Source organism: Necator americanus, chromosome III (assembly GCF_031761385.1).
Source record: "Necator americanus strain Aroian chromosome III, whole genome shotgun sequence".
Lineage (NCBI taxonomy): Eukaryota > Metazoa > Nematoda > Chromadorea > Rhabditida > Ancylostomatidae > Necator > Necator americanus.
The window spans coordinates 4470820-4542908 of NC_087373.1; the positions used below are offsets into that span (position 1 = coordinate 4470820).

Sequence of the window (72089 nt, forward strand, 5' to 3'; positions counted from 1 at the left end):
ATAAATCTTAAAATAAAACATTCTTATTTTTTTATCCATTGAAAAAAAACTTTTGACCCTTGAAAAAATTTGGATTTGCATTGTTACGGTACCCTATCGTGTCTTTCAGCACAATTTTATCGTTTTTGATACTTGTATTAGGAGATCAACATGATCACTGGGGTGAAAAAACAGAAACGTGGACAAGAATCCATGGAAACATGCACGGCACAAGACAATCAAAACAACAGCAACCAAAAATAGCTGGTGAAGTCATCGTAATTAGAAAGCGACTGGGGGCGTGGCCTAGCTATAAATAGAAAAATAGCAATAAATAGAAGAATCGCGCGAAAACAGCTTCAACTACATAAACAATACGTCTAAACTAAAAATATGTGGGAATTGAGTCATTCCGTAAATAATGCTAATCCAATCCAATAATCTTCAACTGTGCTGGAGGAGGGGGGAGGGGGGGAGCATTTTTTCGTCATGGTCCGGTGAATTTTGAAGGAGAGTGGAAATAAGGCGCTTTCAAAAAAATACGTGGAGAAAAAGGAGAGAAAAAAAACGAAAGGGAATTCTATAAAGTGAGATAAACTGGATTTCAGCTTAAAAAGCCTTGTTTATCTTTATTTTGAAAAATAAAGGGCCTACGAGGTACGGTAACATTTATGAGCTGACTCAATTTTTGCGGAATAATGCTGGGGAAAATAAGACTATCGTTAATAAAGTGTAACATTAGGCCTGAGGCAATATCCAGATCCAGAAATCCATCCAGGAAGATTCCCGATTTGGATTCGTCTACGAGATGTCTAAGAAATAGTATCGGGGCAAGGGGCAAAACAATGCCCAAGACAGGAATCGAACCTGTGTCGCCACGGCCACAACGTGGAGTACTAACCACTATACTACTTGGGCCGAGAACGAAGGATCCATGAAGGTTTTAAGACCAGCTAAGGCTTACAACTAAGCCACGATAGTAACACGTCACCATTTTTCAAACTGTTACAAAATGTGCTTTACAAATGATACAAATTGATTGGTGGGAAAAATTGAACTGATCTCAATATCAGCGCTAATTAATTCGAGAGTGAAGATATTCGTTCAAAGGACAATAGCAGCTGCTCTACGTGAAGCGATAAACACTGAGGGAAGCATCGGTAGTAAAATAAGGAATTCCTTCTGAGAGTTTTCCCTGAAACTTGAGCACAATACGGATTTTTCCATTGAAAAAATCATTCATTTGCGTTTTTTTCCCCACCGTGCAGCTGACATTTTCTGCACGTGACCTCCTAAGCACGTGGAAGTTGATTTTATTACATAGTACCAATTCATTACTTTGCAGCTTTTTTTTTCTCTCTTGAGAGTGAGAAAAGCACTGGAGGATTTGGAGAAAAATGGTGAATGGAACTGATTTATTTTATTAGGGAATATTTCGAATAACTCGATTGTTATTCGATTTTTTTCGAACATCGTTTGACATTCCGTTTCGAAAAATTGTGCGCAAAGGACTACGTGTTGTTCTGCTATGTCTTCGACGACACTAAGTTATTTAATTTTTAATTTCTAAGTATTGAGTTTTATTTATGAAATCATACTTTTTTTATTATTTATGTGATTTTGTAGTTTTCCAAAAGCAATATTTTCTATGTTTCTAATTCTACTCTTTCTTTCTCTTAATATTCTATGCTTCTTCTATTTTTTTAAAGTTTTTTTTTAAGAACAGAAATGTTTTTTAGAGTCTAAAATATACTTTCCTTCTTTTTCTATCGTCCTCTTCCATCATTCTCTTAGATTTTCAATGCCTCTTTCGCCAAGATTTTCCCTCAATCTGTGATTTATGCAACTGAAAAAGCATTTCCACAATTAATTCAATTGAGAAAAAATTAAATCTTGCACTTAAAAATTCAAGAAGGAAATTCTTTTAGTTATGAAATCATATTTTTTGTATTATTTATGGGATGATCCCATAGGTAATGTCCCTTCCTATCTAAAAAAACTGTCACCGGTCTCCATCGTGTTGTAAATTTCAAAATTCTTAAAAAAAAATTTAACACTGAGAGATTTTTTAACACCTCCATTCCTACAGCAGTAACTTATCCTGATATACTGTATCGGTGGTCATCGATGCGACTACAATTCGGTTTGAATTTGGTAACATGAGAACTTCACCACATTTAATGAAATACCTCAAAAATTCATATTCACAAGTCAGAAAAGAGAAAAAGTAACAAACGGTAACACAATTTAATGAGAATTTATCTCTTCTCAAGTCCGGTAAGAGGGAAAATCTCTTTCGAACGTTGTTGATTTTGTTCGTCGGCGATTTTTCGACGTAGATACTCCTTCGCAATACGAAAAGAAGCCAATTGATCAAGGAGTGTCTCTAAATTAACGTATACTCAGTCCAGGGGCCAGGATTCAAGGAAAAGTTCCGAAAATTACCATCAAACTGCTTTCCGTCCTCAGCATCGTCCACAATCTCCTCATCGCTATTGTCCGTAATTTTCAGCTGTCCTTTCACAGTAACGGATTCTTCATCGCTTGTAGTTTCGGTGGTGGCGGCGAAAATGTTCGCTGAAAAATTTATGCAAAATTAGAAAAAATCACATGTAATGGAGTTGCGACATTTTTTTCCAGAGACATTTTTATTCCTAATTTTCAAAAAAAGAAATGCGTCCAAAAAATTTCAATATCCTTGCGAATATTGAATTGGAATAAAATAGAATTGCTGTACTTTATAGATCACTATTGATTTTTCTGTTGTTCTGAAATAAAAAGCGCTACCAGTTCACCATCAATTCTATTTATTATTATTATTTTTATTAGTTTATTTTATTTATTTATTTTTATTATTTTTTGTCTTCTATCATCATTAGCATCTATTATTGTTAATTTTTGCCTATATTACTTATCGTTTATGATTATTTTATACGTATTATTATTTTCTTCTCTTTATTTTTTAAAATTTGTCTATTTTTCTTATTATTAGTTATTTACTTCTCATTTCTCATTAATAGTGCTAAATTAATTATTATTACACTACTATTAACATTATTACATTTAGATTTTCATTGGATTTTTTTTTAATTTATCTATTAGTGGGATTATTACACTATTATATTATTATTTATTATTCACTATTTTATTATATTTTATTTGTTTATTTATTATTATTATTATTACTATTAGTTTATTAGTTTATTAGTTTATTAGTTTATTAGTTTATTATTTTGTTGTTTTTCCTACTTTAGAAGAGGTGAGTGCTGGAAAAAAGTGAAATGAGCATTGTTCCAGGAAAAAAAGGCAAAAACTGCTAAACAATTGGCAGTTGTTTCTTAAAATTAAATGAGTTTGGCGTCAGGGAAACGCTTTTGTTGTTACAATAATGTACCAACAAATTTCTAGACGTTAAGGAAAATAAAACTCAAGGGGATTTCGTGAAAATATAAAATCAATACCTGCTCCTAGAGCATAATATTCATGTTAATGTTTAGATATTGTTCGAAATGACGGGAAAACATTTAGAAACAATTAAGAGTAAAGACAAAAAACAATAGAGAGCATAATGTTGAACAATTTGCAGTAATACTCTTTGTTTTCAAAAATTTTTGATAAAATCAGCCTCCCCTCGATCCACTTTGATTAGTCGATGGGGTGTGAGATCAGTTTTTGAGGTTAAAACTCTCAATTTTCAATATATATATATATATATATATATATATATAGCAGAAACTTTTTAGATTGAACCTTTTTCGCTTGACATTTCGGTTTTTTTTTTGCAGTCTAAAAAACCTAAAAACCAAAATATAAAAACCTTGTACCCGCACTATCCGGAAGTATTGACTAAAGCACCTGAGGAGCTCAAGACACGAGGAAGTTTGAACTGTATCAGAAGAAGAGTAAAATTAAGTTAATGTTTGGATCTTGTGCGAAAAGATGGGGAAAACATTCAGAAATAATTAAAAATAACAATAAAAAATTTAAAAAATGTAGTAAAAGCTTTAATATTCAGATGATTTTAAAAGTTAGTGCTAGCTTGGTTTATCCTTTTTTGTTTTTTTTTTTGGTTTTCGAAAAAAAGTCTTCAATCTGTAAAATGTAAATGCAAAATTACTGAGGACAACAGGACAAAAATTAATGTTTATCCTTAAAAATACCTGTAGCAAAGATGAGAAAGAATAGAATCGTGAACGACGAATGCATTTGTGATCCTTGGGATCCGAGATAAGCCTAATTTCCAACGATTATAGCCGGATTACACCTTCGTGCAGTAATATCACAATTTCTTGCAATCACGTTTCGTATGGTCAACACCCTGTGGATCGGAAGGATTATTTTCTGGATGAATAGCAGCGTATGGCTCGGGTATGTGTGCAGAACTGCAGAACCATCCGTCAACCGTTGGGCATTTATAATCACAGTCGCTGTAGCACACGGTGTAACGAGTGCAATATCTAATCCGGATTATAATGACCGGAACCTGTTCACGTGGACAATTAGTCGGTGGCTTTTATCGTATAGCAATAATAGAAACGATGTATAGATGAAAAATCTATGGTCCAGCGTAAATTGATGCGGAAAACAAAATTTATTAGGATAATTTATCATTTATTTTAATTAATTTCGAGTTTTCGAGTTGCGGCTAGTTTTCAGGACCTACTGGAAGCGAATCCATGAAATACTTGAAATGAACGCACTCGCATAAGATATCCACATAGATATGTTAGTAGCTGCGTAAAGAGAGGTAAAAAATAGAGGACTATTAAGTGCCTGTCAGGAACCAGTACTCTAACTAGTTAAGGTCTGGTCTGGTTTAGTACTCTAGTAGTAGTATCTCTGACCATTCCATAAAAACCAGTAGCGTTCGCGAGGATGTGAGGGACTTAGCATATGCTAAAGCTTTATGAAATAATCTAAAGACTTTGTAAAAAGTAAGTAGAAGTTGAAGTTAAGTTGTTTACGTCACGATGTTTACGAAATTTTGATGGGATTTTTCCACAAATAGATGAAGACGTCGGTGTAGTTCACGAACGAGCCTGGTCATGTTCAATTCCTCCTGAGGAATCTGGGGGAAAAAACATATACGAAAGCCGTGAGTGATCTCGTCTCTCCAACGATGCTACTTTTTACGGGTACTAGGACAGGGACAACTCGCAACGTGTCCACGACTCTGCGACTGGAGCCGCTTTTAATGCTTATTTGAGTTATTAGGTTGTTCCATACGTTTTCCATAGTTTCGTCAACATTTTTAGTCCACATCAAACTGAGTCCAGGCTCGAAAGAATCAATATTCCATCACATCGATGGGCGAAGACTGTTGACGATATACTATATACTATACCACATTATACTATATTGTCAATTGGAATATATTATTTGTTGAATAAAAAAATAAAAATGTTGGAGAAGTGAGAAAGAAACTAGGAGGGACCACCTAATATACCATTTGAATTCCAAGCGTTCGGTCAGGGATGGAGGTGCTCGAGTTTTATCGCATAATAGGCGTTAATACATAGAAGACAGGCTAAATTTTCAGTCACGTTTCGTCCAATTCTTTTAATTTTGTGTTTTTACAACTGTCTCTCCAACGATTTACCCTTCTTTACATCCTCTATGCTGAACATTTTAACCGAATTGAGAGGAAAAATGCAAAAAAAAAAATTGATGAGCGCCTCGAGAAAAAAAAAACATATAAGCAAATCATTGGTACCTACAATTTTGTGCGTTTTTGAGAACTTTTTGCCTTGTCATTGTGATTCTAATCCATATAATTTTTTATCTTATTTTCTATCTTTCTTTTTTTTTCTTTTATCTTATTTTTTTTTATAATTTTTATATTAGTTTTTTTAAAATCATTTTACGAATGTTGGAACGATAGAACATTAGAATTAAATCTTCAGATCTATACAATTGAAATTTGCGTAATTAGATTTGTAGTAGCGCTATTAGCGTTGATAGATGGATGGGTGAGAAAGGTATCTGGGTACTTACAAGTGCAAATGCGATTGATACAAATGATTAGTGGAGAAAATAGCTAAATTACGGAAAAATTATAAGTTACTCGCGCGATATCATCGAAAAGCGATCACGTCCTTACAAATCACCAACCATTCTTCTGCTTAAGAATTGTGGATCATACACGATTTCTGGATTTCCTAGGTAATTCTTTTAAAAGCTGCAATGTTCTTATCGTCTTGCCATTCTAGAAGACTATTGATTTGGTTTGCTGGGAATGTAAACTAGAAAAATTTCTGCCTCGGCTGATCTAATCATGTAAAGATTAAAGGTATCACCCCACGAATCCGAGGTGCTACGGATTTCAGGTGGAGTATTCGTATACGGGATTGTCGATTATGGGGAGGAGAGTGATTCCGTCCATTTCATCCGAAATGCCGTAGAAACCGGCCCGGAAGATACGGCTTCGGGCGTTCCGTCGCGCTATTTTCTACAAGGAGTTCGATTGGAGCGCGCCAGCCTTGTGCAAGTGCTGCATTTTCCAAGCCGTTTTTTTTAACGGAAATTATGAAGTAATGGACGGAATCACCCTCCTCTCGATAATCTACGATTCCCCATTCAGAATACTCCATATGAAACCTCAAATTCGTGGGGTGATGCTTTTGAGGTGGCCATCAACTGTGGAAACATACATATGGTGTGAAACTTATGCAGTTAATAATTTGTTTCAATGCCAAGAAAAAAATAGAGATGAAATGTGCTACGTTTAGTAAATTTTTCCTCTATCATTTTTCTGATTGTTTTGTGCTAATGCTGTGCTTTTTTTTTCTTGCTTTGTACAATTTGATTTTTTGTCTCGATAGTCGTTGCATTTTGATCGAGAGAGAAAAAGAGGATTACGGAACTTTGGCGTTCGTACGATCCCACTATTTTAATGAGGTGTTCGCTTATATATTTAAGCACTCTGAATTGGGAATGACTCCGAAAGGCAAAACCCGTACTTTTGTGATAGTTGCTCACTTATTAATCCCCCTTTAAGGTGCCTTCTTTTCTAGTTACAGTATATTTTTAGTTTTTTTTTAAATTCTGTCAGAAAATATCGAAAAAAATTTATTTGTTGTCATCTTTAAGGATACATTAATTCTTAGAGAATTTCCATTTTTTTTTTCATTTTTCAATTTGTCAATTTTTTCTCAAGCAATTTTCAGTCTTAATTTGTAATAGACAAAATGCACTACACTATTTTTGCATTCTCATGGAATTTGCATATAAGCGTGTCTCTTTAATGCTATAGTACCTTAGTGATCAAATTATATCGGTAACGCTCTTGAAATTCGAACATTTCCAGAAATAATGTGCCTCAAACTTTGCTTTATACTCCTTCTTGTACCCGTTGTGGCTCAGAGCGCCGCTGCACTGTCTACGGAGACGAGGAATGCTCTACTTAAGGTGAGCTGCTCTGTTTTAATAAACAAGGGCAGGATTTGAAAATTGTGTGAAGCATAGGAAATTGATCTGATTGGAGCAGTAATTTAAATCCTCGAATCTGGAATGTTGAGGACTACCGTACTTTAGGCTTAGATTGATTGATTTAAATGCTGATTGATCCTGCTTCGTCTATTATATGTATAAATATAAACAGTTACTTAACAACTCCAGTTTGGAAGCAATGTTTCTCTTCCTCAGGGTCTTCGTGGAAAAACGCTGGAAAATCGACAGGCTAGACTGCAACGTCTCTCCGCGTTGTACGCCAACAAAGGAACTACACCTAGACCTCAGAATGCGAGCACAACTGAGGAGGTGGTTGGCTTGGTGTTTTTTTTTTCGATTTTTTAAAAAAATTTCAAGTATTTTAATGATAGATATATGTCATTGAATACTAGATATGTAGTTCTTAAAATGCAATTCAAAGTAGTTTAGGGATTTTCGAATGAAACACTGTTAGAACCGGACAGTGAGCCCGACATAGTAGAACTCAGCGAGAAAAGCGGTGTTGCCGACTTTCTTTTCCAATCAGATATTAACTTATCAGAGTAGGTTCATTTGTTTATTTATTTATTTGTTTGTTGACATATTTATAAGAATTAAAGTGTGTGAAACAGTAATAGCAGTAATCCAGCAATCATAGAATGGTGAGAAGTTAACGGTAAGTGAAAGTGTAGAGCAACAAGTAATACTGTACTGTACATAAGAGTAACGTTACTGAAAATGAAAAAAATAAAACTAAATTTAAAAAAAAACTCTAAAGGATCAATCTACTCCACGATCACGATAATGATCTTTGAATAACTCCGGATTTAAGAAAGTTTTTTTTTTTGTTTGGATTTTGCTTTTTGCATTGAATCGATAATGTTCGGAAATTTTGACCCCATTTTTACAGGGATCAACTGATGGCAATTGAGAGAAGTGTCGGAGTGAATGAAAGCACTCGAATTAAACGTCAAGTGGCCACATATGCTACTCGTTGGCTGGATAATACTGTCTATTACTACTATGATCCTAGTATAGGTATGAAGTCTAGGATGGAAAATGATTTTGAGCATTTTTCCCCCCACAATTACTCGATTACTCGATTCATTTGCTCTGAATTGCAGCTCTAGGGGGGGGGAAAAACGTTTTTGCTGGAAAAAAAAGCTGAGAAAAAGAAAAGAAAAGCTGAAAAAATCTTCTTTTTATAAATATTACACATGATTACAGTTAATTATCCGAGAATTTCAGTTCTACGGAAGAAAACCATCACCAAGATGGCATTGAATTACATTCAAGCTCGGACATGTATTACTTTCATTGAAAGTAAGACCGCTCCGAATCGAATTCGAGTATTCAACGGTGGCGGATGTTATTCGGATGTTGGTATGGGAGGTGGTGTACAAGATCTGTCGTTGGCGGATGGCTGCGATCAGGTAACTCGTCATATCAGTGTTCAGCGCTTCCTGAAAGCAGGGTCCCATCCCATTTTAGTTCCCTGGAGCTTTTTTTTCTGGTCAAAATTCTTGCTTTTCTTCAGAAGATGTTTGGTGGGGAACTATGCGCAAAAACCGAAATTTCTTGCGAAAATCTGTAAAAATCCGTTAAATTTTTGAGAATTGGCGCTAGCCGAGATCCCGATAATTGTTTGCAGATGGGTCTTGTCGCACACGAATTCACACACGCCCTAGGAGTATGGCATATGCAAATGCGAGATGATCGTGATGATTATATTCGAGTTGATTTGACAAATGTACCGGTAAGAATTTTTTTCCGCGTGATTCTTTTTCAGGCAATTATGTGAAGTCTTGAACAGAATCTTAGCTTCAAATCTTGGTCTACTTTGCAGCGCAACTAATCTTTACTCTTGTAATCATTTAAAACTCGAATTGGACAGGTTGAAAAGAAACGAATCGTAATTTGCAATTTTTAAATTTCAAAGTTGCCTATTTTGGACAATTCTGGACGTCCGGCTAATCCCGAGCATCAGACTTCTTGCGGTGCTCGCTTCGCTCACCTTCACTGATCAATAGAAATCAAAAGTAGTGGCATTTTGTTTTGTAAAATTATATTTGTATTTTTCTAATAACGATTTCTTCATCCCTTGCTTAGACATTCAAGGAATGCTGGAAGATTTCTTAGTTTCCTTCTTAAACGCGTCAGTAATACATTTGGAGTGTATTTAAAGTAGATTTTACGCCTAAATTTTTCTTCGATGCTGTCACAATTTGAGAATATTATTCGAAGTATGAGTATTTCTCTTCCTTTTTCTGAACATATAGCACAAAAAGATGAACTAAGTAAATAAATATGAAATGACGTTAACGTCATCATCGTACTGGTAATGATAAGCTTCTAATCAGATGTAAACAGTTGCCTACTATTTAAAGGCAACATACCACGAATCTGAGGTGGTGCGGATTTCAGTTGGAGTATCCGTATACGGGGTCGTAGATTATGGAGACGGGGTAGTTCCGCTCATCTCTCCCTGCATCACTGCAAACAGCCGCTTCCAGAACGCCAGGACGCCATCTATAGCAACGCTCCGCCCCTTGCGCCGCCTCCGCCCTGCGATTCGTCGAAAATCAATTCGGACTGCCCCCATAGGCGGTGAGGGACACCGCGCGTGCAAGGGTGGCGCGTTGCAATAGAAGACATCGTACAAAACAGCATTCAGGGGCCGGCTGTTTGCAGAGATTCAGGGAGAGATGAGCGGAACCACCCGGTCTCCATAATCTACGACTCTGTATACGGACACTCCACCTAAAATCCGTACCACCTCAGATTCGTGGTATGCTTCCTTTAAGCAGCCGTTTGCATGTGTTTTTCCAATTTCTGAAGAGAGGATGTTACTAATCTGATGAGGCAAACGTGGGACTGGGGAACAGAGATGCGGAAGACTACATACAAAGAGGAACACTTGCAGTTATTACGGGTATGAAACGACTCAGAACGTTCCGGTTTGAATTATTGCGCGATAGTACTGCGCTGCGACACACCAATCCGACCCCGATGAACCCATCTCACCCCATTTTATAGCTTTCTGGCGTCGGCGCACCAATCCATCGCCTTGGGACCCGTCTCACTCTTTTCCTGGAATTTCGTGACCGACACACATACACGTAACAGATTGATATGATAGCATGATATATCATGGATAAGTATAACTTGAATTATTTAAAATGATAAAGGATAAAGCGTCTGGCGTTAACCAATCCGCTTGGGACCTGCTCCACCACGTTCGGTTCAATTCAGAATCGTTTGAGGTTTACGAACGTGTATCTGGCCTATACAATAACTTGCGAGGCTAGCCGATGAGTCAAGTCAGTGGTTTTATCCTCCCGGGGAAGTCTGGCACCAATCTATCGACTCCGGAGGGATGAAGGGCATGGTTGGCGCTGGGGGGAATCGAAGCTCCGATAGATAGTGCAGGAAGCGGAACCTCTACCCGACTACGTTACACCCGCCCTACTTGAATTATTACATGAACATATATATCCTGAATATATTCAAACATTCAAAAGCGCTTATGTCCAATTTGCCACATCTTTTACATACAATTAATCGTAGTTTTTTTTTCATTTCTGCGTCATATCCGATCCCAATGAAAGTGAGTTATTTGCTACGTGCCTCTCGCGACTCTGGAAGTATAGTCGATTTTCGGATCGATGTATGAAATGATTAGGGGAGTTATGAAGTGTTCGCTTGATTCTATGAGGGATTTGATTTTAGCGGAAGGGTCTGCGGATCAGGGTACCATAACTCTGATCTTATTTCTATACAAAATCCGTGAACGATATAAATTTCAGGCTAATATGCAAGGAAACTTCTATAAGGTCTCCCCAGGCGACGATATAAACTACAATCCGTACGATTATGGAAGTATCATGCATTATGGGTCAACTACGTGAGTGTCCTTTAAAGGCATCACTCCACGAATCTGAGGTGGTACGGATTTCAGGTGGAGTATTCGTATACGGGATCGTAGATTATGGAGAGGAGGGTGATCCCGTCCATTTCTTCCTAATCGCCGTAAAAAACGGTCCGGAAGACTCGGCGCGTGCACAAGGCTGGCGCTCTCCAATCGAACTTGTTGTAGAAGATAGCGCGCCACCTGAAATCCGTACCACCTCAGATTCGTGGGGTGATGCCTTTAAGTATACAAATAGATCCATGTTTTAGCTCCTTTGTTAGGAAGTGTTTGGGGAGTTTGAGTACAGGTTAAGGTCACGGTATAGAATTCCTACCTTCATTTGGAAAGGTCGGCTAGCATTGATAATCGCTTCAGAGTGGATCTGTTGAAGCTTTTGTTCAATCCAGCAAAAGTTTAGGAAATTTACCATAACATACTTTCAAGGGTTAGCAAATTCACCATGACATAAATACTCTCAAGGACGCATTGTCCTGCCGATCAATCAATAACCTATCAAAGCTTTAACCATTGTAACTGTATAGAGTTCAATAGCTGCGAATCAGAAGCATTCGGATAACTAGTGTTTCTAAAGATTTCATTAGTTCTTTATTATTTTACAATCTCATTCCTATCTTGTAATTTCTATGATATTTCGTTTTTTTTTAAGATTTTGGAACACGATTACGATTTTCCAGATTTACTACCAAAGGAAATTCAATGATTCCAATAGAAGGACGCTATTTACGCACGTTGGGCTCTCGTGTGATCTCATTCTACGACATTAAAACAATTAACGATCACTACAGTTGCATTGGTAAGGTAATTTTTTTGGGTAAGCAGGAGTTTTTTTTTTTACCAACAAGAATGGACGTCATATTTAAAATAGGTACCCCCCTCCCCCTTTTTTTCTGTGGATGACTCTTTCAGATCAATGTACGGTCGCTCCAGCTGCGTGTGCAAATGGTGGTGAACCAAATCCAAGAAATTGTGCCGTATGTAATTGCCCGTATGGATACGGAGGAGTTTTATGTGATCAACGGGTAGAATAAGTTTTCACAGAAAGTTACACAAAGAAGCTTTGGAAAAACTCTGGAAAAGTTTTGAGGAGCTCTGGAAAATGATATAAATAATATTAATAATATAGTAAATGATAAAAAAACAAAAAAATAATAAAATAATAATAATATTAATAATATAATAAATATTTGAGGTGGCTGATACTGTTTTTTTTTGGGAAAAAAAGGCAGTCGAAAAAAGTGAAATTTGACTATAGAAAATTCGCAGATGAAGATAATAGCCTGAATTATTTGAAATATTAGTAAAATTTGAAATAAAAGCGAGCCAGCGTGATTCGTAGAAATTCTCTAAAAAATGAAGTTTTATAATTAATGTTATTCTTTCTAATCTTTTATTTTTTATCTTTTTTCTATTTTTTTAGATCTTTTTTATCTTTATCTTCTTTATATCTTTTTAATAGACCTCCAGCTTATAAGCAGAACTATTTATAGCCCACTGGCTGTGGTGCGACACTTACAGCGACCGCCAAATGGCAGGTGAAGCAATTCACCTTCGGAAATGCCAAAGTGGCTACGAATCGCGACAGGTACATGCTCTGTAATCACTGGATAAAGGTGAGATGTCGCACTTCTAGGATAAACCTCTACGAGTCATAGAACAACACTTTCTAAATATTCCACTAAATTATTTAAAGGCACCCGCCGGGAAACAGATACAAGTTCGTGTCACCTATTTAAAGAACTCAAGATGTCAAACTGGTTGTAGAGCTAATTCTATTGAGCCAAAAATTAAAGCGGATAATTTGAACACAAATGCAAGGTAAGGCTAGAAAATATGCGGCCGTATACAGGCACCGCCACCACCTGTCCATACTCATGCGACCGCGACGCGGCCGCTACGCCTCACAAGTAGGTCATGCTCTGTCCGTCTGACGTCTCGTCGTCGTCTCATCCCGAAGTCACCGCTAAGAACGATGGCATGATTATTTCTATGGAACGGTAACGGTGCCTGTATATTTTTGTAATCGATAACGTATTCCTTTCAGGATATGCTGCGGAGATCTGTTGAATTTTGTTCTTACCAGTGAACTTAATCCGACTCCAATTGTTTCATATAACAGATTTCAAACTTCGACATTCACATTCCATTACAGATACATTTGAGCGTGGAAGCACAAGCGAATCCACGATAATGTTGTTCAATTTCATTTTGCAAATAAAAACTTGGTATCTGTTTTAATATTTGGGAAGGTGTTGGGGGAAAAAAATGCTCTGCGAGGCAACTTTTTTCTGTTTCTGTCGTCTGGCTTGGATCCGTCAATAGACGCGTGCCGGGTCTAGCCGTGGGCATATGGTAGACCCTCGACAGTACAAAAAACCACCTACCCAAAGACTGTGAATAGTGGATGACGGCAGACTTGGATCCAGGGCTTATTCAGGGCAAATAGACTAATTGTCTGCCATCATGAGGATTGAGGAACGAAGAACGATACAACTTATTTTCTGCATCTTATGTCCTGCTGTATCAACATGATCCCGAGACGAATATTTAATTTTTATAGAAAATTCAAAAATTAATTTCTCAAAGATGTAGGTGATGGATTAGAGAACAAGTAGCATTGTTGAACAATGCATGCTAGTATACAAACAACGATACTATTTGAAACGTTTTAGAGTAGCTTTTACAGCTTATACGGTAAACGATTATCTAATCGATAAAAACATGGACTATACTCTCGTTACGCGACCTTCTTGTATGGTAGATAATTTGTGCAGTTCTAAAATATGGAGGGAATATAAATTTAACGGTATAAATACGCAATCGATTTAAATATTTACCTTTTCCCTTCGGGGACCATTTCTCGTCATCTGAACTATTTTTATTTTCCTCCGCAGCCATTTTTGCTATTTCCTGTAATATAAAATAGATATGTTAAGCACTGGGTTCCTTTTTCGTAAATTCGTTACTGCTCGTCGTATTCTCTCAGCGTTCATCCTTTCCATTTGTCGTCGCAGCTCGTATACATCAAGAACTGGTGGTCGCTGTGGTGTCGATACTGGCCTAGCGGGTTCCTTTTTACCAGGAGTACTCGTGTTAGAGCTTTCGGAAGCACGGCGTCGTAAACTTTAATAAAAAAAGAAGTGGGTTTTTCTTTAGAGAAAAATTTTGTATAATTAACAGTTTTCTGATCCTCATTTCCTTGTTGTTAAAGTTAGCACACCAAGAAAGTGACGATGTCCGGATGTGGACAAGAAACGATAGGGTTCGGGGGTAAACTACAACTACGCACGTGATCACGCTCAATTCCTCCTAATCGTCCTAGAAAACCGCGTGGGAGACGCACTCGCTCGTTTTTTCCTACGAGGCACATCAGAACACTACCTTTATATCCGAGTCGATTTCTTGAGCAGCCTATCCACTAGTTTTACTCGAATAGGCTGCCGTGAAGACCCTAATGACTATCGCTTCTCGTCGCTCTTGGATGCGGAGCGTGTGCAAGGGTGGTGCGTTCTAACGTGCCTCGTAGGGAAAAATACTCAGTAATGTCGTTTCACACGCGGCTTTACAGGGTGATTAGAGGGAATTGAGCGTGATGTCGCTTATGCTCATAATCTATAGTCCGAACCCAATCTTTTCCAGGAGAGACACTTACATAGTTAATTTAGTAGTATGTAGGTATATATTTGATCAATCTGTACAAATTCACATGTTCCTCACTGATTTTGTCTTGTTTTCTGAGTCATAAACGCAAAAATGGGACGGATAAATATTGAAAGAATGAAAGTGCTACTTTCCGGAAATATGAGCATTTTATAGCAGTTCAACTGTTTTTTTAGCACTTATAGTAAGGAATATTTGAACTGGAAGTATTTCTTTCTCTTCCCTTACTGCGCGCCTAAATCCATGTCTGTAATCTGTAGATTTCAAGCTGAGGACTAATTTAGCGCAAGAGAAGCCTCCAGTGGTCAATCCACTAATTAAATTCAAGTTTAAATGAAACAAAAATAAAACCAGGATAACGAAAACTAAAAGAAAAACCAACTCCAAACCAAGATTGAATCCAAATTTCGAAGAATTCATCACATTCTGTGTGAATTGTTACAAATTCGTCACAGTAAACTTAAAGGTATCACTCCACGAATCTGGGGTTGTACGGGTTTCAGGCGGGTAATGCCTTCGGGGTCGTAGATTGTGGGGAAGAAGGTGAATCTGTTCATCTCTGCCTGTATCAGTGTAAACGGACGACCCAGAAGTTGTTTCTTACGACGGCTTCTATTGCAGCGCGCCACTCTTACGCCCTACTACGACTGGTCGAAAACTTATTCGGATGAATCGCAGGCGGGGTCGGTGCGCAACGATTGCGCATTGCAGCAGAAGCCGTCGTAAGAAACAGTTCCTGGGTCGTCCGTTTACACTGATACAGGAAGAGATGAACGGAATCAACCTCTCTCTCACAATCTACGACCCCATTTAGGCATTACCCGCCTGAAACCCGCACCACTTCAGATTCGTGCGGTGGTGCTTTTACATTCCGCTTAGCTTACGTCCTGCAGCGGTATCTTTCCGTTTTTATGTGAGAAGTTCTCTTAGAACTGTTTTGGAGTTGGTTTTTAATTTTTCTAGTATCCTGGGATTTTTTTTTGTGGGAGGGGGACGGTTGAAGGGGCAGAATTTGTTTGAGTTCTATAACGATTTACATAACTCAGTTAGTAATATGATGAGCCTTATAGCTCATACTGTACCTTTCAACTGATGCCTTTCTACTTGGCTCCCAAATATTGACTTCAGATGAAACCATCTTAGCAGCTTGTGTTTTTCCAGATGAAGAAATTGTCTGGAGTAATTTTTTTGCGTTCACTTATTACCTTACTCGAGTAAAATTATTCTTTAATCTTTAACTACTTACCGGCTCAACCTTGGAAAATACTCGTCTCCGACCAGTCCAATACGGGAAGAAACCTCTCGTGGATGATGAGGCAGGTGATTCGGGGATTCCACCTTTCGGGGGAACTAAATACCGGTAAGTGAGACCGTATTCCATACGTAAAGTGTTGGATGACTGTAGATGATCTCACATTTTTCCTTCTCTAACGGTTTACACTTCAACGCTTTACGCTTCCTTTTCATCTCAGTTTTTGGTTGTTCTTTGTAAGCGGGTAATGCTGTAGGAAGATGTACATCAACTTCACCAGGTGACCTTAAAATCCTACTATTTTACCGGTATTTTATACCAGTTTTCATATTTTTTTGAAATTTTTCTGATGCCAGGCTTAAGTGGTCCCAAAAACGACAACCTTTTTTCCCCTAAATCTTACGCACCTCCCAGGAGGTTTTTTTTGTATTGGAGCTCGTTTGTTTCTGTTTTTTTTTCTGATTCATTTACAGCTGCACTTTTCCTTCAATATTTCTTGTTATCAATATTTTTTCTTCGTGAAAAATTATTGCATAAAATGATATGAGCCAAAAAAAGTAGAACCTACTTTGGTTTCTTGGAAACCGATTCGAAATCGGTTCTCTTCTTCCCTTCTACACTGGCTTTTTTCTGAAAGTAATTTTTATTTTGAAACCACATCATATTTCTAGATGTAATCAATCCAAAAAATCCAGAATCCATAGCTGCATTTATGTCAAGGAGAAAAGAAGCTTAAATTGAAAAGGTTCGACGTCTTCTAAAAGATAATCTGTCAGAAATAAATACAAATTCAAACATGCTCATTTGGATTATGGCTTATGTTTGCACGGATGACCGCGACGCGTTCGCTTCAACAAATCGCTCACTTTCTCCGCTCATCGTCTTTTCTCTACTCTTTGTCCTGATTCATCTGAACGTGCCAGAGAATAGAGGAAAGATAGTAGGCATGCAAAATAACTATAAACGCGCCTATGTGTCTTGGAAGCCATACAGTACACTAACCGTTGAATCACTTTCTGTCAATTCGTTTATTAGCGAGGCGAGCACATAACCATGAGCAGTAGCATGTTTGGCCATCGATGGACTGTTTTCTTCGTTCGTTGCAGTGCTCGCCGATTTTCCACTTTCAGGTGACGGTTTCATTCCTAATGCTACCATCGAATCGCTTCGAGTCGGTATTAAAAGTATGCGTTCTAAATGTAGGTAATTTTGCTGGTAAAAGTACGCTTATCGTAAAAAGTTCGCCATAAAAATGTTGCGAGTCGGGGTTCTGTCTCGCGTTAAAGGGGCTCTCCGATGGTCAGTGAACCCGCTCCTCCTTTCTGCTACCTAGGCGTTTCCTGACCCTGACCTCAGGTCGCCTGTCTTTCGCTAGGCATCTCCTGCTCCAGTACTGCTACATTGCATGTTTATTAGCTTCTCTATTATGACATACTAAATTATCTTGAAGAAAGATGGGAATTCATGTGGACTCTACTTAGTTGGGGAGAATAACAATGTGGATCATACCACTAGCGCTGGCCGCGAGCCAACAAGGCTTCATGCGACGGCGGGGCTCTCCCTGCTTTGTTGCGATCCACCTTTTCACTTTCTCAAGCAAACACGGTACGCAACAAAGCATCACTACACAAACGCGAGGCGAATACAAAGGAGTGATAACGATAGCGGAATACCAAGCCTACTGAGTTACGAAAACAATTTAAAGAAAAACCGAAACAGACAGAAAGCTGGTGAAACGGCTCCTTTATATAGCCTGGACTCGAGTGGACGGAGCTTCGCGGGAGACGGCAGCCAATGCGTCAGCTCGCTGGTAAGAGCGCGCGCCTTTGGCTACCGAGCGCGGTAAGCAATGCTCCCGGCCAGGCTTTGATCGAGAGGACCGATGCGAGTCGCGACAAAAAATCTGCAACACACTACGAGTGGAGATTAGAAGGCGTTTCTGATTAGGTACGGTAAGCGTTTACGTTTCTAACGATCAATGAAATAGTAACGAAATAATCAATTTTGTTGGCGGACAACATTACTTTTGAGGTGCGGTGATCACTACTTTAAAGGCATCAACCCACGAATCTGAGGTGGTACGGATTTTGGGTGGAGTATTCGTATACGGGACCGTAGATTATGGAGAGGGGGGTGATTTCGTCTATTTCTTCCAAATTGCCGTAAAAACCTTCCCGGAAGATACGGCTTCGAGCATTCCGGCGCGCTACTTTCTACAACGAGTTCGATTGGAGCGCGCCAGCCTTGTGCGCGCCGCATCCTCTGGGCCGTTTTTACGCCAATTAGGAAGAAATGGACGTCCTCTCCATAATCTGTGACTCCGTATAGGAACTCTCCATCTGAAATCCACACCACCCCAGATTCGTGGGGTGATGCCTTTAAGGATCTTTTTATATCGATTTATTTTAACTCTAGTGCCTTCCTGCAGTATTCCCCATAGGCTCTAACGCTGACTATACTATGCATTGTCACAAATTTTTATGTCTTTTTGGTCAACGCGCTGCAGGTTATGATTACGATTACGTGCTGTGCCCTTCGATCAATGAGTGCTAGTGAAAGGAGGGGAATATTGATCGCTAGTTAGGGTGCTTTGGTCAGCAAGTGACGCGAAGTGGAGCAACCTAGCACTTATATTTCTTTAGCTAATGGGGCAGGATTTTCTATTGTTTCTAGAAGATTCTATTGATCATGTATGATTTGTTGAATGTAAATAGGACTTGACACTCACCACTGGGACACTGTCCAAGTGGTCTTTGATCCTTATTGAGAAGTATGACACCAGGAAAAGGTTGGCGAATTTCAATGTCACGATTTGCGCCAACAACTATTGCATGTGCGGTAGCAGCGACGTCAAATGGTTCCACGGGGACGTTTGCCTGGAGAATATTTCTTTAGAAATTAGAACTGACCACTCTTTCACTCCTCCTCTCTCGCTTCTCCCCCTTCCCCTCCCCCCTCCTTCAAAAAAAAGACAGAAAAACGCTTACATCTCCTTCTGACGGAACTGTCGTCGAAAATGAACGTGCAAAAGCACCTGTACTTGTTGGAAACGATGTAGATGTGGATGTGGGTTTTGTTCCAGCGGTAAGATAAGAGGTACCACCCGTTGATGGCATAAGAATATCGCTTTGAGTAGATTGTAATGGGGTTGTTCCAGTAAAAAAGCATGGTGGCATCGGTGGTCCCGATTCACTTTTTAAAGGTGTTGTACCGGTGAATAATAGGTTTTTTTGTGGAGAATCTCTGGAACAAATTGGATGAATGGATGTTAATTCATCAAGAAGATACTCCTATTTTCCTATTCCTGCTACTATTTTACTTTTCCCCAAGCACCAGGGTCATTGCGACACGCCTCCGCTGAATTTTTGCAGCATTAAGCTTCATATCTCACCTATTATACCGATTAAGAGGTTCGAGTCGGTAGAACCGCATTTTATTTTCTTAGAGGACAGAAATCCTGACTTCTCTATGTACTTAGGCTAAGGATCTAGGAATATTTCTAAATCCAACTCACCTCTGGTCAGGTAGATTAAAGTAAGCGGTATTGTGAGTGATATTAGAAAGAAATTTTTGATGTTGAGCAATGTCAACGTCTTTTGCCGTACAAGACTAGAAAATAAATTTTTAATTAATTAATTGATTAACTTATTTATTTATTTATCAATATTGAAATATTTCTTAAATTGCCATTTTATTTATTTAGTTAATTCGACACCGAACCTTTATTTGTTCCGCAGCTATTTGTTTCGGTACCACCTCCGGTTCTTCTACAGGTTCCCGTTGATGATGATGATGTCCATGTACAGCTGAAAATAAACAGTTTAGGTATGCAATCAATTTAATCTCCAGTAATATTTTTTTTTGTCTCACGTCTCATTGCGAGTTCTTTCATTCTAAATTCCTTTTCCCTTCTTGATTGATATTCTTCTTCATATCTTCTTTTCAATGTTTCAGTTTTATTTCTTATTCGACGTTTATACATCTATAGCGAAATATATATGCTTATCTTATGTCAAACATTGTGCGTATTTATGTTTACGCAAAGGACCGCAGTACACATTCGATAAGCTTAGAGTGAACGGCAGAGAGAGAATTAAGTGGAGATGTTTAACGCCCATCCAACTAGGCCCTGTTGAGAGAGTGAACTCCAACGAGGGTCTGTGTCAGGACTGCTAGGATATCTGCATGCACAGTTTGCTGGATTGTATGATTGGATGTGTAGCAGGCAGCGTTTTGCAGCGAATCGTCCTGGATCGACCTGTCAGACATCGTGAAGAATCCACCCGTGATGAACAGACGAGTCTTCGTCCTGGTCGGTTTGCGACTGACCAAGTATTCAAGAGAGTGATCCAAATGTGGCAGCGGTACTCAAAGCCTAGGCAGTTAGAGTATCCGTAGCTTCGACACGTCCTATCAAAGTCGTCTTTCCAAGTCCTCTATTCTAAAAACGATCGATCTCCTAAAGGATAAAGTCTCTTGCACGCCACTCCACTTGGGATGCGCCAACGCATTTCACTGCAATTTGTAACCGTTGAAGTTTTGTAATGTGTGTTGGCCTATACATCGACTTGCGGGGGCCAGCCCGCTGATCAAATCGGTGTTTTTATCCTCCCAGACAAGTCTGGTACCAATTTATCGACTCCGGAGAAATGAAGGGCTTGATTGGCCCTAGGGCGGTTTTGAACGATCGACCGTGCGAGCGATAGGCGATACAGCCTGCCTCTAACCGACCGTGCTATGGCTAATCAGCAACATGAATTGAAGAATGAGGTGATCTGTCGTCCAAACACCGCACGCACTACCCACTTCGCCTTTGAAGTGGAAACTGGGGTAAGAAAAGGAGCTGTGGTGAGACCCGTCTTCTTCAACTTTTTGTCATTGACATCATGGGAGGAAAAGTTCTTCCGCTCTAGTGGGGCTAGAATTCGAGCAGATTGACAATGTGATGTTGTAATATTCGCTTCAAGCGGCGAGAAGTGTCATGTTACCGGCTTTATATTGAAAGCCTACGGACTATGATCCCGCCTTAAAAGCATCACCCCACGAATCTGAGCTGGTACGGGTTTCAGGTGGAGTATTCGTATACGGGATAGCAGATAAAGGAGAGGAGCTGATTCCGTCCATTTCTTCCTAATTGCCGTAAAAAAACGGCCCGGAAGATGCGACTTCGGGCGTTCCGGCGCGCTATTTTCTACAAGAAGTTCGATTGGAGCGCGCCACCCTTGTGCACGCACCGCATCTTCCGGGCCGTTTTTTTTACGGCAATTAGGAAGAAATGAATGGAATTACCCCCTTCTCCATAATCTACTATGCCGTATACGAATACTCCACCTGAAACCCGTACCAGCTCAGATTCGTGGGGTGATGCCTTTAAATAAGGCAAGAGGGAGTGAGTCTCGTTGAAACCCTCAACTCCTCTTACCGGTAGTCTGTCGAAGGTCTCTATTCTGTTATCTGGACTGTGCTGAAAAATGAGGATAGCTATGAGGGAGATATTCAGCAAAGATCTGTTCAGATCTTCAGTGTCTAGTCGATCCTCATCTTCAGAAACGTTAAGCTGCAGGTCTACCTACCCTCGCGTCGACCTATTATGTCGACTGCATGGAAAGAAAGCTCGTGAACTAAATTGGATCTTTGATGATGCGGGTTTTTTAAAACAAATTTCATGTTTTTTTTTCGTGACCTCTTGGACATATCGCAGCGAACACATCAGCAGCCCGAAAACTGGTCCTCAGTCGATGTTCGTGTTGCTGTTAGAGCAAATACGGCTCAATTTTTATCCAGTTCCCTTCCAAAAAAATGCCGTGAAGTACAGGTGAGACCTGATTCAATCGCTCTCATGCATTCCTAATGCGCTAGGAACAATTTTCGCAAGTGTATCCATTTTTCGTTCATGTAATTTCGAACTAAAACATACCCATCTTGTAAATACCATCGACATAAAACAAAATATGAGACCAATTACAGCAAATATAGTGAGAACTATTATTAACCATAGCACTGTATTTGTAGGTACACAGCAACCTGAAGAAAAAACCCTATGCTTACGCTTGTCATCCCTATTGAACCGGTTCTAACCGACAAGTTCTAAAAGCAGCAAAAATTGATTTACCGTATTTAAACAATGACATAGAATTCTTCAAAGGTGAATGTTTAGCTGCAATACATCATATTGTTGCACATGATCCAGGAACGAAGAATAAAATTTGACATTTTTGCCAAAATTTTAGCTGTGGTTTCAATAAATCGGCTATTGATTGCTAAGCAAAATTTTTTGTGATACTATGAGGTGAGAAACCACGATAAAAAAAAACTAAACTAAACCACTAAACCAAAATAAAACAGATACACTCAATAGAATAATTTATCGTCTTCATACGTCCTATGATACGAGAATACTCGAAGCCGAAAGTAAGACCGTTGAAACGGCAGGGGTCTCAGGAAACCTCTGCTAAAATTAAAATTCTTCTCACCGTATCTGTTTTCTCCTTTTGCTGCTGCAGCCATTGTAACACCTGAACGTAAAGACGCTTTTCTACAATCGATTTCGTCAGTAGATCTGTCAGATAGTGATTTTTTTTGATATTTCCTAAACACTGTGCAATCCTAGGGTATTTGGCCCTATCCCAAAGAGATTTAGCACAAATGCGCCTGAACTTCTGATCCTCACGCTCCCGAAGTGGGGATGGCCATTTGCCCTGAGTCCTTTCCCTGCTGTGCCTTGGGTTTTTGCCTCATTCAGTTTCAAATGAGGGAACAAGAATTATGTTAAACACTGACTGTGGTCAACCTACCCTCTTGACGAAAAACTGGAAATGACTGCTACCTACCTACCAGGTCCCGGCTCTGTTTTTACATTAGGTATTGCGATAGCGAAAATATATCGTATCTCCTGAAATACGATTTATCGCACCCGAAGCTATAGCTCAGAGCAGAAGTCTGTGAAAACTTACTGTAGAGCAGCGCAGAAACGAGTAAAGCGGGAGTTTTCTACGGATATCACTTCCAAGATTTCTTGGAACCTCTTGGAAGCTCCGAAGTTTTGTTGCATTCGAGAAAACACCCACACAGTTTCAATTCCACCTTAAGAGGGCGGAATAGGTGATGGTAAGTCAATCAAAGGGGTAGGGGGTTTATGACAGAAAAATAGAGGAGATGGGACACTGTGTCCCAGTCTACTTCTTCGAATATTTGGTGGATCTCTTTAGCTATGTTGGGTGTAGCGTTATCATGGAGAAGAGGCACCGAAACTCGGCAAAAGAGGCGTCTCGGCCGCTTTTCTCAAACAGTTTTCTCGAGTTTCTGGATCTGAGTGGTATAAGTGACGGCGAAGACCGTGTGTCCGTGCGGGAGCAGCTCTTAGTACACCATTCCCCTCGAATCCCAGAAGCAACAAAGGAGAACCTTTTTTTTTTTTTTTTTTTTGGGGGGGGGGGCGAGGGTCTTCTCCTCAAGGGAGCTTCACTGCACAATCTGAGTTGGAATCGTAGTGTACCCAACCTTCATCTCCAGTAACTACCTATTCCAGAAACTCCTTTCGATGCGTGCGGAGAGAGAGAGTGTGACAGATGGACACCCGGGTGTACCGCCTGGCATAGGTCAAGATATGAGGGATCCATCGGGTCAGCAGTTTTCTGTAGATGAGGGAATGGACGAGGCTGAGGACTGCTGGCAGATGCATCCGAGTTTCACAGAAGACTGTGGGTGCTAACATTGGATGCTCCATGACAGCGTCAGGAATGACGAAACCTGCCATAAAGTGGAGCATCCGGACCGGGAAATGTCTTCGGAGATCGCGTTTCCTCTTGCGAAGCGAAAGGAACCAGCGGTAAACCTGGTCCTGGTGGTCGTGGTGCCCTTCTCCAATGCGCTGTTGATCTTGTAGACCGCTGTCGTGGCTGCACTGCCGCGGCGAGATTCATGGAATGAGTCGAAGCTGTTCTTGTGAAATTGACATCGTGCTTGTAGTTAGGAAATAGTACCCGGCTACATATACTTATTGCGGAAATGCGTTGAGAATGTTCTACAACTAGCATATGATACATCATCGGTATCAATCGAGAATAGAATGTTCTTACGTATAAAAATAAATCAGAGCCCCTAAAATCCCGCCAGAGCCCCCAGCTCTATCGCACTGCTGTCACCGTAGCCAACGTTCTCAGAATTCAAAGGCATCATCCCACGAATGTGAGATGGTATGGATTTCAGGTGGAGTATTCGTATACGGCATAGTAGATTATGGACAGGGGGATGATTCTGTCTATTTCTTCCTAATTGCCGCAAAAAACGGCCCGGAAGATGCGGCGTGTGCACAAGGCTGGCGCGCTCCAGTCGAACTCGTTGTTGGAAATAACGCGCCGAAACGCTCGAAGCCGTATCTTCCGGGCCGTTTTTTACGGCAATTGGGAAGAAATAGACGGAATCGCCATTCTCTCCATAATCTACGATCCCGTATACGTATACTCCACCTGAAATCCATACCACTTCAGATTCGTGGGGTGATGCTTTTAAAGAAATCATCCAGAAGTTGTGTTCTTGACCGATGTTCTCCGCTCTCATCGACCGACCGGACCCCGACCTTAGTTCTAAAAAAGGAGTTGTTGGACTTACCGTATCACACCTCTTCAAGGGTAGCTACGGAAAACACAAGTGCTTATAAAATCAGTGATACATCAGCTGTGCAATTGCAGGTAAACAAGCGGTTACCATTTTCAGTTTTTGCTCCTACAGGTTGGTTTTGTGTTTGTGCAGTAAAATGTAAGATCGCTACGCTTATGTATTGGTGTTGTTTCTGCGCTGCGTTACGTAACAACGCATCATATGTACGTTGCAACGTTTCAGTGCAGCACAGATATAGATATAAGAATATACCTCTTTTATTTTGACGTGAACCTAGTAGAAAAATTGTCAAAATTGATAATTTCACCAACAGATATAATTGAGAGAACGATTTTTTTCTCTTTTTTTCCTATTTAAAATGAGTGAAACTTCCATAGCATCAGTGAGAAGTAATGTGATTTACGAATCGATACGTATTTATTTCGTTGTCGCTTAAACAATTGACTATTGTTCAGGTTAAATGACTTCATCTCAAAATAATAACAGTAAGTCCTTTTTAGCTCCATGTCTTTCTCGTAAATAAATATTTATCCTAATCGGAAATAAAAAAAGAAACTAATCATTGGATTTCCAGAGAAACGACAACCATATTCTTTTGCATGGTTTAGACATGGTGAGATGTATTCCTTTCTGATTTTTTTTTTATTTTATCGAAAAAAAATCACTGATATTGTTTTAAAGCGTTGGCTGTCCGAAAAGAGTACCTTTTGTACACAAAATCTATCTCATAAGCACGCAAATCTAATGATTCTGTGCTACAGAAAATGTTGGTATCAATTGAATCCCACATCAAAACATTGCAAAAGTTTTTAGAGTTGACGAGCGCGTGTTGTAGGAGAGAGAAATTTCAAATTTTTTGGAATTTTCAGGCAAAAAAAAAATGCATGAAAAGGTGTACTGTACCAAACATGTGGAATCTATAGTTCGGTTGTTTCCTAACCACCAGTGAGCGCAGATAACGTGCATGGATTTGCTTTTCACACGTGAGATCAGCTCTGAGATCCTAATTCCAAAGGGATTCACTTCATCTCGAAAAGAAAAATATCGAATATTTTTTACTATGCTCCTCCCCTTTTAATGACGTCACAGCGATCAATAGTGAAAAATTTCCCTGAGATTCTCTTTTCTTAAAGAAGAATAGGTTTTCCCAGAGATGTCATAGACAGAGGTTTACCGTCAACCATCACCGCCACAAATAAATTAAAAATAAATAAAAGTAAGGAAAAAAAGAAAAGAAGAAGAAAAGAATTTAAAAAGTAAAGATAAACAATAAATAAAAGTATAAATAAAAGTTCTTTCATCACACCCTTCCCCTGCTCTTCTGTACGAGTTCATGTTCAGGATGCTGCGTTCCCACAACGTCCGTCGTATGGATGATCGTCGTTCTCTTTATATTCGCTATGATAACTGTTGTTTTTTGTTGCCTGGCTATGTTCGTTGTAAGATGGGTAAGTGTCAAATGGATTGTGTAATACTTAAAGACAGAACCTCATGAAATTGACTACGTTGGAATCTCTCCAGGAAAGAATTGAATTTTGGATGTAGATTACGAGTGTGGGCTTGATCAGGCTCAATTCTCTTTAATTCACCTGGAAAAAGGGCGTGGGAATTGGCCTCACTGACCATTTCTTCCTACGAGACGCGTAGGAACGCGCCACCATTTTACACGCGCCATTCTTCTCAGCAGCCTATTCATTGTCTCTGTCTTCATTGTCTCTCTGGATCCCGAAGGTATCTAACTGATTTCCGTTCGCTCGCGAGACACGGCGCGTGAGCAGTTCTGATGCGTTCTAATGTGCATCGTAGGAGTAAAATCGTCGGTGAGGCGTTTCTCACGCGGCTTTTAGGACGGCTAAGAGGAGAAGTCGATCCGACCGGCAGTCACAGCCGTATTTGTGAATGATACCCGAACTCGTATCCTTTCTTGATGAGATCCCGAAATCGTCAATTTAAATTCTATGGCGCCTTTAAGAGGTACCGACGATGACGTAATGATATAATAAATGTTATTAAGATGTATAAACGACGTATACGAAAGAAATCTGAAAGTTTACGAACACGATATACAAAAGAGGATAACGTACGAAGGGAATTGGAAATGAGACTGAAAGAAATCGCTTTACGACGTGAGTGCCGTCGCGTCTTTGTGCGATTTGCTGCCATATTGGTCGATTTATATGATATTTATATTTGTTGATTATTTGTGTTTATTTATGATTATTTATATTTATTTATATTACATTTGTCGATTTTGATTTATATCGATCGATCGTTTCACGTATGTTGATGCAGCGAGTCCTAGGCGTTGATCGCTCCCAAAATAGGAGAAGATCAAAATCTCCAATAATTGTTTTCTTTAGTAGAGCCGTACACGAGGTTGTTATAGTCCTTTATTCGTGGCTAACGTTTCGGCAATATCGCCTTCTTCAGAGCCTGAAAGGGGTGAAATCGAACGTGACTAATCCGATCAAACGCCTTATCCGCCCAACAAAGAAAGTCCTACGTTAACCGTTGGGTCTCATAGCAATCCGTGAAAGAAAACATCGTACCTTAGCATCAGCTGACTATCCTGCCACTGCTAGATACCTGATGTGAGGTGACTAGCGCAATCAAATATCAGCCTTAAATAAGGCGCGAGTTCCCGCGTAATGGAAAGGCATTCCTCCTTGCGATTCATTTTTGGACTCTTGGAGTGGATCCAAAAAGCCTCCAGAGCCTTGCGCGCCGCAATGCTAGGTTCGCGCGCCAAAATCGTGATCTTAACTTCAAAATCTTCTCCGTTATGACGCCGCACCCTGTGACCACCCAATGCAGTGGAGTCACATGATTTCCTTTGCCGTCCAGGTGTTCTTTGATTCGAATACATAGTGGTCTAGCTGTTTCTCCTATGTATTCGTCACCACACTGTACACAGCAAATCATATAAACAACACATGAACTTATGCAATCACCCTCGTTGTTATCCGGGCATATTTTACACTCCGGTGTCGTGCAAATACGATCATATAGGCGATTACGAATGAGTATTTGCTTAAGGTTACTAGGGGGGAGCTCCACGATGGTGACAGATTCTTCAAGTTTAGCTTCAAAATCAAAATCTCCGTTATTGCGACCCACTGAAGGGAGGATTTTTTAGGATATTTTCCGAGTGTTTTTTCCTGTATCACAGCTTCTTATCTGCAATCCTGACAATTATAATGCTAAGGATCCTATTTCTATAAAAATAATAATAAATGAAGACAAATGGGACAATTTTGTCGAACACAGGAATCTGCAAAAAAAAATAGAAGGAATCTAGAAAAAAAGAACCACGGAAAGCGTGCAACCACCTAGATTAGTCCAAAGATCAAGGATTTTTGTATTTTCTCTATTACCTTCTTCTTTTTTTCTCTTTTCCTTATATTTATTTTATTACTTATTTTGATTTGTTACTACTTATTTTATTAGTTTTTAGAAATGAGAACTTCCGTAGGCACGAAAGAAAAAGTAAAACACCTGAAATTTTTCCACTAAACTAAGGTTTTCAGCAATCCAAACTCGCCATTTTCATCCATGCGGAGATCCAGGACACGGTCCTCCAGTAGCGGATGCGCAACGACCGGTGAATATTTTTCCAAAGAGAATCAGAGAATCATTTCATTTCATTTTTATTTCAAGTAATTCTTTTTTTTTCAGAGTAGTTCTGAAGGATACGCAGAAAATGTTCCTCCAAAACAAGTTCCCAGATCAGATGCGCGTGAAATTCAGGCTGGTGGTTCAGTTCCAGAATTTACTACGTACGTAAAAGATGAGAATTTACAATTATTCTACAACAAATTACTTCTAGAACATGTGGAGTGTTTATTTTTAGTGACGATCTCAGAAAACGTGGTCTATTCACCGGATCAACACCGTTAACCAGCACTCAACAAGCACTAGTACCTGATAGTTCTGGACATGGTAGTACAACTGGGCAAAGTAGTAGTGAAAAATTAGGAACATATCCTAAATGTGTGAAAGATCATGTAGAAACAAGCACTACACATCCAACAATTTCCACTAGCACAGCAACAACAACTAAGGGATCGTCCACGGTGAGTTTTCGAGACGACAACGACGATCGTTTTTGCAAGCTTTCCAAATATCTGTTTGGGACCACGTTTAGTTGGTGGAAGAAGTCCAAATAGATCCATTTGACGTAGCCACCACAGTTCATACTGTTGCCAAAAATTATCGAGGTCGAATGGATCGCTCACCGACACCACCAACACCTGGATTTGTTCTTGTTTCGAGGAAACCTAAAAATAATGGTTGGTTCAGGATTATACAGGATTTTTTCTGGATTAGAGAAATTTAAAGGGGGATAAAGTCGGATCAAAACGATTTGAACCTCCTTGCAGTTACGTATGCAGCTCAAATTGACCCGGAGGACCGATCGGTTCGGGATGGGGATGGGGCCATCGCTGGCTGCATTCGGGTCCCACCTCGAACCCAACCGCTTGCTCTTTTGTTCCGTTTCAAGCGCAGCCGCTTACACAACTATACTGAATTATTAGTTATAGTTCGTTTATACCCGACTACAGCTCGCTTTTGCCAGAGATCTGCGATGCGACACAGTATGAAAAGGAGCCAGTGGAGTCCCGTCGGGAAAATTCGATTCTTTTTGTAGAATTGTGTAAGCGATTTCGTGCAAGGGAATGAGCGAAAATTTCGGCGCATATATTTATTACGAAAAAAAGAAATAATACAACAATCTACGCTTTTTTATATGAAACATTAGGTTTGAATATATTTCCGCAAAAATTGCAGTTGCACGAGTACAAGGGGCGTGACATTTGACCGTGTTCGATTGGCTGACATTGGTATTGATTGATTGATAAATTGATTGATTGGTAAATATGATACTATATATGCTATATTTTTAAACTATATATATTTCATATAAATCACAGTTGAACACGGTGTTTATTTTATTCATATTTATTTATTTTTCAAATTTTATTTCAACCGAAAAACATATGTTAGCCATGGGCGTGTGTGAGTTGCGGCGTAAGCGTCGCGGTCGTGGGTGAGCAAACATAAGTGCGGCCACCGCGACTATTCGTTGCTAATTTCTAACGATTCTTAGAGGGGCCGTATTTATTCGCCTTCTTCCAGAAAAAGAATGTACAAGCGATATTCTAGTGCCACCTGGCACTGCCAGTCGTACTTCGACCATGACAACTACTACCAAAACAACCAGCACTGTGAGTTAACGTTGTTCTGCTGCTTTTTGATGAGCCTCCTTCTTGCGGAGTCCTTTATTCCTTTACTTTACATCGAAATGTAGCCACTTTTTCTCCAAATATCATACCACCAAAAGTTGCTTTCACAATTTTCGCATATGAGAGACCTAAGGAATGGTTAGAAGGACACTAGTACTAAGAACAATGGTCTATTATAATTTTATAAAAGATCCTAAAAGGTACTGAGAAGGAAGAGGATCGACCTGGTTATAAGTCACCACGCATGTTTGCCCCGATAGCTGCACTCACCTTCTCTCCTTAACTTTTTCAGTCTCTCTTCCAAACCCATCAGAACAAGCGTCGCGGGAATCCGGAAAAATATAAGTGTTGTTAAGGCAAGAGGCACTTGGGGTAGAGGGGACTCAAGCAAGGCTGCTCTAATCGAACTGTACTTTTGAACGCAAAAATTGTTCTTAAGTAACATATGGATTTCCCATTTGAGAAGGCCATAGTTCGTCTTGGAGGTTCGGATCCACCCTAGTGCTCACCAAGCCTTTCATCCCTCCGGGATCAATAAATTGGTACCAGACATGTCTGGGCGATTAGAAACACTGGCTTGATGATCGGCTGGCCCCCGTAACTCATTGTTTAGGCTAGTTACATGTTCGTAAACCTCAAACGATTCTGATTTGAATTGAATGAGATAGTACGGGTCCCAAGCGGATTGATTAACGCCAGACACTTTATCCTTTATTCTTTATGGTTCCTTAGTCGATAGGTCACCACTGGAAGTGAATAACTGAGCCAGTCGATGTCCTAAAACTTAAGCGTTAGTCTTAGTGCATCTATGACATATAGACTAAACTACTAAGAGAAAGTAATGGAAAATAGAACAGGATCTACGGATGTTTTAACTTCACCAAACTTCCAAGCAGGCTTACTGAAAGTGAATGCTCATGTCATTTCAAACAGTACTTTCTAAGATAAGAAAATGGTGTAGAATGGATTTCCGGAATCTGTATTTGACGTGAAAGGCATCACCCCACAAATCTGAGGAGGTGCAAATTTCAGGTGGAGTATTCGTAGACGGGATGGGAGACTACGGAGAGGGAGGTGATTCCGTCCATTGCTAATTGCCGTAAAAAAACGGCCCGGAAGATGCGGCGCCGCACAAGACTGGCGCGCTCCAATCGAACCTCTTGTACAAAATGGTGCGCCAAAACGAATTAAGACGTATCTTCTGGGCCGTTTTTTACGGCAATTAGGAAGAAATGGACGGAGTTACCCCCCTCTCCGTAGTCTCCCATCCTGTATACGAATACTCCACCTGAAATCTGCACCACCTCAGATTGGTGGGGTGATGCCTTTAAGAAGGGTTTTTCTGCTCTAAGAACGATTTTTTTGCGCTCTCTGCAGTTGGAATACAGTTCGATTTGAGCAGTGTTGAGTATCCCCACCCTTTACCCCCACCACCCTTTGTCCATGCTGGCGCCTGTACCGCTAACTTGTTTTCTTCAGAGATTCCTAATTGATTGCTCTTAAGCGTTTTGAATTTCGAATACATTCATACTGCCTCCTGAATGTATTTCTACAAAACTTTTTACGTTAGCGGTGGAGTATTGGGGAGATCTGACATCGAATGCAAATTTTGAAAGCCACATACCACGAATACGGTGAGAGGTGGTGAGAGAATCCGCAGTTAAAGCTAGAGATGGGGTTGTAGGTTGCGTGATCCAGAGTGCTTCTACCCATCTCTCCCCAACTGTCGTATAAAAAAATGACATGGGAACTGTTTTAGTTCCTACGAAGTACGTTAGGATGCGCTTCTCTGTACACGTCTCAGTCCTATTCCTTGGTTTCACTTCAATAGGCTGGTATGGAGACCTCATTGATCCTCGGCCGTTCGCACGTGGATGCGGCGCGTGCGCAAGGTAGGCGCGTCGCAGCTGAAATCGTCGTAAAAAGGCGCCGTTCGCATGCCTTTTTCTAGGACGAATAGAGAGAGATGCGGAACCGCCCCGGATCCCCCAATCCACAACTTCAACTCTAGCTTTCTCTACGGATTCCCTCACCACATCAGATTCGTGCTATGCTGGCTTTAATAAACCTTAACGACAAAAAAGAAACGAAGACTAAAATCTAACGGAAAAAGATTTAGGGAGTGACATCAACAACAACGGGAACTACGCTTCCGTCGTCCACAACTAAAAAGAGGTTGCCTCAATTCTTTAAAATTTCTTTTTTTAGTTTTCCGTTTTTTTTCTACTTAATACTCCGTAACAAAACTTTCAGCATTCATCTCTACTTCACCGAGAAAACGACAAAATTCCAGATCAGCCAGTGAAACTGAAACAACTCCATGGGCTCTTCGCGAATGTGATACAGGGAAAAAACGTTGGAAATCACCACAAACGGGAGATGCCGTGAAAGTTATAGAGAGTAAGGGTTTTTTCTTTGAAAAATTAAAGAAAGCGTTCAAAGAAAGGATTAAAAAGTTTTTTGATTAAGTAACTCCAAGTCAAGCACCAACATGTTCCACATCATATTTCCCATATTGGACGGCACAGAAGACCGTATCGACAAGCGTTGAACCGGTTGGTGATGCTTATTTGCACATATAATTGACCATACTTATGTTCGTCCGAGTGACCTCAGCGCGCCCGCAGCGCGCATGCTCGGCTCAACGCGACCCCTTTTCTCCTCAGCTCTTCATAGTTGCTGATAGCTGTCCTCGTGCCGATACCGTGGTAATTATTATATTTCTCTGAATGCCTTATTTAAAAGCAGCGTATAACAAAATGAACTTGATGCTGAAACCTCGTAGAAAACGAAAAGTTTAAGGAATAGATTATGGAAACGAACGTGGCTTCGCTCATCTTCCCCTAATCGTCGTAAAACATCGGCGGTGAAGATGTGGCTCTTCCCTACGAAATCGACAGCAACGCGCCACCATCTCGCACGCGCCGCATCCACGCGCGAGCGGTCGAGGATCGATGAGGTCTCCTCACCTGCCTATTCATGTAAAACCAGTGTATAAGCTGCTGAGGGGACCGAAGCGTGTACACAGAAGAGTGTTCTAACGCATCTTGTAAGGAACAGAACAGTTTCTTCGTCATTTTTTTTACGACGATTAAAGCAAGTTGAGCGGGGTTACCGTCGTTTCCGTAATCTACAACCCTTATATCACATTTTCTCTGGGGTTTCCATAAAGGGTTTGGTGTTAATCAATCCGATTGGGATGCGCCACCACGTTTACTTCAATTCAGAATCCTCTGAAGTTTACGAACGTATAACTGGCCTATACAATGACTTGCGGTGGCTAGCCGATGTGTCAAGTCAGTGTTTTTATCCTCCCAGACAAGTCCGGTACAAATTTATCGACCCCGGAGGGATGACGAGCTTGGTGAGCACTAGGGCGGATTCGAACCTCCGATCGATCATGAAGGAAGCGGAGCCTCTTACAGATTGCGCTACACCAGCCCCAGGGGTTTCCGTGCCATGTCCATTTTGACAATAATTCGGGCCTTATACTCGATTGATTTCAAATCCTCATCGCTCGAGAATTTCAATAAACATTCATGTTTGAAAATCAACTATTCATACATTCGAATACTCAGTAGGAAAGCTCTGATACAAATAAATACGAAATCCGCAAGATTTATATCCATTTAGGAAATAAGCATGTTTAAAAATAACAACCAGTAAAAATAAAAGCCAGGATAACGGATAATTAAGTCGTTGCCATAGTTCTCAAAATGCAACGTAGTGCGGCGCGAGAAGTCGTGCGCTACGACGCTACTCCCAACTTGATGCGTGGGAGGCGCGCAAAATGACGCAGTGAACTTGCAAGCGGTAGGAGTGCGTAAGCACCTCCGATATCGTGCTTCTCACTCGCCGTTTACCTATTATTTGTCACATGGGGCAACTGTGGTGATTGTTTCTTCAATTTTTTTTTGCATCCCCTAAGGTCGATCGATCGATGTTTGTATCGATTAGTGCCACCATATCACAATTCTTCAGATGGAACGGTAATTCTAGTGAGAACTGTAGAGTGTAGTTCCATGGATACGTACGTGAATTAAGATCTTAATCATTTGACTGTAGTGAATTCATCTCGGAAAAAAATGCCCGGATTTTGCGATCACATCAGCTCGCGAGAACTGATCCTCGAACATTTCTCGCGCAACATTAAAATCCGCAAATGTGATACGTCTGGTTTTGCATTTGATGCAGATTGATCTCTTTGAAGCAATAAAAAATAAGAAGAAGGAATCATCTTATAAACCTATCGTTATTGATTCATTCTTTTATTTATTGTTTATTTTTTATTATTTATTTTATTGACATTTATTTTTATTGTTTTATTCATTTATTACTTACGTAAACCTCTAGAATGTGTCACCATCCGGACGAGCTCGTGGGACAAAAGTTGCGACATCGGAGACTAGTTCATGGATGCCGTATGGTACAAGCAGACAGATCAGGTAATATCGATTAATATTGATTATTGCGTATAACTAAGTTGTTTGTAAGAATATAAAGATTTGCAGTAGCCAGTTCACATCCACCACGTCTCCCAGAGATACTACGAGATGTTCTTCTCGTCCCGAATTTTCTCCTCGCCCACGCGATGTTTACGAACTTCGTCGAGAGCTGGATCGTTTACGTACTAATGAAATCTCACGAGGAATGAAGGTATCCTAGAAAATTGACGTCTTGATCAATTCCTATGATTTTCATCGATTTCCGAACAACTAGTTCAAATTCTAGGAATTGCTGGAAGAAGCACATAAATACCCATGGGAGTCTTCAAAACCACCATCCCTTCAAGTCTCAAGGTAAGAGCCTCGATCGATATTTGCTCGTTATTGATTTTCTCTTACTAATTTATCTATAGTGATCCGGTTCGATCTTCTCCACGTCATGACGAGGCGGTGTAAGTTTTATTTTTTTTCGCCGTCTACATGCATCAATATAGTCAATTTGAAGTGTAATTATACCTACCACACAGTTCCCGCCAGATTTATTGTCCTGTGAGCAGCAGCAACGCGTCGCGGCTGCGTCGCGTCTTGCCTCGGTGCTAGTCGTTTCTCAGCAGTCGCATTGATTAAAGGAGCATCTGCTTTGCATTTTTTAGGATTGACCTGCGAGAAAGTGAACTTGCTGGGAAAATTAAGTTTTCCGAGTTTTTCGGCAGAAACAATGGAGAAATGCTATAGATGATAATGTATCACACCGTAAAAATGCAACTTCCATTGAATTCCCTCTGATTTTTCGTGATCTGGACAATTTTGATCTACATTAGCGGGAAATATGAATGGATTCAATTGATAACCACAGGTTGCTCATATTTTTATCACTGGCATTGCTCTCGGATACCTCTAATTTTCTTCCTGACCCTCGTTGAGGTTGAGTGAGTAACAAATTTTCTGGGCTGGAATCGTATGCGGGACTAATCCTTGCTCGCTGCATTCTTCTTTCTTTTTCTGTCTTTTCACTATTTATTTACTTTTTACTTAGTCACTAATTTTATTTTATTTGTATTTGTTTGTATTTGTCCTTGCCACATTCGTTTGGCACAGCATAGAGCGTAGAAATGATAAGTAAATAAATAAAGACAAAGACAGACAAAGTGTGTTCCATTTTTTATCTTTCTGGTGCACCATTGGTGTATGTGAATAAATAAATAAATAAGTTTATGCGATTTTCTTAGCTCCACACCCGTACCGGCAGAACCTGCATCAACGTATCCGAGCACGTTTGCAGCGTTAAGAGCTGCGTTTCAAAGGAGTGGGGGTAAGCCATTCCTAGAAATTTTCCATCCTGTTTTCAATTAACAACATTTTTTCGGGGCAAGTTTCTCGAATATCGCTGCAGAAAACCAGTGAAAAAAACGGAATTTCAGGTACATCGATAGAGAGCCAAAGTGGGATAGGTGGCAATAATTGATCTATTAATGATCATTAATATTGATCTACTTAAGAGCAATGTGATCGTACGAAGGTATTTTCATAGTTTTATAGTGATCCTTCTATAACGTTTACTCGTACTCTTATCCTTTTATGTATTGTTGTATTAGAAATCGATGGAATAAATAGTATTTTTACTTTATTTTGATCGGATTGATTGATTTTAATCGTTTCGAAATCGATCAGCACTTGTTATGATCTACGATAGATTTGGTGATACTGGATCGTTTTCTTAGATTGTTCGAATCCCTTGTCTTCCTTGTCTCTACCTCTCTTCTTCCTTTTCTTCCTTTTCTCCTTTATTCATCTTTCTTAATCGATTTTAGAGAAAATCTTGTTCGGCCGATGTTTTTTGGCCTCAATGAACCTTGGATAACGTATGTGATCATTTTTTAGGCCGATCTTTCCTGAAAGAAAATTCCATAAATTGAGAAACACTGGGAAAAACTCATGAAATCCGGGGAATTAATTTTTTTCCATCGTAGAAACCAATTTCTTTAGATTATTATTCACTATTTTTTTGTCTAAATAAATTTGTCCTGATTGTTTTTATTTATTAATGTTTTTTGTCTTGTCTAACTATCGATAAGTGATGAAATGGATGACGAGATAATTTTTTCACTATTTTTTTTTTGACGTAATAAAAAAAAACGACAATTGTTGTGTTTTAAATTTCACTTCTCTTCTCTTCTCTCACTCCGAATCAGCCGTCGGAACAATAATTTTCCGTTCGAAATTCTATCGATTATGTAATTTTATCGTAATTTCTGAGTTTTATTTCTGAGAAAACGGCATGACGTATGACGTACATACAGACAGGGACATTGACGGCCCATACGAGAGAACCGGTTTCTTGCGACCGCTGTTGAGACTCGCACGAAACTCATCTCGGCAATGTTCTCTTGATTTTTAGCGTTTTTATTGATTTTCGGTCTCACGTGGTTTCGTTTTCAACGCTTAGTGGATGAATTTTATGGTTTTCTTGAGTACAATCTTTTTTTCATTGTTTTTCTTCTATTCTAGGGTCATTTCCACCCGTTTTTCTATCTATCTTCACATATTTTACTCAAAAAATGTCCATATTATGTGATTTGCTGCAATTTGTCGATTCATGAATTCTAATGACGTCATTCTTCTCGTAGTCTGCAATTACACAATCGCAGGTTTTTCTTTCAAACATGATTTCTAGAATGTCAAATACTGACTCGTGGCTGAGTCCCCAATAAAGTTTTGTATTTTTTTTCAAATTAATAAACAAAAAACAATGATAAATAAGCAGCAAAATTATCTCTCATTTCGGACAAACGAAACTTTTTCGTTATTACTGCGCTAATCGCGAATATTTATTACGATGGAAATCTTGGAGAGCTGTTTTCTGAGTAACTGCTATGACAATTCTCGGAAATTCTCGGAAATTCCCAAGAAAAAGAAAAAAAAAGCATAAGAACAGCAGAAAACATCATTTTACACCATCTATTAGGCAACTTCTCTCCTCTCCTTCGTCTGCGTCTCCAGCATTCGAGTGCTATCCATGTTTTCAGCTCAGAAAATGAAATTTTATAATTTGTCCTTGTTTTGCAGTGAATTTTTGGAGAAATGCAGTGAAAAATTTATCGAGCGATCATATAAAAAGTAGTCCGGTTCTAGGTCCCTGTTCTTAAAAAATTTCCCTTATTTTTATTTCATTAGGATGTTTTTCTATTCCAGATAATTTCTAGTTTCCTTTGAAAATGTTGAAGACACTTTTCCCTGGATTTTTCACTTTACTCGAATGAAAATTGAATTACTTATTGAATTACTTACTAGTTTCTTTTTTTTTGTGAATCAATAAGAGGTGCGTAGAATTTCTCATAGAACAATTTTTATTTACGGTCAAGCAAAAAAAAAAACTGGTGGAATTTCTCTAACGACTGCAACATGTCACTGGATTCCTGGATCTCCTTACTCTTGTGCAGCTCAAATCCTGAGCGGATTGCCCTGATTTTCAGTGAGCTTACTGATTACCGAGTCCAGTGCTCCTCTTCTCTGCACTCTAACATGTCTGGAGTTCTAGCTGTCTAAAGACATTTTGGGCGAGTGGTGATTAACCTCGGTTTTTTCTGGAAAATAAGCACAATTTCTCCACTCTACTTCTCTGGACTCTAGCATGCACTAAGACTAATGGGAAAAAAATACGTTTTTGACCTTCGAATCTTGGTTTTGACCTCTTCATAAAAGGTTACACCATCCCCTCAGGGAGCAAATTATTCGACTTTTCCCGCTCTCTCATAGTTTTAGTTCTATCTCCTGCAGTAGGTATTCTACTCTGTATCTCTGGAGTCTAACCGCTAACTGAATGTCCGTTTCCAGGAATAGAATACGGGGAACAACGTGAGGACGGACATAAATCAATAAATCATTTTCTATCAAATTCCTATCAATAAAACCGGAATCTTGATCTTTTGGCCCTTGATAATGGCAGGTCTCTGCTTCGCTGCGTTTCGAATCTCTCCAAAAATCCTTCTCAATAGAGCGCACATTCGTCTTCATTCGTGAGCAGTTATTCTTATCGGCCGTCATTAACCGTTCGTAACTGGTTAGCGTAGTGTTTTCCGGGCTCTATCGAATAGAGACTTGTTCTTTCGCCGCTTCTTTGCGTTGTTCAGCAAAGAATCACACTTGGATTGCGTTCGTTCAGTTCATACACGAGCTTTATCACATATTAATTACCCAGCAATATTATTATTTATTACCTTTTTCTAATTACAATTATTATATATGTAATAATTGTATAACTAAATCTATTAATCGCGCTTAAAATAATTATTCGATAATTTTTCCGTGTCATTTGTTTATTTTTATTCTTTATTATGCTATTATTTATGATTATTCTTTAAAAATTATTTTATCTGTGTCAGCTCGAGCTTTATCACATATTAATTACCCAGCAATATTATTGTTTACTACCTTTTTCTAATTACAATTATTATATATGTAATAATTGTATAACTAAATCTATTAATCGCGCTTAAAATAACTATTCGATAATTTTTCCGTGTCATTTGTTTATTTTTATTCTTTATTATGCTATTATTTATGATTATTCTTTAAAAATTATTTTATCTGTGTCAGCTCGAGCTTTATCACATATTAATTACCCAGCAATATTATTGTTTACTACCTTTTTCTAATTACAATTATTATATATGTAATAATTGTATAACTAATTCTATTAATCGCGCGTAAAATAACTATTCGATAATCTTTCTGTATCATTTGTTTATTTTTATTCTTTATTATGCTATTATTTATGGTTATTTTTTTAAAATTTTTATATTTGTGTCAACTCGAGCTTTATCGCATATTAATTACCCAGTTATAGTAATAATAGTAATAGTAAGTATTTTTTTGAGAGTTTTTATTAACTAACTAATTTAGCGTACTAACTAATTTATTTTTTATTTTTTTAATCCGTGTCATTTACTATTCTGTTAATCATTATTCTTCTACTATTTACCATTTCATCCGCATCTTAGAGAGTTGACACTGTTTCCCTGCCACATCCTCGAATCTGTCTTCGGATTTTTATCCTCCAAAATCTCCCCAAATATGAATCCACGTATTTCTCATCGGTTCCCTAACCATTCTCGTCGCCTACTACCAATTCCGTGTGTTAGAGCGCTTGTTTTCAATAGGAGCCACGTTCACGCTGTTTACGCCATGTCTCTTTCCCGTAAATGTAAATGTGTAGAGACCACGAAAACATTCGCCTGCGGCAATCGAATCCACATACGTTAATTATTTGATTTGTTCTATGAAAAGCTACGACAGAGCACGAATTACGTTGAAGAGAATTAGTTTTTGTGCATTAACACGGTTTGAAAACGTTGAAAACAAGAACTTGCATAATTTGACAACGGTGCCGCAAATTGCATCGGACCCCGCCCACGAGAAATTTATTCAGTTAGTAGTGCTATTAAAATAAGATTTGTCTTCAAATTAATAACACAAATTAATTAGTTTCTACGAGTTTTTTTTTTTTCGGAAAAAAGTGAATTGTTGAAAACGTTGCAAACAAGGACTTGCATAATTTGACAAATATGCCGCAAATTGCATCGAGCTCCGCCCACGACAAATTCGTGCAACTTGTACTGGAGTACTGGACCAAAATAACATTCTTATTCATCTAATAACACCAATTAATTAGTTATTACGAGTTACCATTGAGAAAAGTGAATTAATAAATAGGTTGATGACAAAGTCGAGACGATTTGATGAGATTCTCTCAAGCCGCAAATTTGCACCAGCTCCGCCCACTCTGCTCTGACATAGTTTTTTTGTAGCTCAGCCATAGAACTCTTTCGTCTCTGCTTGTCTGAGGACACCTAAGGTATTGTGGTTTTTTCTCTTGGATACCCGTGTATCTATATTCACAATAAAAAATCCTAGCTATTTTAGTATTCCGAAAAGTACGTTTAATAAAATTTCTTTTGTTTAGTATTTGGATGAGTGAAGACGTCGAAAAACACGATAGCTTGAATATTCGAATGTTTGAAAACAATCATTTCGAAAAGGACTATGTTAAGTGAAGAGAAGACAAAGTGGAGAGACGCAGAGACAAACGCGGAGGAAATAAACTATTCGAATTTTTCCAAAAGGGAATAACAACCTCAACAGATCAGAATTAAAAGAATGAAAAGAGACTAGTCTAAGAATGAAAAAGAAGAAAAAAAAAGAGAAAAAATGCGAGAGACTGAGAAAAATCCTCGTTTTCGCTCGCTAGTCAGATTGTTAATGATTTTCCATTGATTTTTTGGAAACATATAGAGGTGACCTGTCGTATTTTTCTCTGCGTTTCTTCTCCTGCACCGCTCGCTCTCTCCCTTTCTTCCTTTTTTAAGGGTTACATAGTGTAATAAGAGATGATTTTTTAAAAAATTTTCCTAAATTTCTATTGATTTTCATATAGACAAATATACTTGTAAAAGGATAAAGTCACTGACGTATCAACCCACTTGAGATGCGCCAACGTGTTTTCCTGGAATTCGTGATCGTTGATCACCCGATCAGGTGGTCGAGTGGTTAATATACTTATATTTTTCCAAAAATTTAAAGGAAAACCATCAGCTTTTTTCAAGCTATGTATTTATTTATTAAAGAATAATTGGATGAAATATGATGTCTGTGCGTCTCTAACGTTTCATGAAGATATGATCTGATCACGCCCGTGATCTCTCTCTTGTGACAGTTGTCCGCTGGACACATGTAACCTGACACGACGATTGATTGATATCCGTTTCATGCATTTCCACGTTATATATGAATTTACGGGGTTTTCTCCTGGATTTTTCTATTATTTTCGCTCTTCCTCACTCTATTTTTCCAACATTTCCCTGGAATATCCGCGGATAACCACCGTTTTCAGTGGTAAACAACGCTATCTATTCGAATGTCATTAAAATCACATTTAAATGCTGATTTACACGCGATTTAATCGCATATTTACCGTTTATTTGTCGAGAATTGGAACAGTTGTCCATAACGACTATAAGTTTACTATGAACAAATAACGAGGATTTTTGCGACAGTTTTCGACTCTGGAGAATTTTCCAAGGGATTTGTTCCTTTTTTCTTTTCTGATGTTGTTGGTAATGAGAATCTTTCTCCTTTTCTTTTCTTTTTTTCCCGACTAGAATTCAAAATCCTAATTTGAAAGCGTTTAGTTCCATGTATAGAGGATAAATAATTATTATTCGGGCCTGTCATCGTTTTCTTCTTAATATTTTTTGGTGCAAGCAATGTAATCAGCTAACCCAACAATGGCTACTATTTTCTGTACATATGTAGTTATATTTAAAATTTATTTTCTGGTAATTTTAATTACAAATATGTTTGGTTTATTTATCATCGGGACATTGCATTAAAACGAAATTTATTTATACGATAAGTGACACATGAGCCGTTTTCATAATTTGTATACGTGCCGAGAACTGGTCCCCACTCTATCGTTATAGTTTATTGAATTGGTTCAAGCAGTTAACTGTCATCTGTTCCTTTAAGCATGTGTTGTTTGCGTAAAAATATAATACAGTGAAAATACGGTAATTCAGGGGATTTTTTTGCTCTTTTTTGGTGAACAATTACCATGGCTATTGTATCATTATTTCATGTTTCATGGACAGAGACCAGTTTTCGCACCAGAAAGTCCAAAATTTATCTGAACCTTCTAAGATCATACATAATATTTGGAGTTTCGAGAAGGTCAAGATGCATAAATTTATTAAAATTTAGGGATTTAAATAATTGAAAATAGAAATTTAGATAAATTTAAAAAAATTTATTCAATATAAATCAGATATAATAAGGAAAGAGACACAGGAGACGTTAAAAACCTGACATAAACCCGAAATCACCACTAGAACCATCGATTTCTTGGGATTTCTCTCCTCAGATTTATTCCACGAGATGTTTTTCTCTTTTTTGCTGGAGAAATCGATGGCTCCCATAAAGTTTCGGGGCACAAAACGATGGTCATAATTCTCGAAACGGCTTTAATATATGGAATGGAGCTCGTTTACGGAGTTTTCTTACGATCATTTCGGTTTTGATCACCGTTACGACGAATGAAATATATATGGCAATGAATGACACATTTCGTACGAGCACGTATCGCATGTATCCAAAAATCCCCGTCACACGTTTTTTGCCTGGTTAGAATCTACCGCAGAGACGCTAGAAGTTTATTACTTACATGATTTGTACCTGTATCCTAAGGATCCTAAATAATTTCCTAAGAAATTGGTGGTGTAATTTCATTCGGAATAACTTCGCTTCTCAGAGAGACCTGAAACGGAACAACATCATTATTTGGTGTGGGCGTGGCTTACCCTCCATTCTATTCGTCCATTTTTTTCTCGCGCAGCTGTGACATATGAATAGAAGATAAGATACATAAGTGAGGTGACTAGCTATTTATACTATTTATTATTATTTGATATTATTTATTGTATCATTCATTTGATATTATTCATTATTAATTTCATTATTCTTCATTATTCATTTTATATTTATTTATATGTCCTCTTAAATTAATTAAATTTCTATATGAGGGAAAATCACAATGAACTGAATTTTGAAACAAATTTCTCCATGTGCATGATTCTCAGTGGGCGGAGCGTACCCATGAAGCGCAGAGGTCTAAGTGTTTTTTTTTTCAGTAACGATAGAACAGCTTTGCTGTAAGCTACATATGTGCCTGATTTTCGCTCTTCGATTTTTTTTTTTGTTTGAACAAGAGAGAGCTAGCAAGCGCTTGCGTGATGAGATCCATCCATCGCTGTGTTCTCGGATTTCTCTACATTTAGCCGCAAGCACAAAATTACATAGTTATAGCGAAGGCCGCTTGCAAAAGAAAAAACGAGGAATTATGATGATGAAAGATAAAGGTAGAGAGATAAAATTATGACGATGAATTGATTTTGAACTTAGAGTCATTCCTGCCATGATTTTAAGGACATTATCTCGTAGATTTTCTAGAATATTCTAAAATCAGACGCTGTTTGAACTTCTACTGGTTAGCTGTAATTATTATTATTATTATTATTACTATTATTATCATTATTATTATTACTATTATTATTATTATTACTATCATTATTATTATATTATTACTATTATTATTGGGGAGTTCTGTAGAATATTTACAATAGTAGCGCTAATATTAATTTGATTATGTTGAGAACGAATGCAGGAGCGTTTTTTCCCCCTGAAATTTATTTAAAACAGAAAAATTTCAACGAAATCATGTACCTTCAGTTGCTGTTTGCAATGTTTTTTTAAATCATATTTTGAAAATTCGATAACAGCTACGGAATTAATTGATAAAAATGAAAATAAAATGAAAGGAAATAAGGATTAGAGATGGTGAGGATGGAGAATTTGGAATTGGTTATTTTTTCCCAATTTTTTTCTCATATGAAATCTCTTTTTTTCTCTCCTGAGGGGAAAAAGCTACCAAGTTAGCTCGCTTAGACTCATAGCTGAATACATGGGTATCAGCTGTGGTAGATGAGTTATACCCTTGACTAGGAAGGAATTGAGTGGATTACTGTAGAGCGGTGCAAGATCTCAAGACGTAACACTGTAAAACGGCAAAATCTCTGTATCGCTTTGAATAAAAGCTCTCTTTCTAAAGAATTCCTGTAGTTTATGGGAAGAAATGAATACGAAGATTATTCTTTCTTATTCTGTGGATACATCCATTCGATAAATCGACTATTTACTAAATATACTTACAAAACTCTAAACAGCCATAGTTATGGACTTTATTTACTGTGAAATACATAATTTAATAGATATATTTACGAAAATCTTAAAATCTAATATAAGCTGCACGTTTAGCCGTCGATAATTCGCGCGTTGCGGTGATCGCAAATCACTGCATTGCGCCGCGCTCCTACATAGTTTTCTCTTGTTACAACCGATCTGTGGACAACGCAGTTCAGTTTCTTTTTTTTCCGGCTCATACATATTTTTCAATCATGTCGCACGCGCGACAATCCAGCATAGCTATTTCGATTGATATTGCTTGGAATGTTCTCAAAAATGTACCTATTTAAAAAACCAGAATTGTCTTTTTAAAAAAATAGTTTTAATCGATCTAATTTTTTCTATGCTTTCATTAGATTTTCTGCCCCTTTTCCAGCTTCCGGCTTCTTTTCCAATTTCCTTCTAAGATGATTTTCTGATTTTTCTGATTTTTTTTTCAATTCAACAACAAAAATATTCCAATCAACAATAGAGCCACCAGAATACTCAGTAAACTTCATCTATGGATCTAATCGATTATTGATTTTTCTTCTGGCCTACGTATAATACTATTCTGCTGCTAATGATCAATTAATACCCACAATTAATACATAATTATTTGAAAAATAATTCTAAAAAATCGTATAATTAATTGGAAAAGTGTTCTCAGAGAGTCATCAAATTAAATAAGTAGTTTTTTTTTTTCAATTCAAATGCTAAAAGCTCGATCCACTGCGATTTTTGCAGCGTTTTGGACTCATTCAAAAAAACTTTTTTGTTTCACTTTCAGCACTTCTCTTAAGTAATTATTCGTATATTTGTTTTTTTAAGAAATCATAATTATAGCTAAGCCATGTCCATATGGTCACCTCCCATTTCAGTATATTGATTATTGATTTTTTTGAGCGGGAGAAATTATATCATCTTCAGTCTTTCTACGTAGAAAAATATCTATCATTAGAGAACGTTCGCTTGCCATATGATTGGCGTGGATTACACTGAGAGATGCTGCGGGCATCAAGTAAAATATCCAGTCAGGTCGCGATATTCGCCCCTTCTCCCGGCTCGGATCGCTCGGATATCGATCGACGATTTTTCGCAGATTAGAAATCAATCAGAATTTCTGATGAACAACCTCCGCGAAGTCGATATTGATCAACGATTTGATCCCCTTAGCAGTCGTTAAGCCAACTCTGGAAGATTTGGCCAGGTTAGAGTAAGGTGGTAACCTATGTGTAGAATTGATTCCTCTGCGTCTCTGCCCCTCGAATCGAAAACAAAACATTCATATGTTTGCACTATTTTAGACGTATTTCATCACTATTATTATAAACAAGGAACAAATAATGGAAAATAGCACAAATCCTAGATCAGTATGCCGCTGTGTAACCACAAAAGCATGGAATACTATGCAACTAAGGATTCGTGGACGAGTTTTCATGTGATTTGAAATCATGTTTGAAGGGACGAATCGAGAGAAAACAACAAAAGTGCAAATTTCAAGTTCGTATCGTATGCGAGCAGGCGCCCGTTCCTGGTTTTAATTCGTAATTTCGCCTGGAAATCTTAAATTTTGCTTCGACTTTGAGGGTCCCATGATGTCAGTCTGGATGAAATAGAGCGAACAGTCGGCAAACCAGGACAAGGATTTGAAATTCCGTTGCGTGAATACGGGAAGCGAGAACTCGTCTTCGTTGAAGCGTTTCGTTGCCTAAAAAGGCCACCGGAAAAATTGGATTATGAATTCGCATGGACTGAATTTATTATTCGTATGAATTTGCGATTCCGCCGTTCTGTCATATACGAGGAACGAGAACTCGTCTTCATAGCAGCGTCGACAGCCTAAAAAAACGCCACAGAAAAAAAAACATCGATGAAAGTAAGAAATTCCTGAGAAATCTCCCTCTTTTTGATGTTTGGTGCGTTCTTTTCACAAATAGATGTTTTGGCGACGAAATGTTTGCGCCGAAATGCTAGTATAGTGGGGGAAGGTTCGTACTTTTTCTCGTACACAACAAGTGCAATGAAAGGATGAAAAGGTTTGTCACGGTCCCACGTTAAATACCCGCAGTTACGGCGGCGTTGAAAAACAAGTCATAGAACAATTTTCAAGCGTAAACGTTTTTCTTGTTTATTATCACATCTATAACCGCAAAATTCATTCTTTTTATTCATTTTCTGATTGAATAGTGCAATCTTTTAGGGTAAAGACCAATTCTCGCTACGTGTTTCCAGTTCACCGGCGGAATTATTTTTGACATTTTGCAGATTTTTCTGTAGATAGTAGTAAATTTGTGCGCGCAACCACATGGGACTGCTTGAAATGGGACCCCTAGATTGACCTGTTCTTCACTTTTTTTTCGCAATAATTCAAATAAACGAATCATTGTTTCCTAAAGCCCCGAGCTCAAAATTTCCGGAAAAATATCGGTTCGAATCAGTTTTTTTTTTTCAAAATTGCTGTTATTCATCTTTTTTTTTCGAGAAAATGCGACCCAGGATCTATTTTCGATAGGATTTAATTTTTGCCCAATATCTTTTTATTTCATGAAACACTAGGAGATTTCGTAGAAATTCTGTAATCCTTAAACAAATCAACGGGGACCAGTTCTCGTTTAAGTAGAATTCACGCTCATGCTGAAGATACCTGATCTGTTGAAGCAGATTTGTTTCTTTGTTTTCTTCAATCAAGTATCCAGAAGTTCTCGGTACATCCACAATTGTACGAATACTTGCAAAATGTGCAAATTTAATTGCAAAATTGTTAACCGTCAACAGTTCCAGGTCACCCTGAATCTTTCGGCAACCGCAGCGAATACCGTAATCTATCGGACCAGAATATTTTCTAGAATTAGACGTTCGTTCGTTTCCGGATACTCTATAGCAAGATTCTTTCTTTTTCTCCCCAAGAAACCCTAAAATTAGCACTGACATTTGGCGGTGGTGCCCTGCTTCTCTGGCTGTACTCTCGTCGTCTGCACTCTGCCACCATTCCAGCGAACACTTTTTCTACGGATGCTTATCAAGAAATTGCCGAGATAAAGTGAATATTCAGCGGAACTGCTCACATCATCACATATTTACGACGAGTTCGTGGTGTATCGTGGAGAAATTACTGGAAAGAAAGCTAGCGAGTGTGTTAGTGCACGTCGACTTGTTGTCGATACTCAGCGACATCACCACGCGTAGTGTGTCGTGTCGTGTTTCTTGCCGGTTTCACATATCCATCAGGCTAGGGAATTTTCGGGTTTTACATCAATAACGTTGTGTCCGTGTAGGTCCTATTTGGAACTCAGGGAACTCAGGAAGAAAGCGAAAAGCACATTTATTCGTCCAAAACATTTTTTCATGAAAGTAAAGGGGAGAGGAAGGAGCGACCGAGCTGATAACACCTTAAGAGTTCTATTAATGTCCTTAGAGAACGCCTTAGGGTGTTGTGTCCTCAATTCTCTGCTAGCAGCGTCTTATTATCAGAATTCTTTCCAGGATTGACCCATTCCGCTGGATTTTTTATTTTATTTTTTTAAGATAAAAAGGAACGAGGCTAGGGGATGAAGTGATTGTAGTGCAATTTGTAGTAGAACTTTAAAAAATATCTTCTACTGGTCAGTTATTATTGTTATTATTATTAGTAATAGTAATAATTCGTCGTGAATTTCAGTGTCATTAGAAAATAATCGAGTAAGAATTAAATTATTTACTGTTAAATGAAATTATTAACAACAAATGAAATAAAATGGAATCTTAATACTATTTCAATTGTGTTGAAGGGCAAATCGTCAAAAAATTTGAGCATCATTAGAAAAATAATTGATCAAAAATTAAATTATTTACTACTGAATCAAATGAATAACAACAAATCAAATAAAATATAATCATAAAGAATACAATAAAATATTTCTGAACACAATCAATATGAATAAAATTAACCAAATGCAATAAATCTGTTCACCGAGACGTTTTATTTTTGGTGTTATCTGTCTAAAAATGATTGATTTATTGCAAATATGCTGAGTTCTCATAGGAAAAAAATTGGCTATGTATTTTTAATAGATTTAAATTTAAATCAAATTAATTTAAATTCGACAAATGAATTTATTAGATGAAATATACTGTGTTTTTTCTTTTCCTTCATCTACGCATAAAAATTCTCATGGTCATATGTTTTAATATCTATTTCAATTAGAAACATGTGGCGTAACATATGATTGCTGGATTTAATTGGAATTTCAGGATAGGCTCAGATATGTAGTAATAATCCACATTCACTGGTCGGAAAGCTTATTTTCTTCTCGCTGATTTCTATTCACCCTTCACTTCTTTCTTTTTTTTTCCTTTTCTCCTCTTATGAAACCACTTCTTTATTTATGGTTTATTTCGTTCAAAATCCCAATCATATTTTTTTCCTAAAATTTCCCCTTCACTTCGTTGCCTGCTCTATAAAGCCCGTTATTTTCTCCTGTTTTTTCACTATAGTACAATTTTTTTTATTTTATTTATTTCAAAATTTATTTTAAATTTTATTTTAATTTTTTTAAAACCCGTTGTTTTTTCCTGTTTTTACACAATAGTACAATTTTTCACTTAATCCACACAACTTTTTTTCAAGAGGTGATAGTTTTTTTTCTTAAAAATTACTACTTTTGATAGTTTTTTTTTCTTAAAAATTACTACTTTTCTTTGTGCCACTGGTTGAGCGAAATGATCTCCTCCGATCTGAATTAAAGACTCAATTTTTAGAATTTATAGTTATCCATCCTTTCGTTCCGTTCCCTGCCCTATAAAATCCGTTCTTTTCCCCTTTTTTTCTCAATAGTCCAGTTTTTCACTGAATCCACACAGCTTTGTGTTTTAGGTACCTATATAACGAGTTTTTTCAAAAACAGAATCTTTGACGCTACCTATAGCGATAGCGTTATCAAAAATTCTGCAACCAGCAGCAATTCACAGCTTCAATGAGGGTTAGTTTTGAAGTGGGAGTGAACCGGTTAATTTTTGCCAATCAATTATTGATCAATTCAAAGCCGAATGTGAAATGAGTGATGTAGTTCGGATCCATGAGGAGATTTTTTTGCGGGAGAATGTTCGAAGATTTTTCAGTGATAAGCTTTTAATTGAAGAAAACAAGGTTTCCAAGGGGCATAATGGGACCGAATTAAGGACTCAATTTTTTCGAATCTATAATTATCTTGTTTTTGAAGAGTTTCGCGTATGTCTCTGGGACCATTGATGCACTGCGGTTCAACCGACGCCATACTTCTTGAGTCGATGATATTTATACGATAAATTTTCAGCGATAGTTGTTTCTGTCTGTGTGTGGATGCGCATGAAATAAATGAGCGACATGGCGGCAGAGGTGTCGACGACGTACGTACGTACGGACGGACGTACGGACCGCCGGGGTGGGGGTGTGGGAGAGCACCGGGCCGGCCGGCCGGCCGCCACCGCTGCCGCCGCTGGCGGCGCCGCCACTGACTGTGACAGCCGGCAGCCGCCCCGTGCTCTCTGCCCACGGGGGCCCCGTTGTGGCGGCCGGCTGCGACGATGTGTTTTTCTCGGGACGCCACGATCGAACGCTCTTTTGCAGCGGCTCTCGTCGCCCGAATCTCTCGACTCTAACGCTTCCGGTGTTCCACACCACATTCACACACACACATACATTCATTCCCATACATTCACATGTCGACACCATCAGAATCCCATCAAAAGAAATTTCGTCATTTCCCGAAATTTCTGCGCGGTTGCTCAGCCACTTCTTCAAATCCCATTAAATGACACTCGTTCTTTCGCATCTATGCACGGAATCATCTCTGATTCTGGAGCTGTTCGGTTTTTTCTCGCCGATGTGGCGATAAACCCCGGTCGAACAGCCGCCGCCTGTTCCTCAACCTCAATGATGATCGATGCGTTCACTCCTCGAAGCATGAATAAGAGATAATTCTTGTGGATTTCATGGAAAAGAGAAAATATTCGGTAACGTAATGCCGTCTGCGTCCAATAACTGTCATATTTTTCATTCGAAATAATCATATTATCGCATTTTTCTTCTTAAACGCTCGTCCGGCGCCCGAGATTTCGTCCACCGCCGCCGCCGCCGCCGCAGCCGTGAAGGATCGAATTTGACGACGGGCGACATACTCACATTTTGAGTGAAGTGCTGCTGCCCACATTGTACCTCTTCGTTTTACTTTCTCTATTTTTACGAATTTTAAAGAAATTCCTTACGTTCTTCTTACACATTTCTTAGGCAACGATATATCATTCAGGTCATGTCATTTTTCTTTTTTTCTCCTCATTATTCTCCTTCATTCTCTTTGAGGATGATGTGAGGACCCATATGAGGTAGTTTCGTACGTATTTTCTAATTTTCTACAAATAAACTCATATAGTGCAACGAATTTCAAAAAATAGCACTCAAATAGTCCTTAACTTTATAAACCTGATTAATTATTGTTTTATTAGGTTAATTTTACAAGTTTTAAGAAAATAAGACCTATATAGTTCAATACTCAATATTTGATATTTTAGTTGTTATCCTTAATCTTATCTTCTTCATTCCTCATTTTCTTTCCTTAGTTTCTTTGAAAAACTTTTTCCTAATTCTCATCCTTGTTTTTCTTTCGAACGGATTTACTACTTCGATTATCCAACAATTCATTCGACTATCCAAATATTCGAATTCTCAACCATATTCACACATTCCTGCTCCACCCATCCATATTTATTGTTTACCGAATTGCACGGAGGAACGTGCAACGTTGTTTACGGCGTCACATTCGTCGCTCCACATCCCTCCATGTACGGCCAAAAGTCGTTGAGGATTTGTTCAGAGGAGAAAGGAGGGGAAAAAAGCACTTGTTTACCGCGCACGTGTGTTTACATCCATGCGGTTCAAGCCGGTGGTTCGATTCGGGACCTAATTGTGGCGAGAATTTTTACGACATCGTCTGATTGATGGGGTGATGCTAAGGCGGAGATTATAGTTGTAATCTGGGGTTTTTTCTCTTCCACCTCTCTGTTATGCGTGCTATTTCTGACCATAGAGTTTTTAATTGAGATAATAGAATAGGGAAGAAATAGATCCCCCTGGAACTAACTGAAATCGGTCATTTTCCTTCTTCTTCTCACTTCTTTCTTTGACTCCATTTCGTGATGCCCAATAAGAGAATTGAGATAAAGAATAGCAAAAATCGCCCCATATCCATTTTGAAACCTAAAATTCATCTTCAAATCAATGTATAAATATTGTCGGGTGGAGTAATGAAGTGCTAGCGAACGATTTGTCACCGCCATTCGTTCAGCCGATGTGATAATTGCGCACGTGGTGCACCAACACCAATTACGCGCGCTCTACGGACAACTTTTGATTCTTCGGCTTCGCACGAGCATCGTCCACGGACACACGAATGTGTGGAAATTACCCTAAACGGGGGAAATGTGGTTGGAAGGGTAGTGTAGTTTTTTTTTTTGTCCTTGTAATTCTACCTTAATAGATCCTCCAAGACTAATGTTTAAATCTTAGCGCCTTAGGGGGCTTGTTTTATTTGTTAGTACTTCCAGAAATAAGGGTACCACTGAGTGCTTCCGAACACATTTCACCTCCATCCTCCTCCCCTAGACCCGTACAGATCTAATCAGGGTCTTTAATTAGTTTGGAAAAAAAATTAGGAAATAAAGGAACCATAAAAACAAAGAGTAGATTTTTATTCGATTTAAATAATCCTCAACAATAATCGTACGATCGAACGATAGAATGCAAATTTGGATCTGTGTTCATCCCGCTAACCGCGTCGACACCCGCACGCTTACAACTGGTAGTAGTTCTACGGTCACGCGTTCAGCTGAATAAATATTCCTGTTACACAGTGAATGAATGAATGAATGCTCGAATGAATAGATGTGTACATGGAAGAATGAATGACAGGATAAGTGAATGATTGAATGGATGGATGAAATGTCCAAACTGGTAAAAGGATTGGTAAACGAATGTGCGAAAGAAAAAAGTAAATAAATAGCCGACTTTGGATGACTGTGAGATTGAATTGTGGGATAAAGGTGAATGAACTGAGAGGATGAAAAGATGAATGAATATGCGGCCGTATTTCTGAGTAAACAAAATGTGTATGCAAATAAAATCAGTTGCACTGATTGAACCACCAATGTTCTCGCATGTGGAAACAAAAAGAGAATGATGGAAGAACCGAATGAACAAAAAAGTCGATAAATGAATGATGCGGCTACGTCTTTAAGGATCCAATTGCGTTCTTTTTGTGTGGTTGTGCGTGATTGTTGTTTGCTGGGATCGCAGTCATTGTAAATACCAAAAAAAACACCCAAAAATCCGTCCTGGAAGAAGGCTAACCATGAGCATCTACACAAGTGAGCAAAAAATTGTAAAAAAAAAATTTAATCCCAACAAATTTAATTCTCTGAGATAGTGCTCTGAAACTAAAAGAAGTTATTGAATTAGTGAAGAAAAGATTATTTATTCTTATCTATTTTTTATTTATTTACTCACATATTTTTGTGTTTATTTATTTTTTTCTCATTGTAACGACTATGGAGGATGAGAAATGGTGCAGAATTTCGCAAATAAATGAGCTAGAAGATAAACTCCTATAAAATGGAACCTTAGAAGACTAATGAGAGCAAACTAAACACTAAACCTAATGGAAAAGGACCATGCTAAGAATACGTAAACCAATCCCAACAATAAAATCCAAAAAAGTAAGAAGAAACTGTGAGAAACAAGGAAGGAGAGACATGGGAATTTTTTCGCATCCAAGTGTAAAATATTACTATAATATATATAATTTATATATATAAAAATAATGGCATAATATGTACAATGTATAAACGTGGTGCTCTGTTTTTAGAGAAAGCCAAAAAATACTCATAAAATTGATGAAGTCCATTTTTTTTTCACTAAAAGAATACTACATTTTCTTTCTTTAATTTTACATGCACTTCCTACATAAATACATACGGTCGCATATTTTCAATTCAAATACTTCTTCTCGGCCTGAAATCCCCTGAAATTCACATCTTTTTTTCCTATTTATCATGAAATTCGTAATCTCATCCCTGGCTGAAAGAAATCAGCCAGTGAATTGACGTCATCTTCATTGCCTTCTAGATGATTTTACGCATACTGTAGCAGGATTTATGTGCATCGCCCCGGGAACTTAGGCTCGTTATCCGCTTTTTTTTGTTTGCAGTGGATTTACTTCATTCATGGCTATTTAAGACGTCATTAAATGGGTGGGATTATAAAAAGAATTATGATCATGACGTCAATGAGGAAATGGAGAAGCGAGATGGATTTTACTCCTTTTCTGGAAATTATGATGAGGATTTCGCTTTATAATCCGAAGATTTTGCACCTTTTATTTTCTCGGGAAACTCCTTTTGCTCCGGATTTGCTCAATCACCACCGAGTTGTCTCCGAATTCGTCCGGGACCACCACATCATCCACGTGACAGTTGCTTGAGTTCGACTGTTGACGTCGCTGTGTCTCCTTGCTTCTCCTCGTTTCTTATCGCTCTCTCGTCACTTTCCGTACAGGGCCGCTGGGTCGTTACTGTAACTTCGAATGTCATTTTAATGTCTGGCAGTATCGTTTACCTGAAGATAAGATATTTTTAGTTTTATTTATTGTTGGTTTATTAGGTAGATAGTTATTTTATTAGTTATAGAGCGGATTTTATTAGTTATTTGGATACTTAGGCATGTATTTCTCACAGAAATCCACAATGATTTTGAATTCAAGGACTTGCTGTGCTTTGAAGTCCTTCGACTTCACTTTTTTTCTGATCTGTTAAAAATTCATAATCTCTCATAACAATTCGTATATTTCTTCTTCTTTTTCTCTCAAATTCTCATAATTCTTCTCAAGTCTTAAGTGGTAAATTATGGTCTTTTCAAGTGGTAAATTAGGGACCATGTTATTTCGGGGATAATTTAGGTTTTTAGATCTTAGATGTACCATCTGCCGCATAGCATATTCACCTAGGATCAGCTTCTTTTTTTTGTGGATTTGATGTGTTTTTCTACATTAATATAATAATATCATTAATATCGGGCTTGTCTTGTCTGGATTAACGATACAATCTTACCATTTATCGCCAATAATTCCAGTTTTGTGAAATCTGTCGCCATTTCTCGCTAATTTATGAGAAATTCAAGCGGAACACTAATTGAGAATGCTTTTATGTCGCTGTATGAATAGTGAATATTTCCAGGAGTGCCATTTATTTGCACTTTAGCGAGTCGATCCGTGTTTGTGCACTTTTTTCTCCCTTCACTAGGCTCAGACTTTTTTCTAGGCGCTACCCGGACCCAGCTCCGCGACTCGCTTTTTTCCTCGGTTTCTCCCTCGACGACTTTCGCTCGGCGCTCCGTCGTACCGCATTGGTGTTTTGCAACGTCGGCGCGCTCTAATGAGAAGGTCGTGAACGCGCTGAAAAGAACATCGCGTCCCCATCTGGACAACAGCGATTTGAGCTGGATCGGAGGAGAAACAGAATCTTCGAGGAGGGGGGGGGGGATGGATGGGTTCGAGCTCATTCTTTCGGCGGAATTTAGTTCATAATCAAGTAATACGAGATCTTTTTAAAAGGACTGAAGAAACAAAACAATAAGGAATCTGCTCAGGCTGGAAAGAAAAATCCAGAAAACAAAAGCGAAACACTTTCAAAAACACTTTTTTGAAAGTGTTTCGCTTTTGTTCTCTGGATTTTTCCGGGTGAGGTAACGCCCACCGTAAATGACGTCATGCTGTACGAGTTTTCTTTTGTTGTGAAGGGACAAAATCCTGTTGCCAGTTCTCATGCATATAAATAATTCATTCCTGAAATCTTTTTAGTCCTGTTCTTTTTTTCTGTAAAATTCCTTTATGTCAAATACATACAGCGCTCTAATCAGGAAATGGCGCTCCATCGCCAATCTACATTCGGGGTTTTTCTATCAGATGATCAGAGCAAGTGTTTCTGGGAAGAAAAAGTGCCTTAAGGTATTTTGGACGTTCTTCACGAAAATTGTAAAGAGCGGATGAGGCAAAGGTTTGTGCGGTGCACGTAGTCTGTGGAAATTGATGTTTGTGGGCGGAGAGGTCCCATTAGGTGCAGTGAAGGTACCACAATCTTCCGGCTTTTTTTCCCTGTAAAAGTGATGTGATGCATTTTCTTATTAGAAGAAATACTAAATTATGTAGTTTTATTTTTACATGCACTTCCTACATAAATACATACGGTTACATATTTTTAATTCGAATACTTCTTCTCGCCTTGAAATCCCCTGAAATTCCCTTTTCTTTCTATTTATCATGAAATTCGTAATCTCATCACTGCCGAAAGGAATCAGTCAGTGAATTGACGTCATTTTCATTACCTTCTAGGTGATTTTACGCATACTGTAGCTGGATCCATACCTCTTTTTCGTTGTTTTTCCGCAGAACGTGATCTACTTGCAGTTTTCTTAATTAGCACAGCCGGATTCATTGGATTCTCTCCGATTTTTCCCCTGGAAATTATCCGCGAACAACCATGTACGAGGACGTATCCAAGAGTAACACGACTTTTTCCTTCTTTTTTTTCCTCGCTTTCCTCGGCAAATTTCGCTTCTGCCACTCATGTGCACTCAAGCGTATCCGGGCCCGACACTACTCCCGTTACCGCTAACAATATACGTCTTAACTCGACTCTGCCGAATACTACGTTACTTTCTGGAATTCGTTGTGGAATTTACAGATGACGTCATAGTTCCTTAGTGGGAGTGAAAGCTTCTGCTTTGCTTTGCTTTCCGCGGTGTCGGTGCTTTCCACGTGACCTACGCGTGCACTTAATAATACGTATTGATTGGATTTTACTCCGTGGAGTCTTTCCGCTCTTCCTGCTAGTATTTGCGCGTTGCATATGCAAGATGTTTTTTTTTCTTCTCTCGAGTCGAGTGTCATTCGATAGATTTTATGTCCGGAAAGATTTCTAGGAGTGGATGGGAGGATTTTTAAACAGTCGTTTATGGATCCATCAATATGGATGGGTTCAAAAAATCCTCATGAATTCCTTGAACAATAAAATTATCGAGTAATATTTCTCAATTTGTGTTTTCTTCTTGTGCCAACGAGGTTATGGTGGATTTCTATTAGGGGAGTAACGTTTCGAAAAAGTCCTCTTTATCAAAGCCTCGGAAATGATTCGGGGTTTACGGATAAAGGATGAAGGAAAGTATAAACTAATTCTGAAATAAAGCCCTCCGAATAAAAATCCTCTATATTTCTCATAAATTTTGCGCACTTTTTCCACCTAATATTTTATTTTGAAGCGGTAGTTTTATAGATTTTTTCCCTACATTATAAATAGTTGCAGAAACACTAATGAATCGTGCACAACTATCATCTGGCAAATTTTCGGATATGAGAATAATTTTTCTCTTTGGATTAAAGGATAAAGGACGAAGTTTCTGGCTTTGATCAATCCGCTTGGGACCTGCTCTACCTCGTTCAAATCAATTCAGTATCGTTTGAGATTTACGAACGTGTAACTGCACTATACAATGACTTGTGGGGCCAGCTGATGTGTAAGGTCAGTGTTTTTATCCTCCCGGACAAGTCTGGTACCTATTTATCGACCCCGGAGGGATGAAAGGCTTGGTGAGCGCTAGGGCGGACTCGAGCCTACGATCAATTGTGTTGCAGCCACAATGGAATCTTTTACCGACTGCGCTACAACGTCCAGGGTCGTTGATAGTAGTAATATTTCCGCAGCATTACCCCTTTTAATTAAAAACAAATGATTACAACGTACCTTTCTTTTTAATTCTCTGTTTTATTCCGTTGTCATTAACACCCCTAGGTGGAAACAATTATACATTAATAGTCAGTGGAAAAATGTTCGAATCCGCCAGGAAAACTTCAGATCATAGTAATATTAAATATAATAATAAGTAAAATATAATATTTTTTCATTCAAAATTCCCGTTTACCCAGTGTCTATTTCTTCTCACTCAACCTAATCCTCAGCCGTAAAGGCTGCGTATCATGAAGTTGTTGTAAGGCGGAAATCCCGGGAGAGAGTAGATTGCGGAAAACGGGAAGTTCCGCTCAACTACCCCTAGTTTTCGTGAAAAAAATGTCGTGGAAGATAGCGTTCTTCCCTACGAAATCAGTTGCAATGTGCCACCACTGAACACGCGCCACGTCGACGACCTGCGAGCGGTCGAAAATCAATAAGGTCTCCTCAGCTGCCTAATCAAGTGAAGCCAATGAATAGGCTGTTGGGCAGGAACTGTAACATGTACAGGGATGGCACGTTCTAACGTACTTCGTAGGAACTAAGGGTAAGGTTCCCACGCCGTTTTTCACGACGATTGAGTGAAAATTGAGCGGAGCCACTGTAGTTTCCGTTATCTACACTCGGAACTCTGCGCTTTCCTTGAGGTTTCAATACTGCGTCAATTTTCTACGATACGCTGCCCTTAATTGTTCATTTTTCCACGCCACGAAACGGCCACGCCCCACCCGTGCTTGGCACTCACGCTATCCGGGGAAGCCTGAGACACCACCGCCATTCGTCTACGTGCTGACGTAATTCGATCCTCACTTTTTTTTCAAATTGGAATTTTTCATTACTGTGAAGAAAAAGCGGACATAGCACGACAGTTTTTGTTTACATTCCAAACATTTTATTTGTAGTCTGATTTTGAAAACGTTGATTAGGATTTTCTCCTTGCTATGGATCAGGTTTTTCCTCGTGTTGGATAGAAGTTCAGGTACTTTTTGTTATTAAAGAAATGTTCGTGTTTTTTTCTTCTTTAAAATATTTCTATTTATATTGTATTCATTATATTTTTGTATTTATTATATCACATATTATATTATAATATATAGTTATATATTATATATTTATTATTTTCAAAAGTACTTGCTCGTATGGGATATGTTGCTGATGATTTGATGCATGACTTTTGGGACATTTTGGAATGTTTTCTCTCAGAATATTCCTTGATTAAAAATAAAACAGGAAAAAACAAAAAAAAAACATAAAACAGGATGCACATTATTGAAATTGTTTCGCGATGGAGACGTTCTTTTTTTCTTCTAAGCTAGGCCAACTCGACGCTCGGCGGGCTTCTCATATTTCTTGGATGTGCTGCGGCGAATACTATCCACAATGGTTCAGATTACTGCGAATATCGGAAAAAGTCAACAGTCGATCAATGATACGCTCTCATTGATCATATTGATGGGCACCACTCCTACTAATGAATACATTTCGATCATTTACCTGCGCCTACCTGTCTTCAATGGCTGTTCTCACATTAGAAATTCACATCAGACTAGACTAGAAGAGGAAATTGTATCGATCGAATTTCTAGCGGCAATATCGATCGACGTGTTCGTTTGTTTGTTCCTTTTCTTTCCTGGCGAACGACGCAAAGTACGACCGAATAGTTTAATCAGCACTTGTGTTCGTTTTCTTCTAACCCCCTTGACATCTCAGCATTCCTGCCTGGTTAAAAAAAAACCGTAACAACAGAACAAACCATGGAATGTTCTCGAACTATCTGCAAGATCATTTCGCAGTTTTTTTCCCCAATAAACGCACAGTTTTCTCATCCATTTATGGTGCGGACATTAACCGGTTATCATTCGTTGTTTCATGCATGCAAGTGCCGTTCGATTGTTGCTGTCAGTTTTACACTCGGTCAATTTTCGAGTACAGTTCATAACGTGACCGTACTCTGAGTACCGTACTTTATTGTTTGCTTTTAAAATGTCATCTATTTTTGCAGAGCCATCTCAAGGATCTGTAATTCCGCATTTAGTTGCTAATATCGAACCACTGATATCAGGAAAAAGTAGGTAAAATTTAGTTGGGGGAGGGGAACTCAGTGGTGAACTTATTTTTCGAAGAAAATAATCAAATCAATCAGGGCTCTGAGGCCTAAACATTAGTTTCTTAGAGAATCTATGATATGTAAGCTAGGGTTACTGAGAGAAAAAAGTAAGACCGTTGAGAAAGTTTGATTGACACACGGTAATCTTGTCTTTCCTCCGTCAACACAACTGAAACAGGCAAAAACAGCAATCGCTTGGTGTCGTTCATACTGTGCACACGCTCGCGTTGCTGCTCCCTGCTAATCCTTAGCCCTGCGCTTATTGGTTGTCATGATTTCTACTCAAGCGCTCATACATGACTGTCGTTGTCCAATCATAGCACGCCATGGCCACGCCCACTCCTGGCCATTTCAATTGATCCCATACAAAAATGGCTGCGATTAGAAACAGCGATCTGATAAGTAAAAAAGCAAATCAGTTATTAGTAGATATGTTGTTATTTTCTTCTAGTGGATACGAGTAATTTTAATGGTTATTATTATTACTATTATTATTTTTATTTTTACCATTATTATTATTATTATTGTTATTATTATTATTATTATTATTATTACTATTATTATTATTACTGTAGAACTCCAGAAATAAACCCAGAAATGTGCAGGGGATAGGACTGAAAAGGAGAATTACAGGAAAAGCACGTTGTAACCATTCGAATTTTACGCTATGTCGCATCGCGCAAAAGTTGAGACGAAGTGGGCGGTGCCTTTTGCAATTCTGTGCGCAAACATTCGAATCTGTTTGTTTTCGCAAGCGATCATAAAATATGCGACACAGATGAGGTGTATCCTACGGTACTCACCCTAGGCACCCGCCTCTAATTTATCTCCGACTGTATCTTGCTTTGTTTGTCATTACTACTTCGTGATGGGACCTACTATTACTCGAGCGGCTATTTGAAGACTTACAAGACTTTGCCGCACTCTCATTCAAGAGTTTTATCCCAATCTTGTCGTTTTCTCCGGAAGCACTGTCCATTTCTAGGCGTAATTCGTTTGAAATGGGAACAGTTGTGTAATTCAGTTATTCCCTTTTTCGCTGCGGGACCATCTTATGACTGCAATTTTCACGGCGTAACTTTCGTAATGTACATGTTTGTATGGGATTATATTCAAATCTCAGTAAATCATAACTTCAGACATTAGTATAAGGAGAATGGCAAAGAAGGCTTCCGTGCCCTGAGCGCTTCTGCTGCATTATCAATCGATAATTAGGAAAGTTCACATATTTTCAGCACTACCAGCTCCATTTTGTAGCTGCTTCAACTCGGGTGCAATTTCAAATTCTTCTAGTTCATGGTTTAAGAACTTTAAAAACGTCTCTCTGCCAAAGAAAAATCAAAGAAAAGTGCAGGTCCACCGATACCTCACTCACTAGCAATACTGTTTTTAAAACTTAAAATTTCAATTTAATTCAATGTTCAAGGTTCATTCGATTTAATGAATATTAAATAATAGAATTTCTGTGCCTTTACTATTCTCATACAAAATGATGATGGATGCTTTCTGTGCGATGTGCGCGCACGGCGAGTTTCGTTTCCCTTCTTTCTTTCCTTCTTTTCTTTTTTTTTTCGGCAACGAGTGGCGACGTGGACGTATTTACGTAGTGAATCAGCCGCACATTTCGTTGTATTATCCGTTCTGCGGCGAGCTGGGGATCGCTGCGGCCGGGCGCTCCGCCGTTCCCCCCGCTCGTCGGCTCTGAAATTTCTTCTTCCGGCATGTTTTCGATCCAGGCGAACGTTGATTTTTACTACTACTTACTACTTTTACTGGGAAAAATGTTGTTGTGGAAGGAGGAAGGGAGGGGGACACTCAATCGCGCCGTTATTTCCCAATGCTCTAGCTTAGTAACTTTTTTCTCTTAGTAACTTTAGCTTACATCTCTGAGATCCTCTAAGACTAATGCTTAGCTCTTAGGGCCCCCGATTGATTTGATTATTTACTTCGAGAAATAAGGGCGCCATTGAGTGCGCCTCCCGGCCAACTACATTTTACCCCTTCTTTTACTTTTATTTTTACTACTTGCTTTACTTTTACTTCTTATATATGATGCATTTCGCCAATTTTCTCCCATATACAAGATACGATGTCTTATTTGCGCTATCACCATAAACTAGTGTTATCTATGAGTGCGATAATTCTTTGTTTGCCCCCCTCCCCACCCTAATAAAATCGTTCCGAGAACCGTTCGATAGTCTACATATCTAACGTGAATCTATAATTGCCATCATCATTCTACGATTAGGTTTCATATCGGTGCCCGTAAATTCCTTGTAGGACCCTCTTCTCGGGCATCTACTATAGGTCACAAGGCGACTTTGTGAAATGCGATGCGATGCGTTATTAACGTACGAGAATTAACGAGTCTCTGCTGAATTTTCCACTGTTGTTATTGTTATTTTACCTGTTTGTGCTTACCTGTTTGTTTGAGCTGGGAGTTTTGACATTGAGCGTGGCGGGAAAAGAAAAAAAAATCCTGAAAATTCCATTATTTTCCGTTATTCCAATTGAAAGAGCAGCTTTTCGCCGCTGAACTGCATCGAAGGACCGACGACGGTGACGGTTATCGATTGATTCACCATGTTTGTCGGGAGTTTTCCCCTCGTGTATTTCTCGCTCTTCGATGGATTTGTTCCGTACGTTGTTTAATTTTTTGTTTTTCGTGATGGGAATTTTATATTTGGTTACTGTAGTAATGCTAGAAGGAATGGAATCGCTTTGTTTTCTTTTCTTGTGTCGTTATTTTTGAGTGGAGGAAGAAATCGTGAAAGGGAAGAAAAATTCTGCTGAAATTATTTCGAAATATCGACTAAAATTGGATGGAATAAGATGATTTGAGTAAAATTGAGGTTTTTAACGCTGAATCTCTTAGATTAATCGTTTACATTTCTTTTTTTTTTTTAGATTTTTTCAAAGATTTTCAAAATAATTGTTCATAAAATGAGTTGGAGCTATGCGTTTACCACTTTTTCTTGTTCTTGCTAACATCAGTTTTCTTTTTTTCGTTTTTTTTTTGTTCTTTTTTTTTGCTACAACAGTAACAGTTCGTTGAATGTATTATTTTCAACCGTTTTTCACGATCAATGTGTGGAATGGTGGGAAGTCACAGAATGTATTTGTTGACCCAAGGACACAACCGCTGATCTGCTTTCAGGCACCTTGGATGTGCGGTGATTTCCTGCGGTCTCGTCTTACATCATCCCCGTTAATTATTCTTTCTTGTTTTCGAATTTTCGTTCAAAAAACCAAGTCTTCTTGTTCATTTAGTAATTATCGTGTTTTTTTTATAGTCAAGGTAGTGCTAATATCATTAGGTGCGCAATCAAACTACCGGTTGGTCCTTTCCATTTTGTTTCTTTTTTTTTTCTCAAAGTTTTTTCTTCAGTTAAGATGATCAGAAATGAATACAATGAAATCCTATTGATATTTATTGAGTTGAAGAATAAGGAATCCACTTTGAAACTCACTATGGTTGGAAACATCTCCAACCCGTTAGGTTACCAATAGCTTTTAACTTCCCTTGTTTTCTTTCCTTTTTTTTCTTCCAGTCTTTTAATCTTTGGAATGAGAGATTCAGCTCATTTTTGTCATGCTTTTTGAATACCCTCATTCACTTTTGTTTGTTTTTAATGTAAAAGGAGAAAAAAATGGAGTAGGAACAATCAATATCTGCCCATAATGAAATCGCCATCGTCATCGACACGGGTGTGGCGAAACGAGTGCATTCTTCCCATGTTCGAATGTTCAGAACTCAATTGAAAACCATTTATCTTTTCACATAGCAACAACATTTTGTGAGATGTTTCGAGTGTGCTTTTTCAGAGGTCTTGTGGCTTTTTTCGCCCATAAACGATCGTTTTAAATGATCGTTTAAAATTCTCTGGGAAATTTCTGTTGCCTTTTTGTTCGTATCTGATAGGATCTAGATACACTATGTCGACTTCCCATATTTTTCTTTGTATACCGTTGTGTAGTCTAGTCAAGGCGACCTAAAACCTGGAGCAGTTGCGGAAGCGGCCGCACCCGAAGTACCGTAGTTGCGCAGCAATCGAAGTGGGACCTTATTCATCCCCGGAGCCTGACTACAGGAAATGAGAGTCCTACGTCGATTAAGACCGCTAGCTCCTTTGCCCCATTTCGAGCGCTTAGGAATTAAGGTTGTTTTAGGACTCGACTACCGTTCAATTTAAAGCCGAAGAAGGTCTCAGTAGCCGTGCTAGTGTTTACGAGTCGTACACGCTGTACATGGTGCGTTTGTTAGTTTTTCGGGTTGTTATAGTTGTAGTCGGGTCAAAACACGACACGAAGCACGGACAGCGAGCATGAGCGGCTCCACTCAAAGCGGTGCGGTTGGAATCGAAGTGGGACCATGGGTAACTGCAGAGATAGCTGGCGGTAGCGAGGATCCTTACACGATCCCAACCGCTACGCTCCACCGCTCAAATGTCCGTGTTTCATGTCGTTTTAACGCGACTATATTTTCCCTGTAGCTGACGACTACTGTGCAAGGTATAGTCGGGTCAAAACGACATGAAACACGGACATTTGCGCAAGCGGCTGCGCTCAAAACGGAGCGTGGAGCGTAGCGGTTGGGATCCTGTAAGGATCCACGCTACCGCCACACACCTCTACAGTTCGCCATGGTCCCACCTCGATTCCAACCGCCGTCTCCACCGCACCGCTTCCGAGCGCGGCCGTTTGCGCAACGGTCTGTGCTTCATGTCGTTTGTTGGATCCTCATGCTCTTCATGGTCCTCATTGAACATTCTGCGCTCGAACCCTTTACGTTGTCCCCTTTGATACCGAGCAAAGATTCCTAGTTTGTAGCCATTCCTATTACCGCTGATAAGCGTTCGAAACACGCCGTACATTCGTTTACGTTCGCGTGACTGCTCACGTGAGAAGTAAAGTCGGATGAAAACGGCTTGACTTGTGGTACAGTTGCGTGTAAGCGGTTGCGCTTGAGATGGCGTGATGTAGCTATCGCTGCGCTTCTTAGACGATTGTAACCGGCTAGGGTCCCATCCCGCACTCTCGAGCGGATCCACACACGCAATTCCACCACAAGTCAGATCGGTTGGAATCGACGAATTCACGTGAGCTAAACACAACCGTAACGAAATCGCTGTTAAGTTGCGATTACCCAACTATTCGCGATAATTGCATTCATATTTGGTCCTGAATTGTGCTCTTGAGCATATTTTCTGTTTATTTTTATATCAGCTTACTATTGTGTCCGAATTATGTCGTAGTGAGTTTCTTTTATTCGTTTTATGCGTCAGAAATTTTTCATAAATGAATGAATTCTGATTTTGACTTCTTTTTTCGATGAATGAAATGAACGAATTTGATTTCGTTCTAAGGAATTCATATCAGGACCATCATCGTGCTCTCCAATCTCGTCTAATTAGTGCAGTTAAGTCGAAAATTTAGAATCGGTAGTATATTTTCATGATCAAAGTAAGAAATGAGGTTGCTCGCGTTGAAAAACGACGTGAAACTGCATAAACTGCAATGCTGCACTAGTGACGTGAGGTTGCGTTTATACTTACTTTAGCGTTTGATTACGATAGCAATTTATCTTTGTTGTTCGTGAAAAGATGCTTTTGACTTTCGTAATTCAGTGAAAAATAGGTGTCATTGGAATTTTCGTCACGGTTCTCCTTTACAATCATCGCCATTAAAAGTGACGTTAATCGATTTCTGCTTTTTTTTTCCTTCATACATCACGAATCGTTGCCACTTTTTTTCTGTATCTGTGTGTGTTACACAAGTGTAATCCGTTCGTCTAACTCGTGACGAACGAAATTTACAGGGATACCTGTGGTATTGTTCTTTTGTGTCAGAACACTTTTCTCAGCATTTTCATCCATTGATGTCTTTGAGTTGCGATTTTATGATGATTCATTCTTAAACTATGCATCATCTTGCGCTCTTTCTTCTCTCGTCGTTTTCTTCCTATTTACGAAATCGTCCCGCACCCGCATGCAAAATTTCCCTACATCGCAATTTTCCCGACCAAATCACCCATTATTTCCTGAGAACCTGAACATTTCTCCGTGATTTATTCCATATTTCATGAGCTCGCAAACATTTCATTGCCTATGTTTAATTCGTCGTTTATTATACATATATGTGGTTCCGATTTAATGACTGATTTTCATTCTGTTCATTCGTGTGTATTGATCGGATCGATTTTCGTGGCCGCAGCTCGATACTGCTGGCTGTTTTCACGTGTTTTTTCCTCCTTTGTTGACGTTCGTCAGAATGATAATCTCGTTCGTCGTTTTTTGCAGCGCGTGGCCATAGTGGACGGCTCTACGCTGCTCGCTCGCCTTGTAGTCTACATTCTATCCATCTTCAGCTTTTCGTAGAGTGTAAGTTGATTTTATTGACTTTTCTCTTTATTTCTTTTTTTGTACAGTATTTTCTTACGATTTCAATTATGTCACATATATCATAAATTCATACGTATCATATCACTTAATATTCATGCTCTTTTCATCCTGACCTCTTAACGATAAAAACAGATGAAAAGGAATGAATGTACGCGAATGCGATGTTAGAAAGACGACATTCGACAAATGTTTTAAAGCAGACCTTCTAACGACCAAACATACAATCACTTTGATTTAGAAACGTATTAGACAAAAAGAAAACAATAGCAGAAAGTGAATATTCAAATTAAAACGGACAAGACGATTCAAAGATGATTTCTATGGTGGTAGGCGTATGTTTTTATTTTACAGTAATATAGCACACTGCCCCATAAATAATCGTCTATTTCTATTACGAAGTAACGAAATGAGAGAGCCTAGGACAACGACAGGTGATGTACATATAGGTGTAGCTGCAATTTTCTCTTTGCTGTTCTTAGTCATAGTTCGGTTCAAAACGACATGATGCTCGGTGCAGTTGCGTAAGCGACAGTGCTCGAAGCGCTGCTGTGGAGCATAGTGGTTAGGATCGATTAGAGGGACCCTATCTAGCACCATTTATTCCGTGCAGTTCGCGATGATCCCACCTCGATTCCAACCGCCAGCTCCACCGCGCCGCTTCGAGCGCAGCCGCTTACGCAACTGCACTATGTTTCATGTCGTTTTAACGCGACTGTAATTCCCAAACTTTCTGGTTTTTGCCACATTCTCTTAGATTCATAAGGAATAGAGAAAATTAGAGGCATAACATGAAGTGAAATACCTAGATTTCCAAACAATCTCTAGTCAAAATCTCTAAATTTTGCAAATGTTATCTTTGGTCAAGGTTCGGATTTAGAAAAAAAAAGCCGATCAAGTTTCCTTTCGAGGATAGAGATGGTCATAACAACATTGTGTTTCAGATAAATAAGATGATCATTATGATGTGCGAATCTTTTCTATTTTTTTTGCTGGTGCAACCGTTATGAGATTTTCCCTGTTTCTGAAAACTAGTTTTCTAGGATTGAGTTGTTTACCTAATGGTTTGATGTGTTTTAAGACGATGAAGTGCCATTTCACGACAACCTTTTCCCTTCCAGACGTGTTTTGCAGCTGTCGTTGTAAGTAATCTTGAAGCCAAGCAAAAGATTTGTTTTGTCGCAATTTTGATGCAAATTCTACAATTTTCAATTTATATATGAGTTGGTACAGTTCATTGATTCAGTATATCAATTTTGCGGGAAAATGTAGCTTGGGGCGAGCGGATTCAACTGCGCTCTTATTTCTGGAATCTATATCTTCCTTCTTTTCTTTTAGTACTTTTAGCTTACAGGTCCTAGATCTGCTAGGACTAATGCTTAGGTCTTGGGGCCGCGACTGATTTAGTTGTATTTTCAACTTTGTTTTCCTAAAACTGCTGGTGAAATGGTCAAACAGCAATTTACACTTCGTACATGCTGCACTATGAATGTTCCGATCATTCTGCTTGTTTATTTCTATTTCCATTATCTTCTTTCTCGGAGCCGCATTCATCTTCTCTCTTTTATCTGCGTTGCATCGCATCTTGTGGGTATTTTTCTCAGTCTTCTTTTCTTTGAAAATGTTAGAATAGAGTAAGATGGCTTACTTAAATTCGAAAGCACATATAGGCACTTAATTTCGTTGGCAAATGTTCTTTGTGTGAAGCTTTTTCAGGGATTTCGATATTGTTCGGTGTCTTGATTCTTTTGCATGTTACCTTCCTTTCTGTTGAGTTATCGTTCCAAGAGGAACTCTATCCCTGAACCGTATCGTTTCTAGAGTAAGCAGCATAAACAGAGGTTTGATTTTACTCGGATGGATTTCATGAAATTGTAAGTGAAAAGTGAGAATTTTCCAGTCGTTTTTCTTTTCTTACCCCTCCACCCCCACTTTGGCGCATTCCTCATTTTATTTCTCTTGTTAAACGATCAGAATGTCTAAGCGACATAGGACATAATGCCACTAATTCGTTGAGTCACACTTTCTCGCTGCTTTTGATGGTGCCTTTGGCGCAGCCATGGTTAATCGATTAGTTGATTGTTTGATTGCAGTTCGCGTCGCATCGGCGAGTTGCATTCGATCAGTTTTTTGTTGGTTTTTTTTTCTTGGCCCCGCCGAAAGTGTTCAGCTGTTGATGTGGATTCGTGAGTTCATCGAGGAACTGGTTATCTCTGGATAAACATTCACGAGATGCTCTCATGATATTGTTCTAGAAGCTTCTTCCTTGTACCGCCTGCAATTTGCAGGTTTTTTTTTCTCGGGCGAGGAGTCGGAGTTTCTAATTCTAGGCCTACTAGTAGGGATTTTATGCTTTTTTGCTCCGGCATGCAACTGTGTTGCAATAACTTGAAAATATTACACGGATTTGTAGCACCGATCATCTCTCTTCGTTTCTTACCTTTAGCCGTCCACGTTCAACTACTATCTCGGGCAGGCTTGTTCATGAATGAGGTTTTCTTTGGCATGGATTCACGGATAAGACGCAGAGGAGCAGTAATTCACTGCGAGTGTATTCAATAGTTGTTGTTAAGGAAAATAACTTATGACTTGCATCCCTCTCACCAATGTTTGCTCGAAAAGTTGTGGAAAGGATTCAAAAAAGGTGGGGGAGGGGGGTAGGGGGCGTAGGACATGTAGTAGATGAAAAGTGTGAGTTAATCAGATAAATTGATGATTTCCTAAGGCCGCGTCACTATCGGCCGGGGCTACAAACATTAGTATCGCGCGGAGAACGACTGTGTAGAAGAAAAAATAAAGGAGAAATGAAGAGAAAAAAGTGGAAAGAAGAATTAATTACATATATTTTTTTCTTACATTTACTGTACAAACTGAGTATAACAACGATGGTCATTGGTAAGGAAATCCATGGTCATGCTAACTTACAAAACCACATCAATCCTCTAACACATAAATTCGATAGGGAGGAGCCGGACCTTCCCCAGGTGAAGGGGGTTTAGTTCATGGGGTGCAGCTGAAGTGATGAGGATCCTTTCGCGAACCGCCCAAAAATAAAGTGGGTCGGAACACTGGCACCGAGTATTGCATGTATGCTCTGAGCCTTCGACATATTTCTGAAAGTCTTCGGAATTCAGTTATGAAAAGGTTGACGGTGCAGAATTCATTGTTGATGCCTTCTAGTTCCTAATATTTATTCTCGTTTCATCTTCTAGTCATTGTTGACTGTGAGATTCTAGTCATAAATTTCAATCTGATCTCCATTCGCCTCTTCACCATAAAATGCAACTTGTCTTAGATCTCAGACTTATACCCATACTTTTGTAAGAATTTTAATACTATTCAATGGTAGCAGGGATGTTTATGGGTGATACGGACAATAATAGCTGTCTATACACAAATATTTCTTTTTCTTCTGTATTCTTGAAGCGGGGAGCGGGTGTGGCGCAGACGGTTAGAGGTCTCGACCGGTGTGGCTACAACGGACCTCTAACAACGGTTCGAAACCGCCCCAGTGCAAACCAAGCCTTTCATCCCTTCGGGGTCGACAAATTGGTATCAGACTTGTCTGGGAGGATTAAAACACTGACTTGATCAGCTGGCCCCCGCAAGTTATTGTATAGGCCAACACACGTTCCAAAACCTCAACGATTACGAATTCCAGTAACGTGGCGTCAATGGGACAAAGCAGCAAGATGAAATGATGAGGACAGTGGACGGTCAAAGTTGGGATGCCGCCGCTGTCCTCATCATTTCATCTTGCTGCTTTGTCCCATTGACGCCACGACTTCTAGAGTGCTTCAGAAATATGATGGGATAAAAATGGTTTCGTGTATGGCTAAGGCAAGTAAGGTTTACATTATTAGTGGAAATATGTGAACCTTTTGAAGGGGAACGGTGGCAGTATATGATAGCGAAGCGCCCTGGAACGAATGCAAACAGAGGAGCTTGAAGGGTTGTGCAGAATTGTTTGCAGTAGAATTTTTTACAATCTTTTTGTAAACTATCCGCTTGACGGAAAGCCCCGTCTAAACGATTTGCACCTCATGGGTGACGAGAATATCGGGGGAGATTCAATTTCGTTTACCATCTCTACTCCTGAAGGAATCGCAATGTGATTCCTATGGTGCCTTTGCACATCTGAGATGTACAGTTGTCTAGCTATTGTCTGGTCATATCTGGAACGGATGAAAGAAGCTGAAAACTAGGGATTCAGTTCAGGATAAGGGTGCCATTCAGCTGGAATTCTTAGATCGATACTAGGAATGCGATTAGCGTTTAGCTTCCCGGAGGAGTCCTTAAAGTTCCCCAATATTTCGACGACAGCGCGGCTCAACGGTTATTTTTTTCTGATTTTATAATTTTTTAAAAGTTTTTTCGTACTTAAATAGTTTTTTGCGTTAGAAATATATTAGAAACGTCATTCAGAAACGGCTAGCAGTCCTTGCGCCAAGATTTATGGAGGATCGAGCTTTTACGCTTCTGAATGACGTCTCTAATATACTTCTAATATAATAAACTACTAAATAAAAAAAGAATAATATTCCCAATAGGATGTTAATATTCCCACGCGCTATCTACGCAAAAAAGGAAGTTGTCGTCAATGGCTTGAGGATATCGGGTCGGGAAACTTCTCTAGAATAACGAAGATAGCGAAATTCCGACGTTCAGAGAAGTTGTCAGGTCGTGTTAGGCCGAAACTATTCTGTTGAAAGGAAAAAGCTACTGCTAGAATACGTGATAATCTCTTTTGACGGGAATTCTTACACAACACATTCTTACACATTTCTTCTTCACTGGAAAATGATGTGAAATGAAAATTTCCTAGAACTTCCGTTGTAAGAAAGTGGATTTCTTCAAGGTTGTTTGAAGAATTGTCTGAGACAATGGGAATAATTTAAAGTTCTCTTAGTTGAGAAAACTAACGTACATATTTAATACAAAAGACAAGAAAAAAAAACACAGAAAGGTGACTAAAACATTGACAAATGAGGATTAGAGCTATGAGTAAGCAACTGGTTTCGCAAAATCGCATTTTTTTTTTTTTCGGGTGAAACCTGCCAGCTCGAGTCAGTGGAAATCCACGATCATGTTAGGTACTGGTTAGATTTTTATTCGCTCGTGAAAAGTTGAAATTTCTCTTTGAATTCCTCGTATTTTGTGGTGGATGATCAGATCCATAGGGTTGCATGCGATTGGCAGCTATTTCCGGCTTTCAGTAAAAATCAGCATAGATGATTTAATCTAGTTTGAAATTTATTTGTTCATTTAAAAACGCCACGAGTGCAGCTCGAATTATTAAGCAATTTATTCGTTTTGATTCAAGGTGCACTCGATGCTGTTAAGCTCACTATTCCTGGTTTATTCACGTCTTCTTCAGAGCTTTGACCTAACGGTTAGCTAGCAACCGCAGCAAAACTCCTTCGAATCCTAAGGCGCTAAAAAGGGCTATTTAACCATGACGTTGGCCAAGAACAGGAATAAAGAGGAGTAAAAATTTGAAAATCCCATGTGGGACCGAAGTTAGCAGGAACGTGCACTTAGTCGGAGTGGATTATTCTGGGACAATGACGTTTCGATTCGATTGACCATGTGACGATTGACCTGCCTTCGTCACAGCCTGAAAAATAAAATTAAATGGATTTTGCCGTAACTAAGGACTGTCGTATTGATTTTTAAAGAGCTGCACATAAAGTTATTAAATAATTTTATTGCCTAACGTTTCAGTATAATCGCCTTCTTCAGAGCCTGAGCTGGGCGATTCAATTCCGATTCAATTCACAATATGAACGACAAAATCTTTCCACAGCTAAACAGATAGACGACTCTATGCCTACTTTTATCAATACGACATCTTACTATGCCGAGGTTCATTGAAAGAAGCTTTCCAAGTAATGAAGACTGTTAAAGGCATCACTCCACGAATCTGAAGTACGGAGTTCAGGTGGAGTATTCGTATGCGGGATGTTAGACGATGGAGAAGGGGGTGATTCGGTCCATTTTTCGCTAATTGCCGTAAAAAAAAAACGGCCCGGAAGATGCGGCGCGTGCACACGGCTGTAGAAAATAGCGCGCCGGAACGCTCGAAGCCGTATCTTCCGGGCCGTTTTTTACGGCAATTAAGAAGAAAGGGACGGAATCACCCTCCTCTCCATAATCTACGATCCCGTATACGAATACTCCATCTGAAATCCGTGCCACCTCAGATTCGTGGGGTGATGCCTTTAACAATCTTGGCTCTTGCTTCAGATTGTCAGTCGAATAGTTGCAGCATAAGTGCGGTAAGAAGGAACCGGACCTCCTTCAAGGTGAATGGGGTCTAGCTCACGGGTGCAGCTCAAGTGATGAGGATCTCTTCGCCAACCGTTCAAAGATTAAGGGGTGACAGCACCAGGTCCAACTATCGCATCTATGAGTTGCAGTCATGATAAGATTCAAAGGACGTCGAACGTTTACGCTTCTGAATGACGTTC

At 38.9% G+C, this 72089-nt stretch overlaps 4 protein-coding genes across 6 annotated transcripts; 2 read left to right on the forward strand and 2 right to left on the reverse strand.

Annotated features, from left to right (window-relative positions):
* Positions 1-2237: 2237 nt before the first annotated feature.
* RB195_008599 (uncharacterized protein) lies at positions 2238-5606 on the reverse strand (the record flags this gene model as incomplete). Of its 2 annotated transcripts, none has more annotated exons than XM_064195173.1 (3): positions 2238-2365; positions 2425-2556; positions 5579-5606. In XM_064195173.1, the coding sequence occupies 3 exons, from the start codon at positions 5604-5606 to the stop codon at positions 2238-2240; spliced, it is 288 nt and encodes a 95-aa protein (XP_064046317.1). The 2 variants fall into 2 exon arrangements, with proteins under 2 accessions (XP_064046317.1, XP_064046318.1); XM_064195172.1 differs by lacking the exon at positions 5579-5606 and adding an exon at positions 4140-4185.
* Positions 5607-7290: 1684 nt separating this feature from the next.
* On the forward strand, positions 7291-13497 carry RB195_008600 (uncharacterized protein; the record flags this gene model as incomplete). Its single annotated transcript, XM_064195174.1, has 12 exons — positions 7291-7386; positions 7624-7737; positions 7858-7970; positions 8318-8445; positions 8656-8840; positions 9059-9163; positions 11214-11311; positions 12013-12131; positions 12245-12357; positions 12826-12948; positions 13029-13153; positions 13380-13497. The coding sequence occupies 12 exons, from the start codon at positions 7291-7293 to the stop codon at positions 13495-13497; spliced, it is 1437 nt and encodes a 478-aa protein (XP_064046319.1).
* Positions 13498-14061: 564 nt separating this feature from the next.
* Positions 14062-24169, reverse strand: RB195_008601 (uncharacterized protein; the record flags this gene model as incomplete). 2 transcript variants are annotated; one of them, XM_064195176.1, is made up of 18 exons in its annotated part: positions 14062-14111; positions 14173-14245; positions 14302-14458; positions 16078-16169; positions 16242-16345; positions 16411-16532; positions 16816-16877; positions 17250-17440; positions 18976-19123; positions 19235-19490; positions 19762-19856; positions 19968-20053; positions 20118-20229; positions 22165-22271; positions 22360-22404; positions 22721-22762; positions 23042-23056; positions 24022-24169. In XM_064195176.1, the coding sequence occupies 18 exons, from the start codon at positions 24167-24169 to the stop codon at positions 14062-14064; spliced, it is 1905 nt and encodes a 634-aa protein (XP_064046320.1). The 2 variants fall into 2 exon arrangements, with proteins under 2 accessions (XP_064046320.1, XP_064046321.1); XM_064195175.1 differs by lacking the exon at positions 23042-23056 and having other exon boundaries at positions 22721-22806; positions 23997-24169.
* A 1157-nt stretch (positions 24170-25326) lies between these two features.
* Positions 25327-36019, forward strand: RB195_008602 (uncharacterized protein; the record flags this gene model as incomplete). The annotated part of the gene is made up of 18 exons (XM_064195177.1): positions 25327-25351; positions 25441-25479; positions 26208-26314; positions 26881-26992; positions 28394-28467; positions 28542-28642; positions 28717-28939; positions 29011-29155; positions 30003-30091; positions 32229-32284; positions 32403-32509; positions 32579-32664; positions 34463-34554; positions 34621-34765; positions 34841-34908; positions 34968-35006; positions 35784-35866; positions 35976-36019. The coding sequence occupies 18 exons, from the start codon at positions 25327-25329 to the stop codon at positions 36017-36019; spliced, it is 1635 nt and encodes a 544-aa protein (XP_064046322.1).
* Between the last annotated feature and the right edge of the window lie 36070 nt (positions 36020-72089).